Source organism: Salvelinus sp. IW2-2015, linkage group LG3, assembly GCF_002910315.2.
Source record: "Salvelinus sp. IW2-2015 linkage group LG3, ASM291031v2, whole genome shotgun sequence".
In the NCBI taxonomy this organism is placed as follows: Eukaryota; Metazoa; Chordata; class Actinopteri; order Salmoniformes; family Salmonidae; genus Salvelinus; species Salvelinus sp. IW2-2015.
The window spans coordinates 21,518,000-21,589,248 of record NC_036840.1 but is presented as its reverse complement, the minus strand read 5'-3'; the positions used below and the strand labels follow the sequence as shown (position 1 = coordinate 21,589,248).

Here is a 71,249-nt window from a genome sequence, read left to right as displayed (position 1 = left end):
ATACAGGTCGCAGTGGTGGGTTGTATATGGGGCTTTGGTGACAAAACGGATGGCACTGTGAATGACTGCATCCAATTTGCTGAGTAGAGTGTTGGAGGCTATTTTGTAAATGACATCGCCGAAGTCGAGGATCGGTAGGATAGTCAGTTTTACGAGGGTATGTTTGGCAGCAGTAGTGAAGGATGCTTTGTTGCGAAATAGGAAGCCGATTCTAGATTTCATTTTGTATTGGAGATGCTTAATGTGAAGGAAGGAGAGTTTACAGTCTAACCAGACACCTAGGTATTTGTAGTTGTCCAATATTCTAAGTCAGAACCGTCCAGAGTAGTGATGCTGGACGGCGGGCAGGTGCGGGCAGCGATCGGTTGAAGAGCATGCATTTAGCATTTATTTGAAAGACAGGGATGATGTTCAATAAATAGATTGTTTCCTAGTTTAGGGATGATGTGCAATGAATAGGTTGTTTTTTAAGGTTAGGGAAAAGTGCAATGAATAGTGCCAGTTTCAAGGATTTCAATATAAATTAATGTATTTATGGCTGTTTGTAATTTCGTTTTGCCTTTTAATCATTATATGGGGTATTACTTTTGCCATCGAGGACCACTTTGGAAACAATTAATCAATACTTTGTTAATACCTTTAAGTGCTATCCTCTGGGTCCACACTGTACATTTTGTTGTTTATGTCTATTACCAAATAGATTAAATTCAATTCAACAACGTTTCCACTCCGGCTTCACAGTAAACGTCACAGTAAATTACTGTAGGCCTAATTAATCCATGTATTAACAGAAACTAATGTTACCAAATGACAGGGATTAAAGGTAAATTTACTATATACTATATACTAGATACTGGGAATTGCTAAAAAATAAACAATCAAATGGCAAACTAGCACAATAAAACAATGAATGCGCAACATTGTCGGGAGACAGCTCAGTGCATTCTGGAGAGCAGCATCTCAATCAGCTACATGCGATGCCCAAATTGCGGGCTTCCTAACAAGACATATAAGCCTACACATTTGTGATTTGAAACAATCCACAGCTTTAAAAGAAGCAAATGATTTCTGTGGCTAAGTCATGCTCTTCCCGCAGCTATGAATAAGGGGGCAGTTGAAATTGATGAGGGGGCACAGTTTTGGGGGCTCTTGCATCATATTTATATAGAATTCTGCTTACAGTGCATTCGGAAGTATTCAGAACCCTTTACTTTTTCCACATTTTGTTACGTTACAGCCAAATCAAAATCAAATCAAATGTATTTATATAGCCCTTCTTACATCAGATGATATATCAAAGTGCTGTACAGAAACCCAGCCTAAAATCCCAAACAGCAAGCATTTACGTGTAGAAGCACGGTGGCTAGGAAAAATCTCAAGAAAGGCCAAAACCTAGGAAGAAACCTAGAGAGGCACAGGCTATGAGGGGTGGCCAGTCCTCTTCTGGCTGTGCCGGGTGGAGATTAATAACAGAACATGGCAAGATGTTCAAATGTTCATAAATGACCAGCATGGTCAATAATAGTAATCACAGTGAAAGGTCAGGGTTCCATAGCCGCAGGCAGAATAGTTGAAACTGGAGCAGCAGCACGGCCAGGTGGACTGGGGACAACAAGGAGTCATCATGCCAGGTAGTCCTGAGGCATGGTCCTAGGGCTCAGGTCCTCCGAGAGAGAGAAAGAGAGAATTAGAGAGAATATACTTAATTCACACTGGACACCAGATAAGACAGGAGAAATACTCCAGATATAACAGACTGACCCTAGCCCCCCGACACATAAACTACTGCAGCATAAATACTGGAGGCTGAAGCAGGAGGGGTCAGGAGACACTGTGGCCCCATCCGATGATACCCCCGGATAGGGCAAACAGGCAGGATATAACCACCCACTTTGCCAAAGCACAGGCCCCACACCACTAGAGGGATATCTTCAACCACCAACTTACCATCCTGAGACAAGGCCGAGTATAGCCCACAAAGATCTCTGCACGGCACAACCCATGGGGGCGCCAACCCAGACAGGAAGACCACCAGTAAGCCAGTGGCTTACTGGCTTACTGGAAGACCACCAGTAAGCCAGTGACTCAGGCCCTGTAATAGGGTTAGAGCAGAGAATCCAGTGGAGAGAGGGGAACCGGCCAGGCAGAGACAGCAAGGGCGGTTCGTTGCTCCAGTGTTTTTCCATTCACCTTCACACTCCTGGGCCAGACTACACTCAATCATAGGACCTACTGAAGAGATGAGTCTTCAATAAAGACTTAAAGGTTGAGACCGAGTCTGCATCTCTCACATGGGTAGGCAGACCATTCCATAAAAATGGAGCTCTAAAGGAGAAAGCCCTGCCTCCAGCTGTTTGCTTAGAAATTCTAGGGACAATTAGGAGGCCTGCGTCTTGTGACCGTAGAGTACGTGTAGGTATGTATGGCAGGACCAAATCGGAAAGATAGGTAGGAGCAAGCCCATGTAATGCTTTGTAGGTTAGCAGTAAAACCTTGAAATCAGCCCTTGCCTTAACAGGAAGCCAGTGTAGGGAGGCTAGCACTGGAGTAATATGATCAAATTTTTGGGTTCTAGTCAGGATTCTAGCAGCCGTATTTAGCACTAACTGAAGTTTTTAAACCGGAAAGTAGAGCATTGCAGTAGTCTAACCTAGAAGTAACAAAAGCATGGATTAATTTTTCTGCATCATTTATGGACAGAAAATTTCAGATTTTTGCAATGTTACATAAATGGAAAACAGCTGTCCTTGAAACAGTCTTGATATGTTCGTCAAAAGAGAGATCAGGGTCCAGAGTAACGCCGAGGTCCTTCACAGTTTTATTTGAGACGACTTTACAACCATCAAGATTAATTGTCAGATTCAACAGAAGATCTCTTTGTTTCTTGGGACCTAGAACAAGCATCTCTGTTTTGTCCGAGTTTAAAAGTAGAACATTTGCAGCCATCCACTTCCTTATGGCTGAAACACAGGCTTCCAGCGAGGGCAATTTTGGGGCTTCACCATGTTTCATTGAAATGTACAGCTGTGTGTCATCCGCATAGCAGTGAAAGTTAACATTATGTTTTCGAATGACATCCCCAAGAGGTAAAATATATAGTGAAAACAATAGTGGTCCTAAAACGGAACCTTGAGGTACACCGAAATTTACAGTTGATTTGTGAGAGGACAAACCATTCACAGAGACAAACTGYTATCTTTCCGACAGATAAGATCTAAACCAGGCCAGAACTTGTCCGTGTAGACCAATTTGGGTTTCCAATCTCTCCAAAAGAATGTGGTGATCGATGGTATCAAAAGCAGCACTAAGGTCTAGGAGCACGAGGACAGATGCAGAGGTCTGACGCCATTAAAAGGTAATTTACCACCTTCACAAGTGCAGTCTCAGTGCTATGATGGGGTCTAAAACCAGACTGAAGCATTTCGTATACATTGTTAATCTTCAGGAAGGCAGTGAGTTGCTACGCAACAGCTTTTTCTAAAATTTTTGAGAGGAATGGGAGATTTGATATAGGCCGATAGTTTTTTATATTTTCTGGGTCAAGGTTTGGCTTTTTCAAGAGAGGCTTTATTACTGCCACTTTAATGAGTTTGGTACACATCCGGTGGATAGAGAGCCYTTTATTATGTTCAACATAGGAGGGCCAAGCACAGGAAGCAGCTCTTTCAGTAGTTAAGTTGGAATAGGGTCCAGTATGCGGCTTGAAGGTTTAGAGGCCATGATTATTTTCATCATTGTGTCAAGAGAAATAGTACTAAAACACTTGAATGTCTCCCTTGATCCTAGGTCCTGGCAGAGTTGTGCAGACTCAGGACAACTGAGCTTTGGAGTTTCGCACAACTGAGCTTCGCAGATTTAAAGAGGAGTCCGTAATTTGCTTTCTTTTTTTCTTTTCTTTTTTTTTTCTAAATTTTATCCCCTTTTCTCCCCAATTTTCGTGGTATCCAATCGCTAGTAATTACTATCTTGTCTCATCGCTACAACTCCCGTACGGGCTCGGGAGAGACGAAGGTCGAAAGCCATGCGTCCTCTGAAGCACAACCCAACCAAGCCGCACTGCTTCTTAACACAGCGCGCCTCCAACCCGGAAGCCAGCCGCACCAATGTGTCGGAGGAAACACCGTGCAACCTGGCCCCCCGGTTAGCGCGCACTGCGCCGGCCCGCCACAGGAGTCGCTGGAGCGCGATGAGACAAGGATATCCCTACGGGCCAAACCCTCCCTAACCCGGACGACGCTATGCCAATTGTGCGTCGCCCCACGGACCTCCCGGTCGCGGCCGGCTGCGACAGAGCCTGGGCGCGAACCCAGAGACTCTGGTGGCGCAGCTAGCACTGCGATGCAGTGCCCTAGACCACTGCGCCACCCGGGAGGCCCCGTAATTTGCTCTCTAATGATCATGATCTTTTCCTCAAGAAAGTTCATGAATTTATTCTGCTGAAGTGAAAGCCATCCTCTCTTCGGGAATACTGCTTTTTTGTTAGCTTTGCGACAGTATCAAAAAAAAATTCGGATGTTCTTATTTTCCTCAATTAAGTTGGAAAAATAGGATGATCGAGCAGCAGGGAGGGCTCTTTGATACTGCACGGTACTGTCTTTCCAAGCTAGTCGGAAGACTTCCAGTGTGGTATGGCGCCATTTCCGTTCCAATTTTCTGGAAGCCTGCTTAGGAGCTTGGGTATTTTCTGTATACCAGGGAGCTAGTTTCTTATGACAAATGTTTTTAGTTTTTAGGGGTGCAACTGCATCTATGGTATTGCGCAAGGTTAAATTGAGTTCCTCAGTTAGGTGGTTACCTGATTTTTGTCCTCTGACGTTCCTTTGGTAGGCAGAGGGAGTCTGGAAGGGGATCAAGGAATCTTTGGGTTGTCTTAGAATTTATAGCACGACTTTTGATGCTCCTTGGTTGGGGTCTGAGCAGATTATTTGTTGCGATTGCAAACGTAATAAAATGGTGGTCCGATAGTCCAGGATTATGAAAAAAAACATTAAGATCGACAACATTTATTCCATGGGACAAAACTAGGTCCAGAGTATGACTGTGGCAGTGAGTAGGTCGAGAGACATGTTGGACAAAACTGTGGACTTTTCCATGTGAATATTAAAATCACCAAAGATTAGAATATTATCTGCTATGACTACAAGGTCTGATAGGAATTCAGGGAACTCAGTGAGGAACGCTGTATATGGCCCAGGAGGCCTGTAAACAGTAGCTATAAAACGTGATTGAGTAGGCTGCATAGATTTCATGACTAGAAGCTCAAAAGAAGAAAACGTCGTTGTTTTTTTTGTAAATTGAAATTTGCTATCGTAAATGTTAGTAACACCTTCGCCTTTGCGGGATGCGGGGGGGATATGGTCACTAGTGTAACCAGGAGGTGAGGCCTCATTTAACACAGTAAATTCATCAGGCTTAAGCCATGTTTCAGTCAGGCCAAWCACATCAAGATTATGATCAGTGATTAGTTCATTGACTATAACTGCCTTGGAAGTGAGGGATCTAACATTAAGTAGCCCTATTTTGAGATGTGAGGTATCACGATCTCTTTCAATAATGGCAGGAATAGAGGAGGTCTTTATTCTAGTGAGATTGCTAAAGCGAACACCGCCATGTTTAGTTTTGCCAAACCTAGGTCGAGGCACAGACACGGTCTCAATGGGGATAGCTGAGCTGACTACACTGACTGAGCTAGTGGCAGACTCCACTAAGCTGGCAGGCTGCTAACAGCCTGCTGCCTGGCCTGCACCCTATTTCATTGTGGAGCTAGGGGAGTTAGAGCTCTGTCTATGTTCATAGATAAGATGAGAGCACCCCTCCAGCTAGGATGGAGTCTGTCACTCCTCAACAGGCCAATTATCTACAAATTCTATCTTTTGGGAGAGGCAGAAAACTGTTTTCAACCAGCGATTGAGTTGTGAGACTCTGCTGTAGAGCTCATTACTCCCCCTAACTGGGAGGGTGCCAGAGACAATTACTCGATGCCGACACATCTTTCTAGCTGATTTACTAGAAAGATTTTGATTTTGAAGCTATGTTGCGCTTGGTGACCTCTGACTGTTTCATCCTAACATCGTTGGTGCCGACGTGGATAGCAATATCCCTATACTCTCTACACTTGCCAGTTTTAGCTTTAGCCAGCACCATCTTCAGATTAGCCTTAACGTCGGTAGCCCTGCCCCCCAGGAAACAGTGTATGATCGCTGGATGATTTGTTTTAAGTCTAATACTGCGGGTAATGGAGTCGCCAATGACTAGGGTTTTCAATTTGTCAGAGATAATGGTGGGAGGKTTCGGCGTCTCAGACCCCGTAACGGGAGGAGTAGAGACCAGAGAAGGCTCGGCCTCTGACTCCGACMCGCTGCTTAATGGGGAGAAACGGTTGAGAGTTTCTGTCGGCTGAATGAGCGACACCGGTTGAGCATTCCTACAGCATTTCCCTCCAGAAGCCATGAGAAAGTTGTCCGGCTGCGGGGACCATGCGAGGGGATTTATACTACTATCTGTACTTACTGGTGGAACAGACGCTGTTTCATCCTATCCTACACTGAAATTACACTTGCCTAACGATTGCGTCTGAAGCTGGGCTTTTGCAGCACAGCTATCCTCGCCGTAAGGCGAGCGTTCTCGCATCATGTTAATGTTACCACTTAGCTTCGGCTGTTGGAGGTCCTGACGAACCATGTCTAGACAAAACATCCGGAGTGAAAAAGTTGAATGAAAAAAAAGTTGAGTGAGGGAAAAACTAAAAATATAAACAGTAATTAAAAGGTAAAAACCGTAAAGTTGTCAGGTAGCAAAGTAAGGTTAGCAACAAAACGCACAGCAGCACGTAAACAAGTCTGCAAGTTGTGACCGGAAAGCCTTATTCTAAATTGGATTTTTTTTWAAATATGTACTCATCAATCTACACACAATACCCCATAATGACAAAGCAAAAGCAGGTTTTTAGATATTTTTGCAAATGTATAAAATAAAATAAAAACTGAAATACCTTATTTACATAAGTATTCAGACCCTTTACTATGAGACTCGAAATTAAGCTCAGGGGCATCCTGTTTTAAATCAAATCAAATTGTATTAGTCACATGCGCCGAATACAACCGGTGTAGACATTACAGTGAAATGCTTACTTATGAGCCCCTAACTAACAATGCAGTTTTAAAAAATACGGATAAGAATAAGAAATAAAAGTAACAAGTAATTTAAGAGCAGCAGTAAAATAACAATAGCGAGACTATATACAGGGGGGTGCTGGTACAGAGTCAATGTGCGGTGGCATTGGTTAGTTGAGGTAATATATACATGTAGGTAGAGTTAATAAAGTGACTATGCATGATGATAACATGATAACAACAGAGAGTAGCAGCGGTGTAAAAGAGGGGGGGGGGGTACAAATAGTCTGGGTAGCCATTTGATTAGGCGTTCAGGAGTCTTATGGCTTGGGGGTAGAAGCTGTTTAGAAGCCTCTTGGACCTAGACTTGGCGCTCCGGTACCGCTCGCCGTGCGGTAGCAGAGAGAACAGTCTATGACTAGGGTGGCTGGAGTCTTTGACAATTTTTAGGGCCTTCCTCTGACACCGCCTGGTATAGAGGTCCTGGATGGCAGGAAGCTTGGCCCTAGTGATGTACTGGGCCGTTCGCACTACACCCTGTAGTGCCTTGCGGTCGGAGGCCGAGCAGTTGCCATACCAGGCAGTGTTGAAACCAGTCAGGATTCTCTCGATGGTGCAGCTGTAGAATCTTTTGATGATCTGAGGACCCATGCCAATTCTCTTCAGTCTCCTGAGGGAGAATAGGTTTTGTCGTGCCCTCTTCACGACTGTCTTGGTGTGCTTGGACCATGTTAGTTTGTTGGTGATGTGGACACCAAGGAACTTGAAGCTTTCAACCTACTCCATTGCAGCCCTGTTGATGAGAATGGGGGCGTGCTCTGTCCTCTTTTTCCTGTAGTCCACAATCATCTATTTTGTCTTGATCACGTTGAGGGAGAGGTTGTTGTCCTGGCACCACACAGCCAGGTCTCTGACCTCCTCCCTGTAGGCTGTCTCGTCGTTGTCGGTGATCAGGCCTACCACTGTTGTGTCATCGGCAAACTTAATGATGGTGTTGGAGTCATGCCTGGCCGTGCAGTCATGAGTGAACAGGGAGTACAGGAGGGGACTGAGCATGCACCCCTGAGGGGCCCCTGTGTTGAGGATCAGCGTGGTGGATGTGTTGTTACCTACCCTTACCACCTGGGGGCAGCCCGTCAGGAAGTCCAGGATCCAGTTGCAGAGGGAGGTGTTTAGTCCCAGGGTCCATAGCTTAGTGATGAGCTTTGAGGGCACTATGGTGTTGAACGCTGAGCTGTAGTCAATGAATAGCATTCTCACATAGTTGCTCCTTTTCTCCAGGTGGGAAAGGGCAGTGTGGAGTGCAATAGAGATTGCATCATCTGTGGATCTGTTGGGGCGGTATGCAAATTGGAGTGGGTCTTGGGCTTCTGAGATAATGGTGTTGATGTGAGCCATGACCAGCCTTTCGAAGCACTTCATTGCTACAGACTTGAGTGCTACAGGTCGGTAGTCATTTAGGTAYGTTACCTTAGTGTTCTTGGGCACAGGTACTATGGTGTTCTGCTTAAAACATGTTGGTATTACAGACTCGGACAGGGAAAGGTTGAAAATGTCAGTGAAGACACTTGCCAATTGGTTAGCGCATGCTCGCAGTACTCGTCCTGGCAATCCATCTGGCCCTGAAACCTTGTGAATGTTGACCTGTTTAAAGGTCTTACTCACATTGGCTGCAGAGAGCGTGATCACACAGTCTTCCAGAACAGCTGGTGCTCTCATTTATGTTCAGTGTTATTTGCCCCGAAGCGAGCATAGAAGTAGTTTAGCTCGTCTGGTAGGCTCGTGTCACTGGGCAGCTCACCTGTCTATGTTTCCATTGATCATCCTTGAAATGTTTCTACAACTTGATTGGAATACACCTGTGGTAAATTCAATTGATTGGACATGATTTGGAAAAGCACACACCTGTCTATATAAGTTCCCACAGTTGACAGAAACCTCACCAATGCAACTCACCAATGCAACCTCACCATGTGCGACTGAGGCTTCATGAGTCTTGCGGAATTAAACGTTCACCAGCTCCTTCATTTCGGACTGAAACAGCACTGCTGCTCCCGAGTGTGGGAAAAGCTTCCGACTTCGACAGCATCTGAAAGTTCACCGATGGTTTCACACGGGTGCCAAACCCTTCTGCTGCGATGTATGCAGGTTAACATTTGTCATAATGAATCTTGTTCTGGAGACAGCTCTGCAGAGTGGTCACTAGCTGGCACAGACACAACGCCATAAAATCGGATTTTAAACCTTTAAACCTTATCCGTACAGCTAACCCTAATGCCTAACACTAACCTTAAATTAAGAACAAAAAGAAAATGTCTGTTTTCATACATTTTTACAATATAGCCAATTTGTACATTCCAGCTGGGGAAATCGCTCAGTTCTGCCTCTAGGATGAATTAAACGTCAACAATAAACGTAAACCTGCTCAAAGTATGTGGCAGCAAATTCTCTGACCATACCAACTGGAACAGAAACAAAGATCCACATGGGCAACAAGCCGGAGGAGTGCTCAGACTGCGGGCTGAGGTTCAACTGTCTTTTCACCCTGAAGTTGCACCAGTTAACTCACACCAAGGAGAAACCGTACGCTTGCAGTGTCCCCAACTGTGGTAAACGGTTCAGTCAACCGTTGAGTTTGTGAAGACATGTTCGGACACATACGGGAGAGAAACCATTTGCGTGTTCCAAGTGATTACAGATCCACAGACAAATCGACACTATGAACCCATGAGAAAAGACACACTGGTGTGAAGCTGTACTGCTGTGATGAATGTGGCAAGGCTTTTTTTATCAGGCAAAAAGCTGGAAATCCATCAGAGAATATACACAGGGGAGAAGCCATACCACTGTGACATATGTGGGAGAAATTTCTCCCAGCTAAGTAACATGAAAGCGCATAAAACAAATCTACAAAATACGTTTGTATGCAACAGGTGTGGCAAGGGGTTTGCCTTAACCGGGCCTTGACATATACAAATAGCCACCAATGCTGAGCTCTTGGGGCATCCACATTTAACAGTCTAAATCCATTTCATAATTAATAAATCCATTTAATATACACCATCACAAATAAATCCATTATTTTGTTTAGGTAGATCATAAGACACATTATACTAAGAAAATCTATTTCAAAAGAACAGAATAGCTGAGTGTCGCAAGAGCTCACATGTGGAACCGCGGTTATTCTGCAAAAAAGTTATATTTTGTAAAATGAATGAAAAAATGAATGAAATGAAAAGCACGTGCTCTTCTCTCTGGGTCAATTATACACTGCACTGTTCATCAGTCTCTTCATACACTGTTTGACAATTTATCATATTGTCACCCATCAGACTATTGTGAATTTAATCTTAACTTTAGGCTACATCTATTAGTATATGCGTGAAATTAGTCTCGATGTAGTTTCATTGGGCCATTATCAGCTGGGAAGGCAACTGTCGGTGAATAACAATTTAAAACTACATCAACATTTTGCAATGACCACAAAATCAACATTTTACAATAGCCAGATCAGCCTTTGGACTTGAACCCCATTGAAGACCTGTGGTTTGAACTGAAGAGGGCAGTCGATAAGCGCAGACGAAGTATATAATTATTATTCTTTTTAAATTCCATATGGAGAAATGGTCTAAGATCCCTCCCAACGTGTTCTCCAATCTCATAAAACATTTTAGAAAACAGCTCAGTGTCGATATCCTTGCAAGGGTAGGGTGCTGGAGTACTGAAAACAGGGGTGCCAATAATTTTGACACATCTTTTTTTAGATTTTTTAAAATTACTTGTTAAACCCCCCCCCCAAAAATCTGCGCAATTGTATTACTATAAAATATTATAATTAAAAAAGAATTGAGCATGCGATATAAGTTAATATTTATTTTAGACAGTATTTTTTCTCATTTTTATCAAGAGTGTCAATAATTATGGACCTGACTGTATGGCATCTTCAGATGGGGAGACTAGATATATAAATTGCTTTATAAATTGTTTTCATTTAATTTTCGACCAGTGCCTCCACACATTTTGCACTCTACAATCTACAATCCTTAATGAACAAGTCTCTTCTTCTGTATGAGTTTATCTCTGACAGTGACTTTGACATGATATGCCTCACTGAAACATGGCACAGAGAGGYTAACTTTTACCATCTTCAAGAAGCAGCTCCGCCTGGATACAAATACATTGAAAAGGCGTGCAGCTTGACCACAAGACTGTGACACTGTCTTGGCACTGCTCCAACTCCCCTCTACTGCCCAAAGAAGACCATTAAATTCCGCAACCTGAGTAAACTTAACCCATCCTTCTTTCAAGAACACATCAAGCCCAACTTTGCGTCTGACTGCAGTAAGCTGGCCTTCGATGACATGGTCAATCTGTATAACAGCACTCGGAGTAATACCCTGAACATCATTGCCCCTGAAAAAACATGTGAAGTAACATTCCAACGCTCGTCTCCTTGGTTCACTGATGAACTGCGCAGAAGGACGACTCATGGCTGTAAGCTTGAGAGACATTGGAGGAAGGATGGCCTCGTACTGGCCTATAAAACCACCAGCACATGCCTTAAAAGCAGCACGATCAGCCTTCTACTCTGCCACGATTGACAATAACAACGTTAACCCCCCCTGTTCTCTACCATCGACCACCTTTTCAACCCTGCAAACTCATGCTCMCCTGCAGCCTTATCTGAGCAGTGCAATAGCGTCTCAGATTTCTTCACGACATAAATTGACACTATCAGGACAAACATCATCCTCTAAGACGGCCTGCACCCCACCTCCTGAGCCTCAAACCTAGACTGCGCCTCCCTTCAGCAGCTTTACAGAAGTACCATCCGCCGCTGAGCAGTCAATAATCTCTCAAATGAAGGCCACCACTTACCACATCCCTACTCAAAACCTGCTCATCTAGCATGCTTATGTTTGTCACCACCCTGATCAACAAGTCCCTGCTGCCAAGAGAGGTACCATTGATCTTCAAAACAGCTGCAATCACCCCCTTACTGAAGAAACCCAACCTTGACCAGGACATCCTATCCAACTACAGGCCCATATCCATCCTCCCCTTCCTATCAAATGTACTGGAGAAAGTGGTCGCGAATCAACTTCAAATGCATCTGGCATTTAATCAGTTGTACCAGGTTTTCCAGTCTGGCTGCTGATTCTGGATCTCCCAACATCCACCTCCTCTTAGATCTTAGTTCTGCTTTTGACACCGTAGACCACATCATCCTCCTGTGGTCGTCTCAGAGCATATCCTGTTTTTTATTTACATGCTCCCCCTCGGCCAAATCCTCAGAGATTATAACATCAATTTCCACTACTATGCTGATGATACCCAGGTCTACATTAACACCAAACCGGACAACATCTCTGCCCTAGAAAAACTCAGCGGCTGCCCAGAGGACATCAGAGCATGAATGAAAGAGAACTTCCTCCAGTTGAACAGTAGCAAGACTGAGGCTATGCTTATTGGGACATCTAAGCAGGTCACCAGTGGTGGAGACATCTGCCCTACAATCAACGGCCAGGCCAGCTACCTGTCCTCTGTCATCTCCAACCTAGGAGTCAAGTTTGACCCTTCTCTGTCATTCGATACCCACATAAAACAAATATGTAAAACATAATTTTCCATCTTAAAAACAAAACTCATCCCCCGCCTTCATCTTCTCTCGGATTGACTATGGTAATGCGCTAGAAGTCCTGAAGACACGTCTCTGAACTATGGGGGACAGAGCCTTCTGCTCCCTTGTCCCTCGCCTATGGATTGCTCTCGGGAACTTTTGAAACGGGCCTTAAAACCTACTTATACAGACTACCTTTTTTATAGTCTTATTCCCTATCTAAAATGTATTTAGCACCTAGCACACTATTGCTATTTTACCTGCCTTGATTCTAAATTAATGTTGTTTTTATTGTACTGTATATAAAGAAAAAATCCTCAGTAGAGCTTTAACATCACTCTGTAATGAAATGTGCAATACAAATAAAATGTATTATTATTTAAAAACAATTGAACAGTAAATCAGATATGTATGAAAATACCCCCAAATAAAAGGTGACATTTGTACATTTTGTCACCTCATATGAAACATTTGATATCAAGTCCAAAATGCTGGAGTATAGAGACAAATTTAACATTTTAGCATCACTGTCCAAATACATACATATAGTACCAACAGTAACATAGGGAAGTGTATCTGTATATATTAAGCTTTATAGTAACACAATTCCATAATTACTCACTCCTATATATGCTAACACATGCCTCTGCTACACCCTCCTATGTGGTAACACACACACACACACACACACACACACATCTATGAAGAATGAACAAAGCACTCCTATGTGCTTATAACATACCTCCGATGTGTATTCGAGCAGCGAAACAAATTGGTTGTGACAGTGTACGGTGTGAACCCCACAGGTTCCTGGCAACACACACACATACATACACACGGCCCTCGCCAAAACTCCCATCTGTCACCGGATCCGCCAGGACGAGCCGCATGAGCCCTTACCCAGAATCCTCCTCTCGGGGCGTTGAAGGTGGCTGCGCTATTTACAGAACTAACAGATGCACCGCTTGGAGAAAATGAAAGTTTCCCCTAATCACTGATTCAGGGTCAGCATTTCTTCCTAATGGAGAAAAGAAGGAGCAATTGTTTCAGCTAGTGACAGTCACTTTGAAGAAAATCCCGTATTTACTGTACGACCAACCCTTTTTATTAGCACGTACAATTATTTGCATGCAGACAACAAAAGCCAACACATATTACATGAATACTCAAGCATAAACTGTACACACTACAGTATCATTTCAATAATGGAGCAGTGTATTTAAAAGTGCATTCAAAAATCGTAACATTCAGGATTTTCAGATACAAGGCGAGCTGTAAACTCATTGTAACTCTCATACATACACACTCGTCCTCCTAACCCAAGCTGTGTCCTCACTTGATGTCTACCCTGTGTCACCTTGCTTGCCTTTCCCCTGTCCCTCTCTCTTTTTCTCTTTTACTCTCCCTCCCTCTTTTCCTCTCTACAAAGGAAACACCAGAAACCCAGAGAAGGTGGAGTATTTCCATCCCCCCATCAGGTTCCCTCTCTCCAGTTTGAGATAAGCCTTGTCTCCTCTCTCCATTGTAACCAACCCAGCGTTGGTGGCTGCTTCCCTGGTCACGTCCTGGTCCCCGGCGAATGCTGAAATCACCGGGTGTCCGTTCAATACCAGACTCACCTGAGAGAGAGGGATAGAGGGTGGGAGGGAGGGGTAGAGAGAGAGTAAAGCGTTGTTCACATTGTGCTTCTACACCTGCATTGCTTGCTGTTTGGGGTTTTAGGCTGGGTTTCTGTACAGCACTTCGAGATATTAGCTGATGTACGAAGGGCTATATAAAATAAACTTGATTTGATTAGCAGTTTGAAGTGGCTCATATCCTATTATTTTACATTTGAATCTTTTTCCTGCAGTCTGAAGAGCCAAAACGCACATGGAATCAGATATTTAAAGCCACATTTCAAGCCACCTTCGTAGGTGCTTTGATGTCCGATACAAATCTGATTCCTGGCCATGCGACAAATCTGATATATTTGCCCTCAAGTGTTTTTTTTACTCTTATTTAGCATATCTTCTTGCTTGCTAGCTACTCTGTTGACAGTTTGACAAGAACATGTGGTAGCTAACTAGCTTGTTAATTATTTACAAACAAATGAGTGAATGTGCTAGAAAGCTAAACAGCTACCTAGCTAGCTAGTTGACTGCTGTGGCTTGCCAAAAAGTACTTGTTTTGAAAGTTGAATCATCTTATCCAGTGAGGCTTTAAAAGTGCTCTTACACTATGATTTTGAACATTCAAAGCAACTGGGAAACTTCAATGGCAGGCATTGTTGTCACCTTAGCTTGCTACATTGGCCTCCCGAGTGGCACAGAGGTCTAAAGGCACAGTCCCATAGGGCGGCGCACAATTGGCCCAGCATCGTCCGGGTTCGGGGAGGGTTTGTCTGATGGGGCTTTACAAGTAGGCCGTCATTGTAAATAAGAATTTGTTCTTAACTAACTTGCCTAGTTAAATAAAGGTTAAATTAAAAATAATACAATAAAAATAACTTCTGAGTTATAGGAAGCACGAGCACCATCAGCAATCAGCCTCAAACACTGCACACACACTCCTTGTTACTAGCATAGCCATGTCAGCAAATTACTGCTGTCTGGTCACTTGTAACTTGCTGTTTGGACAGTCAGTATTTCAAACAGATTTGAAAAACATAACTGATTTGAGCATTAAGGCCTGCAGTGTGAACAAGGCTTTATGTCCTGGTCACTGGTGAAAGCAGTGATCCCAAATCGCTTTGTCCGTAAGGGAGGGAGAGAAAGAGAGAGATAGGAAGGAAGAAGTGTCGTTTAAGATTAGGGATGATGATTTTTTTTTTTATGAGCATGGCCTTATTTGTATTACAGCATATTGGATGACCGTCATTCATATTCCATTCACCCAGTTCAATGTAACATTGATAGGTTTAGGCTACTACATGATACTCACATTTTTCCTATAGCCATCATGAGGTTGCTACAACGTAGCCTACGAATGAAAGTTTACAACGCACAGTGCTTTCAGAAAGTATTCATACCCCTGGACTTATTCCACATTTTGTTGTGTTACAGCCTAAATATAAAATGGATTCAATTGATTTTATTTCTCACCCATCTATCCATAATGAAAATGAAAACTTGTTTTTAGAAGTGTTTGCAAATTTATAGAAAATTTAATTCATAAATATTCGCACCCCTGAGTCAATACTCTCTAGAATCACCTTTGGCAGCAATTACAGCTGTGAGTCTCTCTGGGTAAGTCTCTAAGAGCTTTACACACCAGGATTGTGCAACGTTTGGATGTTGATCAATGAGGTACAACCTTTTTCAGGTCTTTTCATAGTTTTTCAAATAGATTTCAGTCAAAACTGTAACTCGGCCACTAAGGAACATTTACTCTCATCTTGGATTATTGCACCACTGAAAGGTGAATTCATCTCCCAGTGTCTGGTGAAAAGCAGACTGAACCAGGTTTTCATCTAGGATTTTGCTAGCTGTATTAGCTAGCTAAGTAAGTGAAAGTGCTGCTTCTCCTTCATTTTTAATGAATTTGTTCAAAACTGTTCAACTATTGTCTTTCTCTCTCTTTGAGTCAACTACTTACCACATTTTATGCACTGCATCACTAGCTAGCTGTAGCTTATGCTTTCAGTACTAGATTCATTCTCTGACCCTTTGATTGAGTGGACAACATGTCAGTTTATGCTACAAGAGCTCTGATAGGTTGGAGGACGTCCTCCGGAAGTCATCATAATTACTGTGCATGTCTAAGAAAGGGGATAAAAACTGAAAACCATGAGCCTCCTAGGTTTTGTATTGAAGTTAATGTACCCAGAGGAGGACGGAAAATAGCTGTCCTCTGGCTACACCATGGTGCTTCCCCAGAGAGTGCTGTTGAGGCTACAGTAGACCTTCATTATAAAACAGTGTGTTTTAATCAATAATTTGGTGACGTGAATATATTTAGTATAGTATATTTTTATGAAATACACTAAGTAGGATGGTACTCCCCTTCCTCCTCTGATGAGCCTCCACTGGAAGGGAGACAAAGATAATATACATCAATTTGCTGTAATATTATTTGTGTTTTCATGTCTAACCCATACCTGTATTGTCTGTCGGTTGTATACTTTGACCACATGGAAGCAGAAACTGAAGACTCCTTTTCTGGGAGCCACAAAGATGCTGCGTGCTGGGTCAAAATGGCTGCCCACATTCACCAGGATCTGAGAAAGAGATGGAGAGAGAGAGGTGGGGGGAGAGAGAGAGGGATAGAGGTGGAGGACAGAGAGATGGAGAGGGAGAGAAACAAGTTGATAAAAGTTGACAAAAGTTGACTTTTTTATCATGTAAAAGTTGACTACAGTTATTCAGTCTATTGGATGGTCATGGTATGGTCTCACTAACCTGGTCAAAGTAGATGGTCATGGTACGGTTGCTCATCTCAGAGGGTTCGTGGTTAGTGTTCCTGACAGCGGAGAACGCCACTCGACCGGCCCCCGACCGCACCGACATCCCCAACGCGTTACCCGACGGTTCCGACGAGGGGGTGGAGTCACAAACCACAAGACACTTCCCCTCCAACACGATTGGCTCAGTGTCATTCTGAGCTCTGGCCCCCAGGGGACCCCATTGGAGGATTAAAATTAGCCCAAGGAAAAAGGTGTGGTTAAGTGTTATTATGGGGCGGGGCAAAGATGAACAAGGAAGAGGAAGGCGGTGCATATTGTCTCAAATGGTTGTAAGGTCTTGGGTGTTTTTTGGATGTTGGTTTTTCAATTTGGACACTGTTGGAAATGTCAGTTTCCCACACAGTTTCAGTAGAAAGCAACAATCCTTTGTGAATACTAGACAAATTTCAGTAAACCAATGTCTGCCTTTTCAGTCTTGTCTAAACCACACGGTAATCAGCTAGATCACAGTTTAAATCCTTCCGGGATCTTTAGTTGGCTCTGAAAGGTTGAATCCCAGATGGTCAATTGATCCAAACCCACTGAACCTGAATGGTGGATGGTGTATGCCCGATCACTTGAAACCCACCTTTGGGCCACGACCCAAACCTCCTGCAGGTACGGCCAAGTTTGTCCAGAATTCCGACCTGTTTTAGCAGATTTGTAATACAAGTCTCAGTGGAGTTGGTCAGGTGGTTTTTCACAGGCCAACCTTGACCCTGCCAAAGATAAAGATTCAGAACAGAAATTGATTCACTGAGGAAGACAGTCTAAAGTCTTAGAATCATAGTATACAGCATTAAAATATCATAGTATCCTAGACAAACTCTTGAAGCAGGCCTAAAGTGAATGTAGTGCTCAAATGTAAACAATAGTTCCATTTTTGGGTGGTGTAGATGGAGAAAGAATTTGAGGGATGAGAAGGAAAGGAGGAGGTAGAATAAGGGATAATTTAATGGATTGGCTTAAAGAGGGAGGGGGAGGGAGGGGGCTGAGGCTATTGAAGCCAGCTGGACACAGGAGGAGGGCAGGAGAGGGGGAGGAGAGGGAGGAGGAGAGGCCTGCATCATCACTTCTGAGCTACCATCTGTAGGACACACTCTCCTCACATTCCTTTACACACACACATGCACACACATACACATAGACGCACACATGCGTAATCGCCCATGTATTTGCAATTCCATATATTTATCCATGTACAAAAATGCACATAGAAACTGTAAATTTCCCCATTGTTCCCCATAGTATGCATAGTATGCATAAAGACATGGCTAAAGGTCAATCAGATTTGTGAAAAGAATCCCTAGCTGTGTATTGCCGCTTTCCATGTTGTCTGTTGTCTGTAGCTTGTGAGGTGTGGAAACACTTTGTTGCTTTTATGAATTTTGTCTTGCTGCTTTTTGTTCTATGTTGCTCTGTCTGTATGCTACGTCTTGCTTGTCCTATGTTGCTCTGTCTGTATGCTATGTCTTGCTTGTCCTATGTTGCTCTGCGTGTGCTCACTGCTCAATGATTGTCTATATTGTAATTTTTTTTATAACCTGCCCAGGGACTGCGGTTGAAAATTAGCCGGCTGGCTAAAACCGGGACTTTTACTGAAACGTTGATTAATGTGCACTGTCCCTGTAAAAATACAATTAATAAACTAAAAACTAGTCTAAATTCCTTTAAGCTCATTGGATGGTGAAGGACACACAGTTCAAAATCTGCAGTTTTACATAAGACGTCTGTCTATATTTGCCCCTTGTGGAAAATGTTCTCTTTATTGACACAGATCATTACAGAAAACATAAATGAAAGAGTAGTAAAGTGACAGAAATATGACATGACAACAATATTGAACCATTTTCAAAAAACCATCTCACATTACCATGGAAAATTGTTTTTTTTGTGTATAGCAGGAAAAATAATAATAAATAATTACAACAGTGAAAAAAACAAAATATTAAATCTTACCTTTTACGATGAGTATATTTCCTGTATCGACGTGGAAGTTACTCTGTCCCAAGAGGCAGATTCCCCTTTCTCTGTCTCTTTTCTCTCTCTTTTCACTGACTCCCTCTCCCTTTCTTTTTCTCGCACTCACACTTTTTCTCCCACTCCCCGCCTCTCTCTCACCCACTCTCACACCTCTCCCCCCCTCTCTTCCCTTTTTCTCCTTCCTCGCTCTCATCCCACCCTCTCTCCTTCTCACTCTCTCTCTTTTTCTCTCTCCCCATCTCCTCCCCTCTCTCTCTTTGTCAGGGAACCCCTGTGTTCAAACAGACGTTTTATCATATCACAACCATCATAAATCGTCTGTTTTCTCTCGCCCACAACCGCCTACCTGTTCCACACTCCTCCCTCTTCTCTCCATCATCTCAGATCCTCTTTCCATTCTCTATCCTTTCCCATTCGCTTAAATGCCATTGAGCTACTGATAAAAGGGGATTTTTGCTTACACTTGTTGCGCATTTAGACACTTGGATTTAGAAAAATGTAAGAATTGAATATAGACTTCTCACAGTAGAATAAGAATATCTATATCAGTAATTTGACCTTACGTGGTTACAAAATGTTGATTAAATTTTTTTAATCAGTACAGTTAGTTATTTCTATTTCTGGCCAGAATTGAGGGAAGATCTCCAGTCAGACAACAGTCTCAGAACAACATGATGTGATCGAACGGATGATTGACAGCTCCTCACAGCTATAGATAGGGCCACCGGTGGGACTTTAGACCTCACAACTGTATAAGCCCTTTCCACCAAACAGATAACCAACGGGGCTGTGTTCTTTCCGCCGCCATGGAGACGGGCTAAAGTACGGATACAGGGTCTCGGTGAAGACACACCAACTATAACTATAAATATGAGCCTTATCGTCCACATTATAAAAGGAGACCAATCCCTCCTCATAATCCACAAACACCCCCACCTTCTTGGGTTTGTCTCTCAGGTGATGGGGGATGGATGGCCCGGCACAGGCGTTGAGGTTTCCCCCTTTCCCACGACACACGGCCCAGTAGCCTTGGTCTGGCCTCACCGTGACACTCTGCTTCCTGTTGACGGACTCTCTGGCCACATACACATCCCGGTCGGTCTTGTCACCCACCTGGAGGGAAGCGGGAGTAGACAGACAGTGCTTGAATGTACATTTTTTCCCTTTCCTTTCACTGCAGTGTAATGTTTTTTTTAAGGCCCAGGGTCACGTTGGTCTTGTTAAGTAATCTTTTTTCGTGTGTTGTTTTCCATTTTCAAAGAAAAGTGCAAATAGATAAACTAAACAAATAAATAAAATAAAATAAACTAGACTAACCAAAACTGTGAGCTGAGGTACAACAACATAAATCATAAGAACATCATCAGAGAATAGGTGCAACTCTCACTCAAGATTAATTCACAATTCAATTGTTTTTAGTTTTTCGTTGTGAGCGAGAGTCATTCCTAGCTACAGTATAATCTCTTCATATTTTCCCTCACCTGGACTACCCAGTAGCACCTCTCGGTGGCGAAGCCTTGTTTTCCCAGCACACATACGCAGTAGTCAAACCTTTTCGGATCATCAACCAGGGAGCAGAACTGCTGGTATCCCAGACTCACCTGCTTCCCATCAGAGGACAGGTTGACCAACGAGGAGACTGTGACCAGGTCCAGTGTCATGTCCGCTGTAGAGAGATGTTCTTTAATATTTTTTATTTATTTCACCTTTATTTAACCGGGTAGGCCAGTTGAGAATAAGTTCTCATTTACAACTGCGACCTGGCCAAGATAAAGCAAAGCAGTTCGACAAAAACAACAACACACAGTTACACATGGAATAAACAAACGTACAGTCAATAACACAATAGAAAAATCTATATGCAGTGTGTGCAAATGTAGTAAGATTAGGGAGGTAAGGCAATAAATAGGCCATAGTGGCGAAGTAATTACAATTTAGCATTAACACTGGAGTGATAGATGGCAGATGATGATGTGCAAGTAGGGATATTGGGGTGCAAAAGAGCAAAAATAAATAACAATATGGGGATGAGGTAGTTGGGTGGGCTATTTACAGGTGGACTGTGTACAGGTGCAGTGATCGGTAAGCTGCTCTGACAGCTGATGCTTAAAGTTAGTGAGGGAGATATAAGTCTCCAGCTTCAGTGATTTTTGCAATTTGTTCCAGTCATTGGCAGCAGAGAACTGGAAGGAAAGGCAGCCAAAGTAGGTGTTGGCTTTGGGGATGACCAGTGAAATATACCTGCTGGAGCGCATGCTACGGGTGGGTGTTGCTATGGTGACCAGCGAGCTGAGATAAGGTGGGGCTTTACCTAGCAAAGACTTATAGATGACCTGGAGCCAGTGGGTTTGGCAACGAATATGAAGCGAGGGCCAGCCAACGAGAGCATACAGGTTGCAGATGTAAGCACTGATAAGTTATATGTATGATATATAAGTTATGAAATATGATCATTTTGGGGAACGATCCATTTAAGTTCATTTCATTTCAATTCTATTCAATTTATTAACATAACTTTATTTATCCCATCTAGGGAAATTTAGAAAGGCAAAGTCAGTTTACAAAATAACATGTTATATCAATGTATCAGTATTGAGATAAAAGAGACACTGACCTGTATGAAGTGGAGTTGTTCCTCAGTGTGAGAGCTGCTCTAGCTCAGTGCTTCTCCTTTTTACCTCAGTGATTTCCTGATACAGCTCTTTGATGAGCCCCTCAGCCCGCCTCTCTGCTGCTTTCTGCTTCTCCTCAATCACCTTGATGAGCTCAGCCTGGCTTCTCTCAAGCCTGGCTTATCTCTTTTTCAGCACAAGACCAAAGAAAATAATGCAATATTAAAGACAATGGTTTTGAACAAATGTTCTTGCTGAAGTCCTGCATATTCATCAAACCACGTTAAATTTATACAACTACAGAGGACTCAGAGTTGAGCCTTGGGGTACCCCACATAGATGAAAACAATAACAGTCCGGATGCTTATCATAAGAACTCACTCTACTGAGCTTACGGTACTGTATATTTAATAAATATTATTTATCAAACCAGATTGAATTAATACAACTTTAATGGACCCAGAGTTGAGCCCTTGGGTACCCCACAACATTCAGGATGCTTATCATGAGAACTCACTCTGCTGAGCTCCACTGAGTGTTTGATCTCATCCATCTTACTCAGTCTGTCCTAAACCATCCTCAGCAAATCTCCTTCAGTCTTTTTCATAAGTCTGTGAAGACAACCCGGAAACTGTAGGATTACTAGCCTGTAAAACTGGAAATGTCTTTGGATAATACTGAAAATCGCATTTGTTGGAGAGTATGTGCCTGAATTGGCAAGATACAATTTAGTAACACTTTATTTAAAGCTTGCAGGTATAATGTTTTATTATGAAGTTAATTATACGGCTTTTAATATTTAGAGCTACGTTCAACTTGCTCCCATCTTTTTGCTCTCTCTTTCTCCATAGAAATAGTGTTGTGGCCCTTGTCTCGGTGCATCTCGCACACACTGGTTGTTCCTGTTGTTCCTGCAGAAGAGGCCCAGGGGCCGCTCGTGCTTCCTGCACACGGCGGGCGTGGTGAAGGTTGCTGTGTTTGTCAGCCTGTGCCTCTGGAGGGCCGGCTCTCTCTGTTGAGGTCCCAGGTGTGTCTTGCAGTATGACCCCTTGCACACAAGACAGGACTTAACAGCCTTCTGCTTCGTCCCAGTGCAGAAATTGCAGGAAACTGCATCGGGCTCAGGACTGAGCCCTGGGGAACACTGTGCCACTGATACTCCTATATCTTGATAATCGTCTTCCTCCGCCTGCCGGGCTTTGACCTTTATAAGATAATATAAATATTAATAATTATATTAATAATTATATAAATATAATATAAATACAGTTGAAGTCAGAAGTTTACATACACTAAGTTGACMGTGCCTTTAAACAGCTTGGAATTTTCCAGAAAATTATGTCATGGCTTTAGAAGCTTCTGATAGGCTAATTGACATCATTTGAGTCAATTGGAGGTGTACCTGTGGATGWATTTCAAGGCCTACCTTCAAACTCACTGCCTCTTTGCTTGACATAATGGGAAAATCAAAAGAAATCAGCCAAGACCTCAGAAAAAAAATTGTAGGCCTCCACAAGTCTGGTACATACTTGGGAGCAATTTCCAAACGCCTGAAGGTACCATGTTCATCTGTACAAACAATAGTATGCAAGTATAAACACCATGGGACCAAGCAGCCGTCATACTGCTCAGGAAGGAGACGCATTGCATTCTGTCACCTAGAGATGAACGTACGTTGGTGCGAAAAGTGCAAATCAATCCCAGAACAACAGCAAAGGACCTTGTGAAGATGCTGGAGGAAACAGGTACAAAAGTATCTATATTCACAGTAAAACGAGTCCGATGTTGACATAACCTGAAAGGCCACTCAGCAAGGAAGAAGCCACTGCTCCAAAACCGCCATAAAAAAGCCAGGCAACGGTTTGCAACTGCACATGGGGACAAAGACTTTTTGGAGAAATGTCCTCTGTTCTGATAAAACAAAAATAGAACTGTTTGGCCATAATGACCATCGTTATGTTTGGAGGAAAAAGGGTGAGGCTTGCAAGCCGAAGAACACCATCCCAACCGTGAAGCATGGGGGTGGCAGCATCATGTTGTGGGGGTGCTTTGCTGCAGGAGGGACTGGTGCACTTCACAAAATAGATGGCATCATGAGGTAGGAAAATTATGTGGATATATTGAAGATACATCTCAAGTCATCAGTCAGGAAGTTAAAGCTTGGTTGCAAATGGGTCTTCCAAATGAACAATGACCCTAAGCATACTTCCAAAGTTGTGGCAAAATGACTTAAGGACAACAAAGTCAAGGTATTGGAGTGGCCATCACAAAGCCCTGACCTCAATCCTATAGACCATTAGTGGGCAGAACTGAAAATGTGTGTGCGAGCAAGGAGGCCTACAAACCTGGCTCAGTTACACCAGCTCTGTCAGGAGGAATGGGCCAAAATTCACCCAACTTATTGTGGGAAGCTAGTGGAAGGCTATCCGAAACGTGTGATCCAAGTTGGTGAAGATGTCTAGGCAAATACAGCACTGGAACTTGTTACAGGAATCAGGAATCGAAAGAAGAACCTTCCCTCTGTTACATCACCTTTTATGTGTGTTTTGCACATGTGCAATTATGTTAAATAAACCTGAACCTGTTTCTTTGTTTAAATGAGATTTACAACTAGACTACTTTACAACTAGCTGAAGCATTAAAGGGTAGGTAGCATAAACGTAACCACATGAAACATATGCATTTGCATTAGCATACACATCAAAGTCCCTATGCAAAGTTCTACCTTATTTTTTTATTTTTTTAGTTATTACATAAAACCGATCAGAATTCCGAAGAATACCAAAGCCATGTCGGAAAATATTTTTCTGGGGTGTGATGTCATATGGAGTACCAGGCAAGAGCCTATTCCCTATCATGTGAACTCCAACAGAAATAACTTTAAATGTACAACTTTAAATTAAACCAAATTGTTTGCACTCATCACTACTGGTTTTAATGATATTTTCTGCCAATTTACAAGCAAACACTTTATGAATGTATTGTTACAAATCAACTTGCAGGGTTGCTAGCCAACTAGCCTGCTAACAGTAGCCCTATTATTCTGCTAACGTTAGCCTTACCAGCCTGCTAACGTTACGTTAGCACTGAATGAGTCAGCCAGTTGCTATAAACACCTAGCTTACAGCTACATTAAAGTGTTAGCCAGCTAACATTAGCTATTTAGCCAACTAGCTATTAGCCTAGCCAGCCTAGCCAACCACCACGGTTATGCTTGGCAAGCTGGAGCCCAACTACTGGAGAACAGCTAGAACACAACTAACACAACACAACTAAAATAGAAATAGAGGAGAGACTTACAGACTGATGCCTGGGGCCCATCTGATGGTAAAACTTTTAAAAGAGTGCAGACTGAGTTAGCTACCAAAGTGAGGGGGAGGTGGGTGCTTCACCGGGCCGAAATCCCCAAAAATAGATTCAAGATATCCGTCAGCTAGCATGCTAGCACTAAGCCAAGGTGGTAAAAGTTACAAAACCCATAACCTACTATACAGAGAACCTGTCGAAAAGTTTGAAAAAAAGAAGCAGAACAGACAAGGTACTACACAATTAGAGCAAGCAGATATGATTTTCTCTTTAGTTTTGAGCCCACGGCAAGAAAGCACCAGAGCCTGCCAAGCTAATGGTTTCCCATTAGATAACCCAGCCACAAAGTCTGTGAATAGTTTGAGGTGTGGCAAATGTTAGCCAGCTTGAGCTAGCTACCGAGCTAGCATTTTGAACTCGGTATCACAGAGTAGATCCTCCAAATTACGTTGAGAAATAGTGCATTGTGGGAAGTTTAGAAGTTATCCGGAAATAAATAAATATGTATTAATCCCAAAACATAACTATGTTTGTACTTACAGGTAACTAGATCGTGACTACAGCTAAGTTACTGAGTAAAAACTCATGCTTCCTACCCTTTAAATAACAACCAAATTGACCTCAGACAAGAGGCCTTAAGTTAGACAGAATGGACCTAAAGTTAAGTACAGGAATCCTAAGGCCTTGGAGTTCCATTTCGTGTGTTTTGTCATCCAAAAGACAGGGAGGAGGAAGTTGCATTACATGAATCAGGATTCAGTACTATAAAATAGCCTATTGATGCTTAACTGTGTTTGTTTTGTTTATTTAAATACATGTTGTTACCCTGGATCTACTACAACACCCCTAGCAAGGGCAACACTATCAAGGAACAGCCAAATTAACCTGAGGAGAACATTTACTGAAAAGCTGCAGCTGATGATTTCAGTCATTACCAGAATGTCAAACCATTAACTGGTTAGGTAGCATACAAACTCAAACCTTAGGAAAACAAAACAGTTTTTCATTGTCACATGACTGGAAATTCCTCGTCCCTAGCTTTCTCTTACAGTGACTCATGAAATTGCACAACAATTCTTCTATTCTTGTTCTTCTTTTTTTACGCTACCAACAATGGAATGCTGCTGAGCTTGTGCAGGAATGATGGTGTGAGAGAGATGGTGCAACAGTGGTGTAGTGTTGCCTGGAGAAGTGGGTATACTCTAATTTTGTCAGTTTGTTCAGGTTTTCTTTTTCAAAGTCACACTTTTGAGGCCTCTAAAACATTTAGATTTTTGAGAGTAGTTACCCTTTAATTGAAGTGTGCAAGCACCTAGCACTATTGTTTGATCAGCAGTGTTTTTGTAGAACATGAGATGTTAAGGGTGTTGAGCCAGTAACCAAAAGGTTGCTGGTTTGATTCCCCGAGCTGACTAGGTACAAAAGCTGTCAATGTGCCCTTGAGCAAGGCACTTAACCCTAATTGCTCCTGTAAGTCGCTTTTGATGAGAGTGTCTGCTAAATGACTAAAATGTCAACTGCATCATAACAAGCCAATATCTATGAAGAATATGTGTATATGTTTCTATATGAGATGTGTTTTTCATAGATATTGGATTACACAAACAATGTAAGATTTACTGTATCACGTTCAAGGGGCTGATACAATTGTGCAATGGATATAATTACGTAAAAGTTGTTTTAAAGTGTTCGTCCCATGTTTCATGAGCTGAAATATAAGATCCCAGAAATGTTCCATATGCACAAAAGCTTATTTCTCTCCAATTTTGTGCACAATTTTGTTAACATACCTGTTAGTGATAATTGTATCCTTTGGCAAGACAATCCATCCCCCTGACAGGTGTGGCATATCAAGAAGCTGATTAAACAGCATGATCATTACACAAATGCTCCTTGTGCAGGGGATAATAAAAGGCCACTCTAAAATGTGCAGTTTTGTCACACAACACAAAGCCACAAATGTCCCAAGTTTTGAGGGAGCATGCAATTGGCATGCTGACTGTAGGAATGTCCACCAGGGCTATTGCCAGTGTCACGAATCCCGCTTCCTGAGTCTGTTTTTGCCTGTGTTCTGTCCTGGAGTGTTTTTTCCGGTGTCCTGGAACGCACCCTGTCTGGTTGCCGGGCGACGTAGCTAGTTGGAGGATCTCTGAGTACCCGCACCTGTATCCCATCAYCTATCTGCACACCTGGTCCTGATRATCACCCCTCCACTTCATAAGCGCTGACCTGACATCCATTCCCTGCCGGATCGTTAGCCATGAACAGTATGTTGTGCCAGCGTATCAGCCTCCAGTTTGATAGAGTTTGTTTTGTTGTTTTGTACATCTTGCTTGCCTTGAACTTACCTCCGTTTTTTCTGTCTACAGTCATTCACCCGGAACACTCATCCCATCCCTACCTGGTCGTCGGTGACTTCAGTTACTTCCTTGGATCTGCTTACTCAATTCCATCAACTCACCTCCGCTGCCCGCTCCGCTACTTGGATTTTTCTATCACTACATTTAAACTTGTAAATAAATACTCACCTTCGTCTTACTCTCCTTGTCCTGGTCTGCTTCTGGGTTCTACTTTAGAGAACCGTGACAGCCAGAGATTTAATGTTATTTTCTCTACCATAAGCCACCTCCAACGTTGTTGGCTGGGCCTATGCCCTCCCAGGCCCACCCGTGGTTGCGCCCCTGCCCAGTCATGTGGAATCATAGATTAAGGCCTAATGAATTTTTTTCAATTGACTAATTTCCTCATATGAACTGTAACTGAGCAAAATATTTGAAATTGTTCCATGTTGCATTTATATTTATGTTCAGTATATACAGTACCAGTCAAAAGTTCGGATACACCTACTCATTCAAGGGTTTTTCTTTATTTTTACTGTTATATACATTGTATAATAATAGTGTAGACATCAAAACTATGAAGTAACACATATGGAATCATGCAGTAACCAAAAAAGTGTTAAACATATCCAAAGATATTTTATATTTAAGATCTTTGAAGTAGCCACCCTTTGTCTTGATGACAGCTTTGCACACTCTTGGCATTCTCTCAACCAGCTTCATGAGGTAGTCACCTGGAATGCATTTCAATTAACAGGTGTGCCTTGTTAAAAGTTCAATATTGGAATTTCTTTCCTTCATGCGTTTGAGCCAATCAGTTGTGTTGTGACAAGGTAGGGGTGGTATACAGAAGATAGCCCTATTTTGGAAAAGACCAAGCCCATATTATGGCAAGAACAGCTCAAATAAGCAAAGAGAAACAGCAATCCATCATTACTTTAAGACATGAAGGTCAGTCAATGCGTAAAATGTCAAGAACGTTTCAAGTTTCTTTAAGTGCAGTCGCAAAAATCATCAATCGCTATGATGAAACTGGCACTCATGAGGACCGCTACAGGAAAGGAAGACCCAGAGTTACCCCTGCTGCAGAGGATAACTTCATTAGTTACCATTCTCAGAAATCGTCAGTTAACTGCACCTCAGATTGCGGCCCAAAAAATACTTCACAGAGTTCAAGTAACAGACACATCTCAATCTCAACTGTTCAGAGGGGAACAGGCCTTCATGGTTGAATCGCTGTAAAGAAACCACTACTAAATTAACATGTTTGGGATAGGGGGAAATATTTTCACGTTCGGATGAAAAGTGTGCCCAGAGTAAACTGCTTGCTACTCAGGCCCTGAAACTTCTAGATTTAGATAGAAAACACTCTGAAGTTTCTAAAACTGTTTGAATGATGTCTGTGAGTAAAACAGAACACATATGGCAGGCAAAAACCTGAGAAAAATCCAACCAGGAAGTGGGAAATCTGAGGTTTGTAGTTTTTCAAGTGATTGCCTATCCAATATACAGTATAAATGGGGTCATATTGCACTTCCTACGGCGTCCACTAGATGTCAACAGTCTTTAGAACGTTGTTTCAGGCTTCTACTGTGACGGGGGAGCGAATAAGAGCTGTTTGGATCAGGGGTCTGTCAGAATGCCTTGAGCTAAGTCTCGCGCGTGGCCGTGAGCGCGAGCTCCGTTCCTTTTCATTTCTAAACACAAAGGAATTGCCCGTTTGAAACATTATTGAAGATTTATGATAAAAACATCCTAAAGATTGATTCTATACATCGTTTGACATGTTTCTGCGAACTGTAATGGAATTTTATTGACTTTTCGTCTGGATAAGTGCTCGCGCCTTGTGAATTTCGATTGGTGAACTAAATGCGCTAACAAAAAGGAGATATTTGGACATAAAGATGAACTTTATCGAACAAACAAACATTTATTGTTGGAACTGGGATTCCTGGGAGTGCATTCTGATGAAGATCATCAAAGGTAAGTAAATATTTATAATGCTATTTCTGACTTTTACTGACTCCACAACATGGCGGGTATCTGTATGGCTTGTTTTTGTGGCTGAGCGCTGTACTCAGATTATTGCATGGTGTGCTTTTGCCGTAAAGCTTTATATGAACTTTATAAAACATACATGTATTGTGTAACATGAAGTCCTATGAGTGCCATCTGATGAAGATCATCAAAGGTCAGTGATTAATTTTATCTCTTTTTCTGCTTTTTGTGTGATCCTCTCTTTGGCTGGAAAATGGCTGTATGTTTTTTGTGACTAGGCGCTGACCTAACATAATCGTATGGTGTGCTTTTGCTGTAAAGCCTTTTTTGAAATCTGACACGATGGCTTTAATTTGGTGTATTGCACTTGTGAATGTATGAAAGTAAAATATTTCAATATTTCCGCTAGCGGAACCCCTAGCCATAACAGGTTTTAAACTAATAAGAAAAAGAGACTTGCTGGGGCCAAGAAACACGAGCAATGGACATTAGACCGGTGGAAGTCTGTCCTTTGGTCTGATGAGTCCAAATTTGAGATTTTTAGTTCCAACCGCTGTGTCGTTGTGAGACACAGAGGAGGTGTATGGTGGATCTCAGCATGTGTGGTTCCCACCGTGAAACATGGAGGAGGTGGGATGGTGTTGGCGTGCTTTGCTGGTAACACTGTCTGTGATATATTTAGAATTCAAGGCACACTTAACCAGCATGGCTACCACAGCATTCTGCAGTGATACGCCATCCCATCTGGTTTGCAATTAGTGGGACTATCATTGGTTTTTCAGCAGGACAATGACCCAAAACACACCTCCAGGCTGTGTAAGGGCTATTTGACCAAGAGGGAGAGTGATGGAGTGGTGCATCAGATGATCTGACCACAATCACCCGACCTCAACCCAATTTGGTACTTTGGTATTTTATTAGGATCCCCATCCTGCAAAAGCAGCAGCTACTCTTCCTGGGGTCCAAATTGAGATGGTTTGGGATTAGTTGGACTGCAGAGTGAAGGAAAAGCAGCCAAGAAGTGCTCAGCATATGTGGGAACTCCTTCAAGACTGTTGGAAAAGTATTCCAGGTGACTACCTCATGAAGCTGGTTGAGAGAATGTCAAGAGTGTGCAAAGCTGTCATCAAGGCAAAGGGTGGCTACTTTGAATTTTGAATATAAAATATATTTTGATTTGTTAAAACTTTTTTTGTTACTTAATGATTCCATATGTGTTATTTCATAGTTTTGATGTCTTCATCATTATTCTTGGTTTTTCCGAAATAGCTACCTCATGAAGCTGGTTGAGAGAATGCCAAGAGCTGTTGAGAGAATGCCAAAGCTGTTATCGAGGCAAAGGTTGCTACTTTGAAGAATCTCAAATATAAATGTTATTTTGATTTGTTTAACGTTTTTTGGTTACTACATGTGTTATTCAATATTTGTGATGTCTTCACTGAATGAGTAGGTGTGTCCACACTTTTGACTGGTACTGAATATTATACAATATTCTACATGAATGTGACTCACCTGTGTGTAATTACACCCAGGTAAGCAGAAAAAAAACGTGTTCAGTCGATTCCAATACAGGTGTTCCTGATAGGAGGCGGGGAAATGGTCATATTTAACCACACCTATCCAATCAGGGAACATACTGTCCCCTTAAACCCACCCACCTCTGCCCTCACTGCTCTGGGTAAGAGTTGCCCTTTAAAGTTTGTGTTGACATAGAAACAAAAACAGTCACAAGTGAAGTAGTCATCCTTTATTATAATTTGCTTCCAAATTACAAAGATCAACACTAATTCCAGAAAATGTGTACCTTATTTAATGACGTTTTTTTTTTTAAATTAATGTAATTTCATGATTATAATTAAATAAAACAAGAGGACCAAAATGGAAATAGGTTTTTACACTATGTACATTTTTATCCTCAATGATTTTAAATGAATTCTATTCGTGTTTTTAAATTGTCAATCAAATCAAATGAATAACCACCCCCCCCACAAAAAAAGTTGAGATATCTTAACACATTTATAATACACACTCAAATGATATTTCATACAAAATGTCAGATTATATCTAAAGCCAGAAGGTCATAAGTAACTTATTTGATCCGACACCATTTAGAGTTAGATCTCTGTCTTTCTCTTCATTCTCTTCTTCCCCCTTTTCTCTACCTCCTTTTTTTCTATCTGCCTGTTAATTGTTAATGAGTTAGTAATTGTTAATGATATACAGTAATATAATATATGTAATGTAATACATACTCTAGGACAGGGTTCCCCAACTGGCGGCCCAAAGAACAAATTTGTTGTTGTTGTTAAACATAAAAGACTGTAAAAACACAAGCAAAACAGCTCCAAGTGATTTTAATTTGGGGAATCTGTTCTAAAGTATTCTATCGCAAATAGAATGATATACATTTAGTGCACAAAACATTAAGAACACCTTCCTAATATTGAGATGCATTTCAAAGCAAGGTTTGAAATGATTCTGTTTTAGTCAAATATTACGTCTGTTTGGACTTAATGGTCAATTTGCTGCCTACAAATTATTTGAAATTATGTTCCGGCCCCCTGACCATCCGCTCAAGAACAAAATCGGTCCGCGGCTGAATTTAGTGGATGATCCCTGCTCTAGGAATACATAGATGTTCACAAAATAATGAATAGTTTTAAGTCATTGAATTAATTCAGGATAGTAACAATCTTATTGTGTGAATGTAAAATATTATCATTCCATATAGTTGGACACATACAAAACTCAAAATCAGCTAAAATAATATATAGGAGGAGTGTTTTCCTACGAATCAAGAAATATAATAAAATGTACAATCCTCTTTTTGTCATAACTGGTCCTCTCTCCATCTTTTGGGAACCCCCCTTTTCTTATTTGTGGAAGATCTTCCCATCGGGCTGCTCCTTCCATCTCAGTTTGTCGTCATCAGACATCCCCTTCTCCCTCAGCTCCTTCTTTATCTGAGGAACAAAAATACACGGAACACAGTATAATGTGCTATGATATAATATAATAATGGATTATAATACAGTATAATGCATCGTGTTATCTTTTTTATACTTTAAATGTGTCAATAATAGACCCCAAAAAGATACCATGAGACTCACTTGCTGTAAGATGGACTCCTGTACGACAGGATCATTCATGTCCATGTTTTGGTCATTCGGGGTCAGTCTCACTCGCACCACCTTCTGAGTCGTCTTCACCTTAGGAGCTTAGAAATAAACAGACACGACAATTAAACTTTTGTCATGTTGATCGCAGTGCATGTTATATAGGAAAGCGAAGGGAGAGTTATATTGACATTTTGTGTAGACCCTAATGCTCAAGACTACAATTAGAAATACATCATGTATTTGTCTTTTTACAAGCAATCCAGTTGTTCATCACTCTGTCAGAATAGTTTATACATTAACTCACTGCTGTAGCAAACAAAGGGTTGCCAAGTATTATCACAGGGCCAATCTGTCCATTCGTCTGTCACCGTCTTTCCTTCCTTGAACACTGCTGCACCACATCGAGGTTTACTGTCATTGTTATTGGGTTCTCCCAACTTCCAGTGCCTAAATGAGGCACCACTGCCATCTGACCACTTCCAGGAGTCGCTATACAGGCCAATCCACACGTCACTATCACCAACCAAGGTCTCCATTTCCTGGTTCTCAGCCTGGTTCCTCACACTGGCCAGGTCTCGGTAGCGTGTTCTGCAGTAGTTCTGAGCTTCACCCCAGCTTTTTTTTGTTTCATTTACTAAGATAAATCTCGGACTGTTATTATTGTCACCTGCAAATAATGGATGGATTTAGAAATAAGGTTGAGTGGGTATTTTCTTACAAATCTACATTTTGCACTTCAAGTAAGGTGGTCATGTGTGACTCAGTTGGTCGAGCATGGTGCTTGCCAGGCCAGGGTTGTGAGTTCAATTCCCATGGGGGAGCAGTGTGAAATAGTATGAACATTCATGCATTTTGGATAAGAGTGTCTGCTAAAATGTTTTTAAAAAATGTACTTGACTTAATTACACTGAGGCTGCTCATCAGTGTTTACAGTATGCATGTTTGAGTGTGTATTTGTAAACATGAAAATGACAAGAAAAGTGATTAGCATAGTAATAGTCTACTTAAAACTCTAGACGGAGGAACACAGCAAAGAAAAAACACATTTCTCACCGGTGCAGCAGATGAAGGAATGTTCCAGCTTGCAATCCTGATTTTTCCACATCCCATTTTTAATGACCACACAGTGTTGTTCCGGAATGTTATTAGGTTCACCGCTCTGCCAGTGTCTAAACTCAGCCTCTCCCTTACTGTAGTAGCCACTGTCTTCAAGAGACCACCTCCAGCTGTTAATAACATCATCATACAGCCCTATCCAGACAGTGCCTATCCAATAATTAACACTAAACCTGTCCATTTTCATCAATCTGTTCATATCCTCAATATTGCCTATGGTGACCAGGTCAGTGTACGTATCTCTGCAGTAGGTCTGTGCTTCCTTCCAGGTTGTCCATCTTTCCACAAAGTGGTACTGATAAGGAAGGCATGGAGAAGGCAAATACAACCCTGGGAATAAAACGATTTTAGTGCAAACACATCTAGCCCTTACATGGTCACATACCTTCATCCAACAACACAGAAATATAACATACTGTACAGACACACATTTACTGTACTTACCTGTAAGAAACAGTAAGAGATGGGTTCTCCACCCCATCGTTTGGCTGACTAATGGAATATAAAAAGGATTAATCAATTAAATATAATATTAATAATAATGATATAGTACATATTTATTATATATTTTGCATCGACTTCTTACATCATCAGTGATTGCTAACAAGGGCTAACATCTACAGTTTTTCTTTCATCTCTTTGGTGAAATTTTCTCACGTAGGAATTCAATTTTCACAACTCTGAAAACCAATCATCAAAGTGGTTCATGTTTTAAAACTCTAAAGACAATTTCCATTGAGTACAACAAATTCACATTCCTTTGTTAACTGAACCAAATCGCTCTTTCACTGGTTTCACAATGCAATTCTCACATTACATTATAGCCATTGTTGTCACTTCTTAATCCAACTGCTCAAAACGGATAACTACTACAACTAGTTTGAGAATAGCTGAATTCAGTAAAATATATACGGTATTTTAGATAATAAATATATCAATTAAAATCAATTTACTTTGGAAGGTAAAACGTCTTTACCAAAAGATGTGAGGAATGAGTACCTTCGTCAGCCACTGTGCATCAATACATAGGACAAGGTGGAAAGAGTCACTATATGGTACCATTTTATACAGAGAATCCAATTATGAAAACCTAGCTCTCACACTTCCATTCAACGTATATTGCGACAATATCACTTAAGAAGATCTGTGTTTGACTTACAATTAAAGATTTTGGATCAGAAATATATATTTTTTTATGTCAACTGTTTGTACTCAAATTGGGTGCATTGTTTACTTCACAGGGCTTAAAATAAGACTCATAAGTAAGACTCATAACGCATCCAGAGATAACAAAACAATTAAGATCGGGTTAAAATTTCAGAGAACTATGCCTTGTAACCCCCTAGAGTCGATTGACCAACCTGTGCATCAATCTAAGTTACACAAATCCGTCAGTTTCAGCTAGAGAACATTTTTTTGTATTGGATGCATCTCAATCCACCGCATGCGCCAGTGTCACACTTCCACATCTGCAGTGAAAGGTGGCAGTGCAAGAGCGGGGTTTGTCAGACCATGAGATATCCTGACAAATCGGTCTTCTCACGAAAACGTCTGTAGCATCCGAATAGTTTGACCTACAAACTAAATGGAAAGTGGAGCTTCTCGTGAACATTATGGTGTTCTATTTTTACGCTAGGGTCCCCACAAGTGTCACGGGACTGTCTGAATGTAACTGGTACAGGTTTTAAAAAATCTAATGGAAGTATGAAGGTAGTTGTGCCTACCCAAAAAGGGGGTTAAATGTATATGTAAAAAATACCATTAAAAGAAATATATAAAAATGGAAAGTATTCAGACCCCTTGACTTTTTCAAAAAAAAATTACTTGACAACTTTATTCTAAAATGTATTAAATTGTTTTTTTCCCGTCATCAATCTACAAACTATACCCCATAATGACAAAGCAAAAACAGTTTTTAGATTTTTTTTCAGATGTATAAAAAAACAGAAATATTACATTTACATAAGTATTCAGACCCTTTAATCAGTACTTTGTTGAAGCACCTTTGGCAGCGATTACAGCATTGATTCTTCTTGGGTATGACGCTACAAGCTTGGTACACCTGTATTTGGGGAGTTTCTCCCATTTTTCTCTGCAGATCCTCTCAAGCTCTGTCAGGTTGGATGGGGAGTGTTGCTGCACAGCTAGTTTCAGGTCTCTCCAGAGATGTTCGATCAGGTTCAAGTCTGCCACTCCTGCGATGTCTTGGCTATGTGTTTCGGATCAGGTTTTCATCAAGGATCTCTCTGTGCTTTGCTCCATTAATCTTTTCCTCGATCCTGACTAGTTTCCCAGTCCCTGCCGCTGAAAAATATCCCCACAGCATGATGCTGCAACCACCATGCTTCACCGTAGGGATGGTGCCAGGTTTCTTCCAGACGTGACGCTTCGCATTCAGGCTAAAGAGTTCAATCTTGGTTTCATCAGACCAGAGAATCTTGTTCCCCTCCCCCCTCCTCCAAAACGTTAGACTCTAAGGAATTAAATACTGGCACCTATTTTAGTCCAATTCAAACACTGAGTAAGACTCATAAAAATGAATGACATTGTGGTAAAATTTCAGAAAACTATCTCTTCAATACATTCACTGCAAATAAAAGTCAAATCTACTATGAATCTATAAAAACATGTAAAAAAAAATTATTGGTCCATATTTACAAAAAACATAAACTGATTAATTACTCAGTTTGGATAATTCAGTTTACATTCAGAAATTTGAATTAAAAGATATTAACCTGTTGAGTGGGTCTGGCCTGGTCTCTCTGGTCTGTGGACTGAGGTCTCCCTGTTGTTGTGTGTCTGGTGCTGTCTCTGTCTGTGGTTGTCTCTGCTCTATGCAGAGGTCCTTTAGAGGGCTGAGATGCAAAGTAACCCCCCAAACAACGCGTTACAGTGTCTATCCACTTCGACAGGTGAAACAAAATGGCCGCCGCTGCCGTGACTCTAAGTCATCCATTAGAGACTCCTAATGACTGGTCATTTCCCTAGCCTCGCTCACCATGTTAATCGAATTGCATTGCTTACCATGGTAATAGACACTCCCCATATTAGCCTGTCAAATACCAGTTGTCAATGATGAATATGGCTACAAAGGTGACCACTTGGGTTGGTACCTGTGTGACCTGTGTTCACCAGATGACTGTGTTAGCCCTCTGAGCTAAAGCCTATAGCATAGGCATTAGGCTGCCAACATGGGGTGTTGAGTGTAATGTTTAGCACTTTGTGACAACTGATATAAAAAGAGCTTTGTATAATACATTTGATTGAAAAACATGTGTTTCCACTGTGCTCCAGGATGATGTTACACCTAGGTACAGATCTATGATTAGCTCCACCTCCACCAATCCTTACCTTTAACATTAGTGGGGGAAATGCAGAACTGTCCCTGCTTCAGCATCTATGGGCAACTTCACCCTACACCTTCCACTGTCCCTCCCAGCTGAGACTGAGGATGGAGCACGTTAGAGGTCCAAGTGCACCAGGTCCAAACATTCATGACATTGTCACACAGACGCAGAACCATTATGGGCCTGAGGGGCTGCGAAGAAAGGGGGATGAACGAGAGAGACTGGTGTAGGATGAAGTATCCCCTAGACACTGATCTTGGGTCAGTTTCTCATTTTCCCTACTAATGGTTAAGGTTGGGATGGGGGAGGGGAAGCTGATCCTAGTCTTGCAACTTGCAGAAACTTCACCCCAGAGCGAAAGAGACTGAAGAGAAAGAGGAGAAGTGAGGGGGGAAGAGGAAGATGAGTAAAGGCAGAGATCTGGGCCTTTTCTCGTTTGGGCAAAAGTCCATCCTCTGTCCTCTCTCCTCCGTCCTTTCTCCTCCAAGAACCGGAAACCGATAAGTGGTCAAGTGGTCCAGAAGTGTGTCAATTCATTAGTAGGCAAACGGAAGAAGGTCCTCCCCTCCTCGATAGCCTCCTTTTAGTGAGGAAGCACAAGTGTATCCTACCACGGAAAAGTTTTGACATCTGCCACACCCCCTTTGAATCAGATGTTGTATTGTTGGAGGAGAAAAAGCATGCACACAATTTTTTTCAATATGCTACTTACAGTGCCTTCAGAAAGTATTCATACCCCTTGTCTTATTCCACATTTGGTAAGCAACTACAGTGTATATTTGGCCTTGTGTTTTAGGTTATTGGCATTGTGTTTTAGGTTATTGGCCTTGTGTTTTAGGTTATTGCCCTTCTGAAAGGTGAATTTGTCTCCCAGTTTCTGTTGGAAAGCAGACTGAACCAGGTTTTCCTCTAGGATTTTGCCTGTGCTTAGCTCTGTTCCGTTTCTTTTTATCATACCTATAACATGATGCAGCCACCACCATGCTTGAAAATATGAAGAGTGGTACTCAGTAATGTGTTGTGTTGGATTTGCCCCAAACATAACGCTTTGTATTCAGGAAATTAAGTTAATTTCTTTGTCACATTATTTGCAATTTTACTTTAGTGCCTTATTACAAACAGGATGCATGTTTTTGAAAAATTGAATTCTGTACAAGCTTCCATCTTTTCATTCTGTAATTTAGGTTAGTATTGTGGAGTAACTAAAATGTTGTTAATCCATCCTTAGTTTTCTCCTATCACAGCCATCACTCTGTAACTGTTTTAAAGTCACCATTGGCCTCATGGTGAAATCCCTGAGCGGTTTCCTTTCTCTCCGCCAACTGAGTTAGAAAGGACTTCTGTATCTTTGTAGTGACTGGGTGTATTGATACACCATCCAAAGTGTAATTAATAACTTCACCATGCTCAAAGGGATATTCAATGTCTGCTTTTACATGTTCTACCTGTCTACCAATAGGTGCCTTTCTTTGAGAGCAATGAAAATCCTCCCTGGTCTTTGTGGTTGAATCTCTGTTTGAAATTCATTGCTCGACTGAGGGACCTTACAGATAATTGTATGTGTGGGGTACAGAGATGAGGTAGTCATTCAAAAATCATTTTAAACACTATTATTTCACACGGAGTGATTCCATGCAACTTCTTATGTGACTTGTTAAGCAAAATGTTACTCCTGAACATATTTAGGCTTGCCATAACAAAGGGGTTGAATACTTACTGACTCAAGACATTTCAGCTTTTCATTTTAAATGAATTTGTAAAGATTTATAAAAACATAATTCCACTTTGACATTATGGGTTATTGTTTGTAGGCCAGTGACACAACACCTCAATTTAATCCATTTTAAATACAGGCTGTTACACAACAAAATGTGGAAAAAGTCAGGAGGTGTGAATACTTTCTGAAGGCACTGTATCCTTTTATTCATAAAATGTCTTGCACAACTAACTTAATTTGTTTTTTATCACTTTACACATTTATTTTGGGATCCACCCCTGTAAACACAATTTGCTTCATGATGCACGAATGGAGAAGGAGCTTCTTGTTTCACACAAGCGCATTTTCGTCCACGTTCGCTCTCCTCGCCGCCTCTCCTCGATTACCTTTGACCTTTTTTAATGAAAGAAGGCGAGGGAGGACACAATAGGGAGGACGCAGGAGTTGATCAAATCTAATTGAGAAAAGGCCCTGGTTGGATTGAGGATGGGATACTCATATCAGGAAATGAACAAGAAGGTATGGAGGAACCAGCACTGACAAACACAGATATATTGATGCTACCCCCTCGAGGTTGCTTTTGAGATGAGCAGCTCTCTTCAGTCATTCTAAATAATATGCTAGTGTTGATATTGGAACAGATCCAATTGCCTGGGTTGTCTTGAGTTCCCATTTGTCAGTAAGAGCTGGAGTGGGAGGGACTTAATAGATGCAGGCAGCTCAGGTGCTGCTGTCGAGTCATGACAGTCACACTGATTCCACATGACCTCATAGTCACACCCATAGCCTAGTTAGTGAACACACCTTGGACTATTGTACTTATACTGGATGCATCATTTGATTTATGATGCATTAGTGCCTAGAGTTTTGCAATTGTGTTACTGTAATGAACTTCAGTTTGTCAGTGTTATCTTACTCTGACCTCCCAGCTTGGTGGTTTGTGTGTGTGCATGTGCGTGCCTATGTTTGTTCAGCTTTAATTTGGTAATGCATCATTCCACATGTCAGGTGGTCAGCTGTCCATTTAGGTGAGTCATCATGGCTAGAAAACGTTGCCACTTGGACTGAATAGGCACGCCCCTAACACACACACACACACACACACAAATAAGTCATTGCATTGTAAAGTGAATGCATGTCTACGCAAAACAAATAACCACGATTGTGTTTTGTGGTGAATGCTATCGCATTAAGGCAGGTTTTAAACAGAGAGACAGACAGAGAGACAGACAGGCAGGCAGGCAGACAGACATGCAGCACTGAGGCACATGAGCGGGAGGGGTTAACTGACCTGTGAATAACTGCATTGATACCTTATGACATTTACCTGTTTTACAGCTAGCCTTACAAAGTCTACCTGCCACACTCACAAGTGACCTGTCCCGGTGTGCGTTAGAAGAGATCTTCAGGGCTGGCTGCTGCTAACTGCAGAGAGCTGAAGTAGGTACCCAACACAATGAAGAGTAAGTATCGATATTAAACATTCCAGAATAATTGACAGTGTAACAGATACTGTTATGTTGACAGCTACAGTGCAAGGGACTGTATGATCGAATAGGAGGGACAGTAGTTATATGCTTGAACTGTCATTATGTGTCGGTGAAGACATACAGAACCAGTCAAAAGTTTGGACACACCTACTCATTCAAGGGTTTTTCTTTATTTTTACTATTTTCTACATTGTAGAATAATAGTGAAGACATCAAAACTATGAAATAACACAAATGGAATTTGTAGTAACCAAAAATGTGTTAAGAAAATCGCCCCCAAAATTATATTTTAGATTCTTCAAAGTAGTCACCCTTTGCCTTGAGGACAGCTTTGCTCACTCTTGGCATTCTCTCAACCAGATTCATGAGGAATGCTATCCCAACAGTCTTGAAGGAGTTCCCACATATGCTGAGCACTTGTTGGCTGCTTTTCCTTCACTCTGCGGTCCAACTCATCCCAAACAATCTCAATTGGGTTGAGGTCGGGTGATTGTGGTAGCCAGGTCATCTGATGCACCACTCCATCACTCTCCTTCTTGGTCAAATAGCCCTTACACATCCTGGAGGTGTGTTGGGTCATTGTCCTGTTGAAAAACAAATGATAGTCCCACTAAGCGCAAACCAGATGTGATGGCGTGTTGATGCAGAATGCTGTGGTAGCCATTCTGGTTAAATGTGCCTTGAATTCTAAATAAATCCCTGACAGTGTCACCAGCAAAGCACCCCCACACCATCACACCTCCTCCTCCATGCTTCACAGTGGGAACCATACATGCAAAGATCATCCATTCACTTACTCTGCATCTCATGAAGACACGGCGGTTGGAACCAAAAATCTCAAATTTGGACTAATCAGACCAAAGGACAGATTTCCACCGGTCTAATGTTCAATGCTCATGTTTCTTGGCCCAAGCAAGTCTCTTCTTATTGGTGTCCCTTAGTTTCTTTGTAGAAATTCGACCATGAAGGCCTGATTCACGCAGTCTCCTCTGAACAGTTGATGTTGAGATGTGTCTGTTACTTGAACTCTGTGATGCATTTATTTGGGATGCAATTTCTGAGGCTGGTAACTCTAATGAACTTACCCTCTGCAGCAGAGGTAACTGTGGGTCTTCCTTTCCTGTGGTGGTCCTCATGAGAGCCAGTTTCATCATAGCGCTTGATGGTTTTTGCGACTGCACTTGAAGAAACTTTCAAAGTTCTTGAAATGTTCCAGATTGACTGACCTTCATGTCTTAAAGTAATGATGAACTCTCATTTCTCTTTGCTTATTTGAGCTGTTCTTGCCATAATATGGTCTTGGTCTTTTCCGAAATAGGGCTATCTTCTGTATACCACCCCTACCTTGTCACAACACAACTGATTGGCTCAAACGCATTAAGAAGGAAAGAAATTCCAATATTGAACTTTTAACAAGGCACACCTGTTAATTGAAATGCATTCCAGGTGACTACCTCATGAAGCTGGTTGAGAGAATGCCAAGAGTGTGCAAAGCTGTTATCGAGACAAAGGGTGGTTACTTTGAAGAATCTCAAATATAAATTATATTTTGATTTGTTTAACACTTTTTTGATTACTACATGATTCCATATGTGTTATTTAATAGTTGTGATTCACTGTTATTTTACAATGTAGAAAATAGTAAAAATAAAGAAATACCCTTGAATGAGTAGGTTTTACTATTTCAATGGTGAGAAATATACTACAAAAATCTAAATGCAACATGCAACAATTTCAATGATTTTACTGACTTACAGTTCATATAACGAAATCAATAGAAATAAATGAATTAAGCCCTAGTCTATGGATTTCACAAGGCTGGGCAGGGGCACAGCCATGGGTGGGCCTGGTTCCCAAGTGGGTGGGCCTATTGTGTTGTGTCACAAAACTGCACATTATAGAGTGGTCTTTTATTGGCCCACAGCACAAGGTGCATCTGTGTAATGATCATGCTGTTGAATCAGCTTCTTGATATGCCACACCTGTCACCACACCTGTCAGGTGGATGGATTATCTTGGCAATGGATAAATGCTCACTAACAGGGATATAAACAAATTTGTGCATACAATGGAGAGAATTAAGCTTTTTGTGCGTATGGAACATTTCTGGTATCTTTTATTTCAGCTCATGAAACATGGAACAAACACTTCACATGTTGCGTTTATATTTTTGTTCAGTATAGTTATTTAGAGAATTATAATCCGTAAATTGCATCGCAATGCCAAGGGTGTTGTGCTAATAATGTTTATGTTCAAGTAGTGTTACAAGGGTAGCAGAGTAGAACACTATCAAAAATAAAGGAGAGCCGTACCCTGTAGGAGCTCAGATAAGATATTTTAATACCAACGTTTCAGAAATGAGAAATAAGACTTTTTTGAATTGTTATCATAGCACAACTGTTATCATACCGATCTTGTATTGCTTGTCATTGGCGTCCACTCAACACTTACTTCTTCTCTCAGTGATCATTATGGACTGTATAATGTCAAACTGACTGTGTCCTAAATGGCTCCCTATTTTCTAGGGCTCTGGTCAACAGTAGTGCACTACATAGGAAGTAGTTTGGGACGTATACTATATGTTCCTCTTTTCTCCCCAGAGATGGCTTCCCCTACTAGTCTGCTATCAGAGAATCAGTTCCAGTGTTCTGTCTGTCTGGATGTGTTCACTGACCCAGTCACGACCCCATGTGGCCACACCTTCTGCATGGCCTGTATCAGAGGGCTCTGGAAGATCAGTTATGGCTGTAAGTGCCCAACCTGTGAGATAACCTTCACAGTTAGGCCCCAAATTAGCATCAACGTTGCATTCAAAGAAATCACCGATCAATTCAAGAGGATTCAAGTTGGCATCTCAAACCTAACTGTCGCTAAGCCTGGTGAGGTGGCCTGCGATGTCTGTACCGGAGGGACGATCAAGGCCCTCAAGTCCTGCATGGTGTGTCTGACCTCTTACTGCGAGCCTCACCTGGAGCCTCACAAGAGAGTTGCTACGCTGAAGGTCCACAAACTGATTGACCCTATGGAGAACTTGGAAGAGAGGATGTGTAAGAAGCACGAGAAGCTCCTGGAGTCGTTCTGTAAGACCGACCAGATGTGTGTCTGTCAGTTCTGCACCGAGACGTGCCACAAGACTCACCACACCGTTGCTATAGAGGAGGAGTGTGGGGAAAAGAAGGTACTGTAGGCATAGGAGGATGAATGTTGATACACAATAGTGATTCACTTTTTTGTGATCAATTGCTTTTTATTGACTTTTTTTTGTTTAAAGGACAAGAATCAATAGGGCCCAAACTCTGATCTTGGGTTTAACCCCAGTGTGGAAAACTCTACTCCTTCCAGCACATCTTGACCCAGATCTTCACCCAGAATTGCAACTATTACTTCTAGCCCAGTACTACTACACCTACTTCTTAGATGGTTTGCATGTCCTTCTTTCTGTAGGCTCAGATAAAGAAGATGGAGACAGGAGTTCAGCAGATGATCCAGTTCAGACAGAAGAAGGTGGAGGAGATCAAACATTCAATGGAACTCAGTAGGGTAAGTTCTGCAAACAATCACAGATGTATGTGAAATCAATACGGCAGGGTTTAATTATTGTCCAAATGTATTTAAACAAAAAGGTGCAACCCTATATACTGTATGTATCTGTAAGCTGTCTCCAAATGCAATATTTTGTAGAGCATTTCTGTCTTTGTGGGGTAACATAGGGTCAGTGGTATAAATTACTTAAGTAAAAATACATTACTATTTTTTAAATATTTTTTTACAACTTTTACATTCCCAAAGGAAAGATTGTACTTTTTACTCTATACATTTTTCCTCGCACCCAAAAGCACTCTTAACATTTTGAATGCTTAGCAGGACAGGAAAATGGTCAAATTCACATACTTATCAAGAGAACAACCCTGGTCATCCCTACTGCCTGATCTGGCGGACTCACTAAACACCAACGCTTCATTTGTAAATGATGTCTGAGTGTTGGAGATAGCCCCTGGCTATCCATTAAAAAAAAAAATATTTTTAAATAGTGCTGTCTGGTTTGCTACATATAAGGAATTTGAAATGATGTATAAATTTACTTTTGATACATAGCGTTTCCTGCAGTCAGAATACCTAGTTGCCTCATGGGTGGAATGTTACTAATAGTTTTCATAATTTCATAATAAATAAAAAATATTTTAAAGAACCTGCCGAAAATACGATGTTTCTATTTCACACAGTTTTGCTATATTTCCGTGTTGGGATACAAACTCAAAATGTAATACATTTCAACTCTATATCTGACATGGTACAGGTGTCTTCTTTTTTGAGGTGTATACTTTTGTTTCTAAATTGATTTGTTTAAAACTACTAAGAAACACTCTGTGTAACCCTGATTTAGCCCACTTCAGTAAATGAAGTATATTTTAGCAATTACATTTACTTTTGATACTTTGATACTTAAGTATATTTCAAACCAAATACTTGTAGAATTTTACTGGGTGTCTTTCCATTTTACTTGAGTCATTTTCTATTAAGGTATCTTTACTTTTACTCAAGTATGACAATTGGGTACTTTTTCCACCACTGCACAGGGTTCAAGTCTCAGTCCAACTTTTTTCTAAATGTATTTAATTTCATCAGATAACTTCTAAGAAAGAGATGGAAGATGGTGCACAGATCTTCACTGCTCTGGTGAAATCCATCAAGAGAAGCCAGGCTGAGCTCAATGAGGGGATCGAGGAGAAGCAGAAAGCAGCAGAGAGGCGAGCTGAAGGGCTCGTCAAAGAGCTGGAGCAGGAAATCACTGCGCTAAAGAAGAGAGGCACTGATTTGGAGCAGCTCTCACACACCGAGGACCACCTCCACCTCCTACAGGTTAGTGTCCCTCTATCTGGTCAATATGGACAATTGAACTTATACATTGATTTTAAGACTTGAAAAAACCAATAGACCAGGGATCCCCAACTACATTCAGTCATGGGCTGATTTGTTCTTGAGCGGTTGGTCGGGGGACCGGAACATAATTATAAATCATTTGTATATTGTAAATTGACTGCAAGAATCCCAAACAGATATAGTATTTGACAAAAACATAATAATTTCAAACCTTGATGACATTGATTACATTGGTATACGATCATATGTCTCTCTATTTATGTGTGGGAATATTTGGGGAGAGATTTACTTCATTGCAATCACTTGGAGCTGATTTCCTGGAGATGTACAGTATTTTAGGTTCAACAATGAACATTTTTATAAAATAAAGTCCTCCGAAAACTTGGGTGACCAAATAAAATCATACACGGGCTGAATTTGGCCCCCGGGATGCAAGATTGGGAACCTTGCAATGGGCCAACTAAACAATCACAAGACAAGACATCATTCTCCAGAAAGATGGATGTGTTTTTTTCTCTTCCTGTTTTAGATTTTACCATCGCTGTGCACCACTCCACCCACCAAGGACTGGTCTGAGATCAGTGTTGACTCTGACATTTGTGTGGGGAATGTGAGGAGAGCTCTATCTCAACTAGAGGACACACTTAAGAATGAGTTAGAGAKCCTGAAAGAGAAAGGTCAATTAAACACATTATACTTTTTTATGACTTGCGGAAAACCTATGCATATGCACAGATTCAGTATCAATGAAGTGGGAAATTATACTAATCAAGCACATGGCTATGATATTATACTGAATGTTACGTTCATGATGAGAATAATATGTAGTTCTGGTAATGTATTCCTGTAACAACTGAGAATATTTTATTTTCTATTGTGCCCCAGAGTTTAAGAGGATCCAGAAGTATGCAGGTATAATACTATTTTCATAATGACTCTCACTATCTTCATCATTCTCACTGTCTTCATCATGCTCCATGCCTGCAACTCTGAGGTGCTATGACTGTTTCTAAAAGGCCATATAACACTTCATAAAGCATTTACGAGAATTTCCATGCTCTCTGTATCTCAACAGTGGACGTGACTTTGGACCCGGACACCGCACACCCCAACATCGTCCTGTCCTCTGACTACAAGCAGGCACGGCGCGGTGACATGTTGCAGATTCTCCCTGACAACCCCCAGCGCTTCGACCCGGTGCTTTGTATCTTGGGGAAGAGAGGTTTCTCCATTGGGAGGTTCTACTTTGAGGTTCAGGTAGACAAACATTGGGCGAATCCTAACTTCCACTGACATTAGATCAGTTTCTGCAGTTGTTCTTTTTTTTATACCAGCTTCTGTGCCAAGTCGGATGTGTATGATGTAGTTTACCAAGCTACCAATTACTTCACAATAAAAGAAGTTAAGCTACCATTAAGAAAAATGTAGTTTAGTTAAATAAAGTTACTTTGAATAAGTAGTTCACTACATCTAAACTATCATATCTAAATCATATCTACAAATTGCAAGAACAGATCACACTGGAGTCAGCCTACTAAACAAAAAAACTGTTTGAAGTGATAATTTGGCATGTCTGACATTCTTGCCTACTTCACCCAAATGTAAATTTAATGTAAAAAAAAGTAGGGTGTAGTTCGGTGGAGGCTCCTCAGAGGAGGAAGGGGAGGACCATCCTCCTCAGTGAATTTCATACAAATAAAAATAGTGAAAAATAAAAGTAAAACTTTTACTAAATATTTTCACTAAATTTTTTCACATGCCAACAAATAATTGATAAAAATACACTGTTTAGCAATGATGGTCTACAGTAGCCTCAACAGCACTCTGTAGGGTAGCACAATGGTGTAGTCGGAGGACAGCTAGTTTCCGTCCTCTTCTAGATACATTGACTTCAATACAAAACCTAGGAGGCTCGTGGAACTCTTCCAAGTCAAGGTAAACTTTTGTTTTTATTAATTTATTGCCAGTGGGGCTCACCGGTATGAAAGTTTGCCTTGGAAGTTTTTTTTGCCTGGTCAGAGACAGCTGATGTATTGAACACTGAAGTACATAGGCGAGGGGAAAAGGTGAGAGGAGGAAAGCGCATAGATGCGAAAAGGAATTATACAACGATCAAAGGGATCATGCTGTCTGTATGTGGCTGCCATGAAAGTGAACTGTTTGCGTGTGATCAGGGGGGTATTTATTCCACCGATTCTGTTGAAAAACGTTTCTTAAACGGAAGCAAACAGAACGAAACAGGGATAAACATACCTGAATTTGTCCAATAGAAACTCTCATTTGCAACTGTTGGACTAATGATAATGATTACACCCTAGATCAGATAGATGAAGGCAAGAGTGTGCAAGGCGGTATTGAATGTGTCAGTCTGTCCCCTTGGTAAAGTTTCATTCATAGGCTAGGTTGTAGCAACTTCATGATGGGTATAGGGACAATTCGATTACCATGTAGTAGCCTAAACTAGTAGTAGCCTAAGATGTTACAATGAGCTGGGTAAGTGGAATATGAATGACAGTCATCCAATATGCTGTAATAGAAATAAGACCACGCTCATAACTAAAATTAATTATCTTAAATGGCACCAACTGCCACTGGTGTAGTTCCAGTAGTTAGTTGGCAAAAAGTTATTAATTACTGAAAACACTACCTAGATTCAACTACCACCAAGCTACTGCAAATTTGGTTTGATTACTAGTTGAACTACATGTAGTTCACAACCCAACACTAAACCTAAGGCTAAACTTAACCCTAACTCTAGCACTAATCCTCTTTTTGATTTTCACAGGTGGGGGACAAGACCTACTGGGATCTGGGCGTGGTCAGAGAGTCCGTCAACAGGAAGGGGATGATCACTTCGACCCCAGAGAATGGCTACTGGACCATTAGGCTCAGAGGAGGGGAAGAGTACCGGGCCCTTGCATCCCCCTCCATTCTCCTCTCCCTGGGGGAGAAACCCCAGAAGGTTGGGGTGTTTGTGGATTATGAGGAAGGGTTAGTGTCCTTTTACGATGTGGAGGCCAAGGCTCATATCTATTCTTTCACTGGATACTCCTTCACTGAAAGGCTCTATCCATTCCTCAGCCCCAGTGTTAGTGATGATGGTAAAAACTCAGCCCCATTGGTCATCTCCCCTGTCAATCATGAAGGTTAGGTTTCTGATTTGCCTCTAACCATTCCTCAGTTCCAGTGGGTGCGTTCAGCAGGACACAACGTTTTGGAACTTTCAGATAGAAATATGCAATGTAGAACACACGTGCCTCTCTGACACGTAGAATAATGTTTCACGTCAGCTCTATTTATGGCATTTCGATCTGCAACATTCAACAATGTCTGGCTATTTAATGTGGCACACGTGACACAATACGAATGCAACCATAGTAAAAACATATTTTATTTGTATTTTACCTGGTTGACTGAAAACACATTCTCATTTACAACAGTGAGCTGGGGAATAGTTACAGGGGAGAGAAGGGGGGATGAAATGAYACAATTGGAAGCTGGGGATAATTAGGTGGCCATGATAGTACGAGGGCCAGATTGGACATCGGGGTTAACACCCCTACTCTTACAAGTGCCATGGGATCTTTAGTGACCACAGAGAGTCAGGACACACATTTAACGTCCCATCCAAAAGACAGCACCCTACACATGGCAATGTCCCCAATCACTGCCCTGGGGAATTGGGATAATTTTTGGGACCAGAGGAAAGAGTGCCTCCTACTGGACCTCTACCACCACTTCCAGCAGCATCTGCTCTCCCATTCAGGGATTGACCAGGACCAACCCTGCTWAGCTTCAGCCAGCAGTGGGATGCAGAGTGGTATGCTGCTAGCCCGATTGGTCATCTCCCTTGTCAATCATGGTGTGCGACCATGTAAAATAACCTTGTGATTCAAGACTAACAAGTCGCTTAAATGCTTTGGTTGACATTGCACTTAATCTTGACCAGTTGTCTACAAATTCTAATAAATGTATTGTTTTAGATTTTTCAATTAAACTGTCTCTGATAAAAGTTTGCATCAATACTTGTCATATTACTTAGGTCCTATGTATTATAATACTCAATGGGAATAAACATTTTGAATGTGCGCATTTACTGTAATGTCATGCTTTTCCTTCCATCTGCGTGTAACATACTAGTTTGCATCCACCCAGAACCAGAGTTTCCATGAGTTTTGCATAGGCCTACTGGTGCTGAGAGCTCAGCTGCATGCAGAGACCTCAGAGGACATTGGTCTGCATCCCAAATTACACCATATTCCCTTTATGGTGCACCACTTTTCACTGGGTCTCTGGTCAAAAGTAGTGCACTATTTACTGTGGGAAAGAGGGTGCTATTTGGGACTTTTTCTAAATTAACCATGGATATAACCACATACTTTTTTAAAGGGGCAATCTTGGAGTCAAACAACAACGAACACTTGTTTATTGTAAACGCCTCAAATGACAGATGATAGTGTTCTTCCATGTCTTATCAGTCAGTGAACCATACCAGGAATGCTKAAAAAAAAATTACATTCTCAGGTTCCAATTACAATATTTATATATGCTTCTATTCTAATAGTTTACTATAGGGTTCTCAAAGTTTTTGCGTCCGGGGACACCTTTCCTGTTGGCAAATTCATCAGGGACGCCTTCATAATCAGAACACCACTCGAGTGCGATAAAAACAGCCTACAAGGAGTTTTACTATGACGTCTTCAGTACATGTCTGTACGAACCAAGTCTTTGGCCCGGAGAAAGAACATTTATAAGGCCCGCCTCTTGGCATCGGAGAGAACATTTAGCAGTTGTCAAGCTAATTTCCTGCAATTCAAGGGGAAGACATTTTTTGTTACTGCAGCTTATTACATTATATTGTATTGTATTKCACACTTTACACTTATTTAATGGACCCCTTGGCTTAAAGTCATTTAATCTGTTGTTAGTAATATTGATTAATACGTTCTTTGTTATATATTTTTTGATCTAGCTGCGGACCCCCAGCAATAACTCAGCGGACCCCACTTTGAGCACCCCTGGGCTAGTAGACCATTCAACTCTAACGGCCCACAGAAAAAGAGATACCTATTTTATTTTGAAGGTCAGGTTCAACTTGTGGACTGGAGAATATGTCTTAGAAACAGCATGTTTACTCAATAAAGGAAAACGTGATTTGCTTGACATAGTGATAGTGATTTAGCCCTAACAGTAACCCTTATTCTAAACCTTACCCTAACGTAACCTTGTCAAGCAGTTACTTATCAACATATAGTTTGTTGATAGTATGACCTTCTGTAGAGCATCTACAGATGAAAAATCAGGACTATCCAAATAAAGTGTGACCTGCATTTCCCCCACTAATGGTTAGGATTGAGGAAAGGGAAGCTGATCCTAGATCTGTGTCTAGGGGTAACTTCAAGGAGCCTAACACACATGCTCACATACAGGTGAGTGAGTAAAGGGGAAGGTCATGTCACCTATATGTCTAATGTTTGCATTTTTCCATTTCATCCCAAATGGCACCCTATTCCATAAGTAGCGCATTACTTATGACTAGGGCTCTGGTCAAAGGAAGTGCACCATGTAGGGAGCTAGGGTGCCATTTGGGACACAGTCTCCAAGTCAGAGAGAGAAAAGACCCAACTGGAAAGGAGGGACAGGTAAAGAAAGAGTGAGAGAGAGAGTGCGGCAGTGTATCTCTGGGGTTGTCTTTGCATCATACACAGAATTGCATTTCTCCACAGGGCTGTGTACCCTCTCCTCCTGCCTCAACTCATGAGTACAACTATGTTAACGACCCTAAGAACTGGACTGAGGCACAGAGCTACTGCAAAGAGAAGTACACTGACCCGGTCACCACAGAAAACATTGAAGACATGAACCGGCTGATCAACACTGATAATGGATCCGTCTAGATACGCAGAAGGGAGACACCACGGTGTGGCAGTGGTCTCTGGCAGACGAACATTACTATGGGGATGGATTAACCATTTTTTTCCATTAGCGCCGGTTGTAGGCCATGTAATTTAATTATAATTAGCGCCATGTAATTTAATTCTGCATTTAGACGAGGTACTCAAAAACGGTCATACCAGTCGTTATAGAGGGCCAAGACAGCAAGAAAGATGGTGGCGGCACAAGCAAGCTAGCGCGACGGTATACGTTGCTATGGTAATTTCAGTAAACAAACAGTGCAAATCAACATCCGGTATATAACAACGCTACAGCAGACGGCAAAAGTTTAAATATTTGAACTCAACAGCATTTATGGTCGTTCTCTCATTGAAAACAATGACATCCGGTTTGCTGTCTACCGTCTACCTGGTTCCATCGAAACACAGCATTAGTGGTAAAGAGTCGAAAATCACTTGTTTTCTGGCACATTCATTTATTTTCTTTTACGTGTATCACATAGCCAGCCAAGTGGAGTGTAGACGTATATAAGCTATTGACTGTGCTTTGATTGACAGCTGAACAGCAAGTGTTTACTAATCGATAAAAGATGTCGAACTGACTGAATAAAGTCGATCTCCTATATCTCTTTGCCATTCATAAATCATGCAACGTGGTTATATGTCCAAGGTATCACATCCCAAAAAGTAAACCAAATGATTTCCTAGGTTTCCTTTCTTAGGATGTCGGGGCTTGCTAGGCAGTGTCGCTAAAGTGAGTGACTCTTCTCTTGTCAGTCAGTGTAGCCTACCACATGAGAGCCGATCATTTAGCTGCCTAATTTTTATAGGCCACTAGTAGTAGGCCTAGGCATTTTGGAGATTATCTGCAGATAAATTATGAAAAAATTTGATGAAGATGGTGAATCATCACTGCAGGAACAATAGAGAGAGAGCCTCATTCAGGTCCAAATGATGTACATCAGGGCCGTCACGAAATACAGGCTTTGAAACAGACTTCAACAATGTTCAAAAATGTATTGACCTTAGTAGAGAATTAACTAAATGTAACTATACCCAAAAATCTACATTCCTCAGATTTTTCCCAGACTGCAAAAGTGGTCTCCTGGTGTGATTTAAGAACTGTTGTGGACTTAGAACATCCAGTTTGGTTGTGTTTCTATTATAAAGTGTGATTTTGAGAGGGAAACCAGAATTAAAAATAAAAAAAAAATTGAGAAAACAAAATATAGAAGAAAGGAAAATGGAATCAGGCAATGTGCTTTTTTTACCATCTACCAATCAGTGCCCTTCTTTGCGAGGCATTTAAAAATCGCCATGGTCTTTGTGGTTAAATCTCTGTTTGAAATTCACTGCTTGACTGAGGGACCTTACAGATAATTGTATGTGTGGGGTTCAGAGGTGAGGTAGTTATTCAAAAATCATGTTAATATTGCACATGCAAGTCCATGCAACTTATTATGACTTGCTAAGAACATTTTTACTCCTGAACTTATTTATTTAGGCTTGCCATAACAAACGGGTTGAATACTTATTGAATCAAGACATTTCAGCTTTTCATTTTTTGATATCTTTAAAATTTTCTAAAAACAGAATTCCACTTTGGCATTATGGTGTATTGTGTTCAGGCCAGATACAAAATATCTGAATTTGTCACGCCCTGGCCTTAGTTATCTTTATTATTTTAGGTCAGGGTGTGACATGGGGGATGTTTGTGTGTTTTTGTCTCGTATAGGGGGTTTGTATTGTATAGTTTTTTTTTGTAGATTTCATGGGGTTGTGTTCAGTGTAGGTGTTTATGTATGTCTATGGTTGCCTGGATTGGTTCTCAATTAMAGACAGCTGTCATTAGTTGTCTCTGATTGAGAGTCATATTTAGGCAGCCATAGGCATTAGGTAGGTTGTGGGTAATTGTCTATGTTTGACGTTAGTAGCTTGTGTCTGCACTTTCGTTTGTAGCGTCACTGTTGTTTTTGTTTAGTGTGTATTAGTGTTCGTTTTCATTTTCTCAAATAAAAGAAGATGTATCTATATCACGCTGCGCCTTGGTCCTCTCTTTCACCCGAAGACGATCGTGACAGAATTGAATCCATTTTAAATTCAGGCTGTAACACAACAAAATGTGGAAAAAGTCCAAGGAGTATGAATACTTTCTGAAGGCACTATATTTCTCTGAGCGTGAGGTGGATATATAGCATTTAGCAAAAAATATTATTATTTGTCTGTAATAGATTTTCACCAAATACATGTCTGACATGATGGTAAAAAAAACTCCAATCTCTTCTATAATTTCTTTAAACAATAAAAGCTAATTTACCAACATTTCTGAAAATGGACATATAGCGTTTTGGAATTAAACTCTTCATATGTATGATCCATATAAATCATGTTTGAAAATAATTATAAACGTGTTTGTAAAGTAGTAATTCAATACATTTGAGTTAAACCTTGTAACTCTGGGCAGTGAAATAATTTCCACTTCTTCTGTGTGATGATGTCATGGCCCGTGGCGGTGTGACTGTGAAGGTTTGGGCCTGATGCACCTTGACCTCTCACCTGCTGCATCCTCAGTCTCAGCTGGGAGGGACAGTGGAAACACTGAGCTTTTCCGGTCTGTCATTCAAAACCACATGTTGGCAGCCTAATGCCTAGGCGTTTAGCTCAGTGGTTCTCAATCCTCTCCTTGGGGACCCTCAAGCATTTAAACATTTCTGAACTACCTTATAAAGGGCTTGATGATTAGTTGAAAAGTTGATTCAGGTGTGCTAGCTCTGGAAAATATAAAAATCATGGAATGGCTGGGGGTCCCCGAGGAGAGGTTTGAGAATCATAGATTTAGCTCATAGGGCAAACAGTCGTCTGGCAAACAGAAGGGACCCAGGTTCAATCCCAGTTGGTCACCTTGGTCACATTTATCGCTGGCCATTGGTATTTGCTAGGCTAATGAAGGGAGTGCATATTACCATGGTGAGCGAGGCTAGGGAAATGACTGGTCATTAGGAGTCGCTAATGGATGACTTGGAGTTTCACCTGTAGAAGTGGAAAGATACTGCAAGGTTCCACCACCATATTTTACAATAAGTATGTGGTTCTTTTCTGCTTATGGGCATTTTCACGGTAATGGAATTATGCTTTGAATCTGATTTTTCACATTAAAATGTATGCCAAACAAAAACCATTGATTTCTAACTGCTTTGAACAATTTACACATTTATTGGAAGAACTGTGCAGATGCAAAGTTTGTTATGAGAATTAGGGTAAAATCTCCCTCCTTTTCTTTATTCGACCACGTTTTCCAAAAACTCCAACTTGAGATTCAAAGATGTCTGAAGAAAGAATGGGGTGTCAGTTATGACATCTTGAGTTTGAAAATATTTGTTTTGGTTATTGAACAACAGTAGGTGAAGTGGATTTACATCCGGTAACCAAATTACATCATTGGTCCCTGATCTGTACTAAACAGAAATGCATAATTATGTTAATGAATATCATTCTCTTCATGGTGATGTACATTTACATTTGAGTCATTAGCAGAGGGCCGAGAGTCCAGAGATGGCAGAGTGGAGTGGTTGGGTTGTAGGGTTTGAGCATAGTCTGAAGGAACAGAGGGGCAGTTCCTCTTGCTGCTCCATAGGCAAGCACCATGGTCTTGTAGTGGATGCGAGCTTTGACTGGAAGCCAGTGGAGTGTGCAGAGGAGTAGGGTGACACGGGAGAACATGGGAAGGTTGAAAACCAGGTAGGCTGCTGCGTTTTAGATAAATTGTAGGGGTTTGATGGCGCAAGCGGGGAGACCAGCCAACAGCGAGTTGCAGTAGTCCAGACGGGACTACTCCTCGATTAGGACATGCACCACTTCCTGTGTGAGGTAGGGTTGTACTCTACAGACGTTGTAGAGCATGAGCCTGCAGGAGCGAGTCACTGCTTTGATGTTTGCAGAGAACAGGGTGTTGTCCAGGGTCACACCAAGGATCTTTGCACTCTGGGAGGGTGACACTGGAGTTGTCAACCGTGATGGAGAGGTCTTTGAGCGTACAGGCCTTCCTCGGGAGGAAGAGCTGCGCCGTCTTGTCGAGGTTGAGCTTGAGGTGGTGGGCCGACAACCAAGCTGAGATATCTGCCATGCACGCAGAGATGCGTGTTGCCACCTGTGTGTCAGAAGGGGGGAAGGAGAAAAGTAGTTGAGTGTTATCCACATAGCAATGACAGGAGAGACCATATGAGGATATGACGGAGCTGAGTGACTTGGTGTATAGAGATAAGCGATCCTAGAACCAAGCCTTGAGGACACCAGCGAGTACATGGTGCAGACAGATCCTCTCCACGTCACCTGGTAGGAGCGGTCTGCCAGGTAGGATGCAATTCAAGAGTGTGAGACGCCCAGCCCTGAGAGGGTGAAGCGGAGGATCTGATGGTTCACGGTGTCAAAGATAGATCTAGGAGGATGAGAACAGAGGGGAGACGAGTCAGATTTGGCAGTGAGGAGAGCCTATGTGACACAGAAAAGAGCAGTCTCTGTTGAGTGACCCATCTTGAAGCCTGACTGGTTCGGGTCAAGAAGATCGTTCTGAGAGAGATAATGAGAGAGTTGATCAGAGACAGCACGCACAAGTGTTTTGGAAAGAAAAGAAAGGGATACAGTTCTATAGTTTGACGTCAGATGAGTCAAGTGTTGGTTTCTTGAAGAGGGGAGCAACTCTGGCCATTTTGAAGTCAGYGGGGATGCAGCCAGTGGTCAGGAATGAGTTGATGAGGAAATTGAGGAATGGGAAAAGGTCTCCAAAGATGGTCTGGACAAGGGAGGAGGGGATGGGGTCAAGCGGGTAGGTTGTCGGGCGGCCTGACCTCACTAGTCACAGGATTTCATCTGGCGAGAGAGGAGAGAAAGAGGTCAAAGCGTAGTGTAGTTCTGTGTGAGTGGAACCAGTGGACTCAATCGGCTGAGTGAATGAGGAGTGGATGTCGTCAACATTCTTTTCAAAGTGGTTGACAAAGTCGTCTGCAGAGAGGGAGGGTGTGGAGGATTAAGGAGGGAGGAGAAGGTGGAAAAGAGTTTCCTAGGGTTAGAGGCAGAAGCTTGACATTTAGAAAGTGGCTTTAGCAGTGGATACAGAGGAAGAGAAGGTAGAAAGGGGGCCGTGAAAGGACAATAGGTCTTCCGGAAGTTTAGTTTTCCTCCATTTTCGCTCAGCTGCCCGCAGCCCTGTTTTGTCAACTCGCAATGAGTCACTCAGCCACGGAGCAGGAGCGGAAGGCCAAGCCGGTCGGGAGGAAAGGGGACAGTACGAGTCATAGGATGTGGAAAGGGAGGAGAGTAGGGTCGAAGAGGCAGAATCAGGACACAGGAGGGAGAAGGATTTAGCAGAAGTGAGAAATTATAGAAGAGGAGAGAGTAGTGGGAGAGAGAGAGCGAAGATTGTGACACCGCATGACCATCTTGGTAGGGGCTGAGTGGCTAGGGTTGGAGGAAAGGGAGACAGAAAAGGAAACAAAGTAGTGATCAGAGACCTGGAGGGGAGTTGCAGTGAGATTAGTAGGCGAACAGCCTCTAGTAAATATGAGTTCAAGTGTATTGCCCGCCTTGTGAGTTGGAGGGGATTGGGAAAGAGTGAGGTCAAAAGAGGCAAGGAGGGGAAAGAGAGATTTGGAAAGAAATTAATCAAAGTCTGACGTCGGGAGGTTGAAGTCGCCAAGTACGAAGAGTGGTGAGACATCGTCAGAAAATGAGCTTATCAGGGTGTCAAATTCTCCAAGGGCACCTGGTGGGCAATAGATGACAAGAATGTTAAGCTTGAGAGAACAAGTGACAGTGACAACATGAAATTCTAATTAGCAGATGGACAGGTGAGAGAGGGACAAAAGAGAAAATCTCCAGTTAGGAGAAATTAGTAGCCCTGTGGCACCACCACAATGACAAGATGCTCTTGGACTATGTGAGAAAACGTAGCTAGATGGAGAGAGCAGCTGGAGTAGCAGTGTTCTCTGGGGTGATCCAAGTCTCCGTCAGGGCCAAAAAGTCAAGGGACTGAAGGGCAGCACAGGCTGAGATGAACTCTGCATTCTTGACTGCAGATCGGCAGTTCCGAACGCTGCCAAAGACATGGAATTCCACATGGGTTGTGGGCTCAGGGTACACCAAATTAGGAGGGTTGCAGCCAAGGGGTGGGGAGCGTCTGTAAAGCCTACAGGGAGAGGAGCGAAAAGGTATAGAAAAGACACATAGTTGTCAAAGCTACAAAAGCGCAAAATGAGATCATCAGAAAATTACTAGGTAAAATACTCAAGTGAGAGTGTGGTGTGGAGACTTCCTCTCTTTTCTTCCTCAAAGAACTCGGCAGAACAACTCGCCAGAACCATCTTTGTTTCTCGGCGACGAGACCACCACTGACATGACCACTACTTACAGCTGCCGCTGAGAGGCCAGGGGAGACTGAAGTACTAACACTAATTGCTAATTGCCTAGCAGAGGTGAAGAGAACACCTCCCTGTACTAATTTCCAAAACAAGTTACAAATTGCCCTGTCCCTTGATTCTGGTTGATGTGTCAACAATCATCTGCAAGTTATGAGCAGTCAGCAGTTCACACACCAAGTAGGCTACTGGGAAGACAGGCATAATTTAAAGTAGATGGCCCTAGCTAGAAAAAATACAGTACTAGACAACAGATAAAGACATGGAGATATCAGGAGTCCTCAAGCAAAATATGAGTTTTTATTTAACAAGTCAGTTAAGAACAAATTATTATTACAGCCTAGGAACAGTGGGTTAACTGCCTTGTTCAAGGGAGGAATGACAGATTTTTACCTTGGGGATTTGGTCTAGCAACCTTTTGGTTACCGACCCAACACTCTAACCACTAGGCTACCTGCCGCCCCGGCAGATATATCCTGATGTATCCTGAATAGGTAAACAAGGTAAAAATATGCACTATCCTGCTTTTGCATATTTGGGTATTATTCTACACAATGGCTATTATCATAAGGAGCTCTGCCTAGGGCTGTTACCATGACCGTATTACTGCCACACTGGCGGTCACGAGTCATGACGGCAGTCAAATTAGGCTTCTCCAAGCTCTGATGCTGCCGATGGTCATTAGTAGCCTACCAAATTTGCTAACAGCCTGGTACTCAACACTCTATTGTCCCTCTAATCACTCTGACATCAATGAAAATGTAATTGAAAATCTAATCAAACACTTGTTGCCCAACATTTTTATAGGCTATGCAATTACATGAGAAAACAGTGATGGCCTCTATTAAAAAGAGGAGGATTCCACCAGCTTTCTATAGGCTAGGCCTACTATATTTATTTCTCAACTTTCCTATTATGTGAACGACTGGCTCGATTCGGTCTCATGTAGCAACATTTTTATTTGTGTTTTTTGGATACATTYGATAAAAGTAGAGACTCAGAGCTAGAAAATGGTATATCATACTCTATACTTGAGGAACAATGGGAAAGTAATTATGTTTCGAAAGTTGATTCACTTGTAACCTCACTTTTGAGAAAATGGCCCTTGAATGTTTTGATACCTATTGGAGAGCTGTTCTTTGTCTACACCCATTCAGCATAGTTAACACCCTCTTAAGCTTTAGCCCCACCTGGGCTTCCATCTCTTTAAGGATTCACATGTGAAGCTATGTACTAAACAACCAAAGATTTCAAGACTAAAGGCTGGTTTATACTACGGGTGTGTTCGTAAATGTAATCTGGAGTGCCAGAGTGGGCTCTGGGTGTTAGAGTGTTGTCAGATTGTCCATTTGTAAATTGAGAGAGTTTCGCTCTCGGAGCGTTCAGAGCGCACACTGGATGCTCTGGACGAGGAGTAGTGGTTGATCTGAGCGTTCTGACCTAAAAACAACAGTTAAGCACCCAAGCTATCTGGCTAACGTTGGCTAGCTTGCTAGCTACTTCCAGACACAAATGAGAGAACAGCTCACTGACCATTGAATTCGCCCTTGCAGAGCTGGTTAGGCTGTTTTTATGTTATCCAGAGCGTTGGTGACTGCAACTGTGCTGCTGGCAACAATTTCATTGCACTTTTTTGCCAACGTTTACTGACACCGGCCATATTCAACTGGTGTTGAGTGTTCATAAATTAATCAGTTATTCTGCGCTCTGGCACACTCAGACGAGAGTGCTCTGAAATCGGAGTAGATAGCCAGACCGAACATTCTATTGAAATAGGTACTTGCATAGTGGAGTCTTTTGTTTAGARGTGTAGCTAGCCAGCTAGCTAAACAATTAACCATAATCCCAGCTCATAATGTTACTACCCTGCATGAATCTGCAGGTAGCTAACCAACCAGGTTCAATGTTAGCTAGCTACCTGGGCTCCCGAGTGGCGCAGCGGTCTTAGGCACTCCATCTCAGTGCTAGAGGCGTCACAGACCCTGGTTTGATTCCAGGCTGTATCACAACCGGCCGTGATTGGGAGTKCKATAGGCCGGTGCTCAATTGGCCCAGCGTAGTCCGGGTTAGGGTTTGGCTGGGGTTCTTAAATGACTTGCCTAGTTAAATAAAAAAWAATAATACCTGGCTGGCATGAAAATGATCCACGGGAAAAGCATCCTCCATTTGCTATACATTTTTTTCTGCTGCCCCTGTTTCGAGACAGGTGCATGATAATGGTCCATTCTAAATCAAATTTCAAACATATATTATTTTGTATATGTAAAGACAAGATTAAATCAAGAATAGTGTGATGGGTGACAATACTAGCCTATCACTCGTGAATTATATATTATCACTTGTGGATGATGCCCAGTTTAAGGCAAGAAACAGTGCATGCTTGTTTTTATGMCTTTTTCAAATCCTAGTCCCTGTTGATAAATTATTGAGCTATTATAAGCGGAGCTATGCACACATCGCAGTAGGCTATAAGCGCAAAACTTCCGTTAGCAGGAAAACAACATTCTCAAAAGTGACCACAAATGTGATTATGCATGGATGCGATACCATTTTAAAAAGTGACTGCAAATGCGATTATGCATGTAATGCTTTTATTATGAAGGTGCATTTTTATGGTGAAAATGATCTTCCCCAAACTTGAAACTCACACATATAGCCCAAAGGTGTATATGTTTTGATAAGGTTTGTATCACAACTAAAGTGGCTAAATAACTTCTTAAAATGAAGCACATTAACCCACTTTACAACTGGTGTAGAGCCTAACTGGCATACATACGCAGCCTGTGAGTTTCAAGTTTGGGGAAGATCATTTTCACCCTAAAAATGAACCTTTATAATAAAAGCATTACATGCATAATCTCATTTGCAGTCACTTTTAAAAATGGTGTTTTCCGCTAATGGAACATTTGCGCTTATAGTCTACTGCCGTGTGCGCATTTCTGCGCTTATAATGTGAGGAAATAGCCTAATAGTTTATCAACATGTTAAGCTAAATGTTCTCATCTGTTGCGTCAGGCTCATTGCTTAAAACAGTTTTTTTTATGCTAGTGGTTGTATTCATTTGGGATCTATRGCATCCCACAACTGTCCTAGACTGTTTGGAATATTTATTTTTGGCACAGAATAGAATAGGTCAACCTTTGTACTGTGGGGGATAGAAGATTGTCATAGGCTAGAGCTTTTGCTGTTTGTTAGGCCTACTAATTTTGTTGACTGACGAAAAGTAATTGGGTACAGTTCTTCCAATATCTTCAATATACCAGTTGCGTCCCCGATGTGTCCCGATGCGTCCCCAGAGAGCCATGTGAGTGAGAGGTGCTTCGGCATCCAGCTGGGAGAAGTGAATTATAATTACTATATTCAGCCCGAGGGCACAATGGCCAGTGGCTGCAAAAGGCCTGGATTTTTGGGGGGGCATTACAGCACACAAAGAGGATGCAGCTGGGAAATTCGAGGCATTATCAAGTGCTCGTCAAATTGGCAATGAGAGACTGATGAAGTATGTGCAGCCTGCGCAAAAAAAACAAAGCAGAGCTGATGCCTTTCATGCAACGTTTTTCAAATCATAATTGGAGTCGCATCATGCAGCCTTAGAATGTATAAAAAAATATAAACATATAGCCCAACATTTGTATCACAACTAAAGTTACATAAATAACTCTAAATTAAGCATATAGTAATACCTGTCTTTGTTAACTGCTCAACACAGAATAGCCACATGTGCTCACTCCCTCAAATCATTTGGAGAAAATATCCTTTCTATTTTATTCAGCTATGTTAAATTGTATTCTTAATACTATAAAATAATATAAAATAATGCCACGGAATTCTAAGCAAATCTTGTCTGCTAAATGAACAAGTGTAGCCCACAGCCATATGGCATAGCCAGATCAGGCCCTAACATAAGGACAACTCAGAGTATGCTATTCATTCTGTTRTTCTGAAATAGACTACATTTTCTTCATATCATGTTTCTTTAGACCTGTCTAAAATAAATCATGGATTTATTGTGATGGTGTGGGCTATATTAGATGGATTTATTATACTTTATAAAGTGTAAATGTTCCAAAGGTCTGCATCAGCTGCTTGTAGGCTATGCGTGGAAGCCAGGAGATGCTAAATGTGTTTATATTAATTAACGGTCAATTACCATGATTTGCTTGACAATCACCAGCTGACAAAATTTCACGACCGACACAGCCTTAGCTTCACCCCCAAACAAGACCACATTATGTTGGTCCGACCAGACCAAATCTGAAAAAATTATAGATGTCGGTGTTTCACAAGTTTGGACATCACAGTACAGCACAGTAGAGTACAGTAGAGCACAGTAGAGTTCAGTACAGCACAGCACAGTAGAGTAAAGTACAGCACAGTAGAGTACAGTACAATACAGTAGAGTTCAGTACAGTACAGTAGCGTACAGTACAGTACATTATACTGTACTCTACTCTAGTGTGCTCTACTGCATGTACTGATCTCTACTGTACAGCAATCTACTGTACAATACTGTACTCTATTTGTCTCTACCGTACTCTATTGTGCTGTCCAAACTTGTAAAACATAGACGTCTATGATTGGTTCAGATTTGGTCCGGACTGACCAAATTTCAACTACTTTTCAACGTCCATAGACGTCCGGTGTCGGTCTGTGCTCAGGCGTGAGGATGCTTGTTACAGTAAATGGAACAGTGGTAGGTGGTAGGTGTCATGGTACAGTAGGTGTCAGTTAGAGCCGGGAGAGAATACATGAACCGGAGAGAGAAGATAGAGCAGCAGAGAGAGAGGGAGGTTGAAAGTGAGGGGTTGTCCAGACTGTTTTCAAAGTCTTGCTTTGACCACCAGACAACAGAAACATTTTTGTTTTTTAACTGTTATGAACTGAACGTAACACGATGGCAGTGGAAGGGAGGACAGTAGCAGGTGACTGTGGTTTGTCACTACTATGATTTCCCATTGTAGCCATTTCAATTGCCTTAATTCCGTTATACTGTACATGGTAACAAAATTACAAGTTTTAATCACTCAATAATTCATAATGTAAGGTTCTGAACAAATAGAGTAAAACTCAAACGAACGAGTAGGAAAAAGATCAAACCAAGTTTATTCACCCCACTGGGTTATACAGCTGCAAAGACGACATACAAGTCACACAAGCACTTATTTATACCTTCCAACTAGGTGGAGTCATCTCCTTGCATGTCTTAGATAGACACTCCTTCTCTGTTGTTAGGCAGGAACACAATAGGTTCCTCTTACTGGTATTTTCATTGCCCTTCCTAAGTCTAGGACCCTCATGGGCGTGGAAATGTGTGTGTTAGATAGGACTGTAATCAGATGGTCTTTGAGGTGGGCCCCTGTGGCCCCCCTCCCAGCAGTCTTCTCTCTTCAACTGTTGACCTTGTCTGGAGTTGAGTTCCACATCCCTCGTGGTCCTGGTTCCGCACAAACTGGCCTGACTTATCAGGAACTGAAACGAGACTGTTGCCCTTTGCTTCCCACCTTAGGAACATTCATATTCAACAACAACATATTTGAACAGAATATGAACTTTCTGCACTTCCCCTTTTCTCACTCAGTAACTTTCCATATCACTCAGTAACTTTCCACACACAAAGTTCCTTGATACCTAACCCCTAGTTCCGGTATGGTAACATGAATAAGTATATTTCAAGCTAGAATCCAACAATAAACAAATTGATATCATTAAAAACACTATAACTAATTGGTAGGTCTACTTTTACTCATTACTTCTGTGAACTTTCATTATCCTCTCGTCCCATGAGGGCCGTGCATTATCATGCTAAAACATGAGATGATGGCAGGGAATGAATGTCACAACAATGGGCCTCAGGATCTCGTCACGCTATCTCTGTGCATTCAAATTGCCATCGACAAAATGCATTGTATTTGTTGTTTATAGCTAATGCCTGCCTATACCATAACCCCACCTCCATCATGGGGCACTGTGTTCACAATGTAGACATCAGAAAACAGGCTCGCCCACACGACGCCATTCACGTGGTTGACGGTTGTGAGGCCAGTTGGACATACTGCCAAATTTTCTAAAACAACGTTGGAGGCAGCTTATGATAGAGAAATGAACAGTAAATTATATGGCAACAGCTCTGGTGGACATTCCTGGAGTAAGCATGCCAATTACACACTCCCTCAAAACTGGAGACATCTGTGGCATTGTGTTGTGCGACAAAACTGTAAATTTTAGAGTGGCCTTTTATTGTTCCCAGCACAAGGTGCACCTGTGTATGATCATGCTGTTTAATCAGCTTCTCGATATGTCATAATTGTTAGGTGGATGGATTATCTTGGCAAAGGAGAAATGCTCACTAACATGGATGTAAATACAAACACAAAAGTTGAGAAAATTATGCTTTTTGTGCATATGGAACATTTCTGGGATCTTTTATTTCAGCTCATGAAACATGGAACCAACACTTACATGTTGAGTTTATATATTTTTGTTCCGTGTATATTACGCTCCTGTCTATGATGTGGACAGTATGTCTTAGTACATTACACAAGCTGAAGTTTTGACCACATCGAATTGGGGGGAATTACACATTATTTTTTACCTCAGATTGGTGATGTTAGTATAAAAGTTTATAGTCAACACAATAACACAAGATCAATTGCTTAAAACAGATCAATATCTTTGGTTTGTATTGTTGATTTTGTCATATACGCTGGGGGTGTAGGACTATCATTTTCTTTCTCAAAATAGAACGGATAATTCGGGGCGGTCTCTCTATCAAAGTCGCTAGCCCCACACCAATAAACTGATTTGAAAGTCAAACTATTACTTAAATACAGCCAACCGTTGTCACTTTTGATATCCTATGGCGGGTCGTGATTCCTTGAAGTTAACTAACAAAAAAAAGTTGTTTTCAAAAATAAAGGAGGACCAAGGCACTCTTCATCTTCATATAATTAATTCAAATGCCTTTATTTGTATGGCATGTTCATTGGACACGCCATAGAAATAAAGGCATTTTAATTAATTATATGAAGAGTGCCTTGGTCCTCCTTTCTTTTTGATGACCAATTTCACCCTTTTACTAAAGAGCACATTCTGTCTACCAAAATCTACTATTGTGTACCTTAGCAGCGCTTCCCTTCCTCATCTTTTTTTTTCTACAAGAAAAAGTAATTTGTTCCCTTTTACGTGATGGCAGCCTCCTTAAATCAACATGCACTATTCCAAAATATAGATAGAAGCTTTCTACCAATTCTCATCTAACCAACCATGTATAGGCTATTCCAGGTTTCCGTGTGTCCTTTGAATAGCGTTAGTGTCACGATCGTGTGGAAGAGATTCGGACCAAAACGCAGCCTGAGGAAAATAAGCCATCTTCTTTTAATTAAATGAACGAAGATGAACATGAAACGAAAACACTATACAAACAAACAAAACAACAAATGATCGTGAAGCTAAATAACGCAAGTGCACAGACAAGCAACAGACGTTTAACAAGACAACTACCCACAAAAGCCTACTGCCTATGGCTACCTTAAATATGGCTCCCAATCAGAGACAAATGAATGACAGCTGTCTCTGATTGAGACCCAATCTAGGCAGCCATAGACATGACTAGACAACCTAACAATACTCTATCCCATACACATACAACACCCATAGACTAACCAAAACACACACAACATACAATGCCCACCCCAACTCACGCCCTGACCAACTAAACATAATCAAAATAACATAAAAATAGGTCAGGAACGTGACAGTTAGTTTAAACAGCTCTACGTTTGTCCCCTGTTCCATTGATTTCAGCGTGATATCTACGCAAGTAATTAACCCAAAAAAGTGCTGCGTTTACACTAACCGCACTGGTGACATACTTGAATCAAAATGCAACACTTCAAAATGTAGCTCGCTGTCTTCTACAAATTGTCCTCTAAACAGTGATGTACACACTATTCCTAGATTGTGTGCTTTTTGAGCTGCGTTAGTTTTAACAGGACGTGCAACCTCATCTACACCCTCTCTCAATTCATTTCAATGTGATAATCGATAGGAGTTATTTGACAAAACAGTGTGTTTCGCTTTCCGTTTCCAAAATGTAGCTGACTGTGTTATGCAGGTTGTCCCCTAACCAGTGATGTAAAAGTATGTCCAACAGCACATATCCCCCCTAATCGATGAGGGATTTATTGCCACTTGACAAAACAGGGGTTTTGGTTCGTGTGTAGTTTATAAGGTGGTCGTTTAAAAAAAATACAAGTAATGTGATTACTAGTGTCGTTTTAAGGAAACCAATGATAATACACTGCACTGTGCAAAGTCCAGCATGTTCGTTGCACTTGGCCAGTCAAGTTTATTTGAGGTGCAAACATTTTTTTTTTTAAATACCCACCCAGCCTGATTTTAAAACCCATCCACAACAAAGTCCGAGATTTATCCTAGTAAATGAACCCCAAAAAAGCTGGTGTGATGCTCAGAGCTACTGCAGAGATCGCTCCACAGACCTGGCCAGTGTGAGGAACCAGGATTAGATACAGACACTAGTAGACAATGAGGCTGTGTGGCTCGGCCTGTTCAGAGACTCCTGGAAGTGGTCAAAGAGAAGTGACTCCTCCTTCAGATACTGGTGGCCTTGACAACCCAATAATGACAGAGGGATTCAGTCCTGCGATGCTGCAGTGCACAAGGCACGAGACACGTGGATGGACAGATGGTTCGATTGGAACTGGAATGACAGCTATCCTTTCGTTTGCTACAGTTGCGAGTTACTGTATAGACTCTTCTACTAAAGTGACAAACAACTGTATTTCTTGTGAAAGAAATACAGTATTCTGTATTCTTCCATTTGTGGTCTTTGAGTGTTATACAAAATTATAGTGTTCCAACAGTGAAATATAGTTATAAACAGTTTTCCATAAACAAGGTCTAAAACATGTTTGATGCAATTTGTATGTAAAAATTTGTGCAGTACAAAATGACTGTATAACTTTTCTTTTACTTTGTAACATTCACTGCGATCAACATGGCGTTTTATCCACATCTCTGTGTTTCTAAGCTCCTCCAGTAAAGAAGACAAAGTAGGTGGTGAGAGTGAGGCTAACCCCAAATGACCAGAACATGGACCGGAATGATCCTTGACTTATTCCACATTTTGTGGTGTTACAGCCTGAATTCAAAATGGATTCAATATTTTTTCTCTCTCACCCATCTACACACAATACACCATAACGACAAAGTGAAAACCTGTTTTGAGACATTTTTGCAAATCTATTGAAAATAAAATACAGAAATATCTCATTTACATAAGTATTCACACCCCTTTGCTATGGCACTCCAATTTGGGCTAAAGTGCATCCAATTTCCTTTGATCATCCTTGAGATGTTGCTACAACTCGACTGGAGTTCACCTGTGGCCAATTCAATTGTTTGGACATGATTTAGAAAAAAACACATGTCTATATAAAAGGTCCCAAAGTTGACATTACATGTCAGAGCAGAAACTATACCATGAAGTTCAAGGAACTGTCCGTAGATCTCTGAGATATAATTGTGATGAGGCAAATGTCTGGGGAAGGGTATACAACTATTTCTAGAGTGTTGAAAGTTTCCAAGAGCACAGTGGTCTCCATCATTGGCAAATTCAAAAATCTGGAACTACCCAGAGGCACGTGAAAGACTCTGAGATTATAAGGCAAACTGTTATGTGGTCTGCTGAGAGAAAACTGTAACTCTTTGGCCTGAATGCAAAGCGCTATGTCTGGAGAAATACAGGGACAGCTCATCACCCGTCTAACACCAGCTCTACCGTGAAGCATGGTGGTGGCAGCATCATGCTATGGGGATGCTTTTCAGCGGCAGGAACTGGAAGACTGGTAATGATAGAGGGAACAATGAATGGAGCCAAATACAGGCAAATTCTTAATGAGAACCTGCTTCAGAGTGCAAACGACCTTAGACGGGGGGCGAAAATTTACATTCCAACAGGACAATGACCCCATGCATACATCCAAAGCAATGCTGGAATGACTTCAGAACAAGAATGCAAAAGTCCTTGAGTGGCCCAGCCAAAGCCCAGACATGAGTCCCATTTAAAAATATGTGGAAAGACTTGAAGTTTGCTGTTCACCACATACCGTTTCTAGCTACAACAGTCATTTACAACATTAACAATGTCTACACTGCATTTCTGATAAATGTTATGTTATTTTAATGGACAAAAAATGTGCTTTTCTTTCAATAACAAGGACGTTTCTAAGTGAACCCAAACTTTTGAATGGTAGTGTAGGTCCTGGATGGCAGGAAGCTTGGCCCCAGTGATGTACTGGGCCGTAGCGCCTTACGTTCAGATGCCGAGCAGTTACTATACCAGGCGGTGATGCAACCGGTCAGGATGCTCTCGATGGTGCAGCTGTAGAACTTTTTGAGGATCTGGGGATCCATGCCAAATCTTTTCAATCTCCTGAGGGGGAAAAGGTGTTGTTGTGCCCTCTTCACAACTGTCTTGGTGTGTTTAGACCATGATAGTTCATTGGTGATGTGGACACTAAGAAACTTGAAACTCTCGACTTGCTCCACTACAGCGAGCCTGTTCGGCCCGCCTTTTCCTGTAGTCCACGATCAGCTCCTTTGTCTTACTCACACTGAGGAAGAGGTTGTTGCCCTTAGTTTGAAGATGTAATCCGTAGCCTTTTGTGTTCTCTTTTCGACCACGTCTGCATATTTCCAAACGTCAGAATTTTCGCTATCTCCTTAGCTATCATACTCTAATTCCACTGATGTAAACACTCGGTCCTCCAGAAAGTGGAGAGCATCACTTACGCAGTTCTACTACGTGACATCTTTCAAAAAAGCTGTGTCAGAAAGGATTACTTACACATACTGACCAGTTCATATTATAGACAGAAGCTCGCTACATGGCAGACCAATCCGAACTCATCTCTCGGCGTGTACAGACCACTCATTATCTCAGCCAATCATGGCTAGCGGGAAGGTTTGCTGTATTTTTCCATGGCTAAACAAACTAGGCTCGTAATTTAACAATTGAATTCATATTTACAGATGGCATACAAGTTTGCTATTAAGGCACATGAAAGTTCACATGTTCCAGAAGGCATTTCTGCCAAAAAACGTGTTTGGATAAAAAATATGTTTTTAAAGTTTACATTCAAATGGCGCTCCTATGAGGTAGTGACACATGACATATGCTTAGTTTTCTGAAACGAGTCACATTTGGATAATAATGCATTTAAAGACTGACAATTAATTGATTTCCAGATTTTAAATATATATATTTTTTTTTAACGATGATTGACGGGAAAAGTATCGTCATACCCATCGGGTATCTCACTGGACCCTCATTTACCATGTCTTGAAATATGAAGACAGACGAATTAAAGTACATTTACATTGTAATACTTCTGACAGCCAACGCTCTAACTCCACTGATAACCTTTGTAGTTTATAACATTCCCAGAAGGCATGAATTATTCTAATGTAATGAAAAATGAGCCTGGTAATCTAATTTAATTTACTGCAGGCCTAAGACCTATGGGTTTAACCTTATGAATTAATTATTATATGAGTCCCGAGAGCCCATCCATTACACAAGAAAAATAACAGGAATGTATTTAGCCTAATTGTTTTTAGGACTACAGACAGTAGGCATATTAATCCTATTTTCCTGCATTAATTAATTTGTCTGCATGTCTATTCAACATTTGGGTCAGGTAGCCTAGTGGTTAGAGCATTGGGCCAGTAATTAAAAGGTTGCTAGATCAAATCCCTGAGCTGACAAGGTACAAAATCTGTTGTTCTGCCCCTGAACAACCCACTGTTCCTAGGCCGTCATTGTAAATAAGAATTTGTTCTTAACCGACTTGCCTAGTTAAATAAAGAAAACATTTGGCTAAAAAGAAACCATGCCATGAATTAAGAACAATATCATTTTTTTCACAATGCAATGCGGTACATTGACAACTCAAATCGCTATAAAGAGTCTTCTAATATAAGCCAACACATAAATATATAAATACTAAAACAATAACTTCAAAAAAAAGTCCATTCATCACTCGGATTTCTTCCTGGTCACAGGCTCGCAGCTGGCTTCTCTCTGAAACCACAAATCCATCTGTAGGTGACGCTTTATCCTTCGGAACCATACAATTACAATGCGAACAGTAGGCTGTTTGCTTGGCTCCAACGTCAGTGTGGCCCGTTGAAGCGAAAGAGGAAATCAACAAGATCTACAAGTATTCTTTCTCAATAGCTGGCCTTATGTTATCTGCATTTTTAAACTGGGAACTGTGCCACTCTGTGGTGAATAGCACCCTCTCCACGAGCACACCCTCTATTTTATGTAATAGACTGTATGGCATAATTATCCTGTTAGCTCACCACATGCACTGTTTTCTTACCACATCTGGATGGATAACGAATTACTATGGGAATAAATATCACTGAATGACGGAAATATTGGAATAAAGTAGGCTAATGCAATTGAAGGCAATAGTTCCTTACTAAAACTCCCAAAGTCATCCAATTTTTAAAATTGGATTTGAAGCAAAAGCCTACCCGCGTGTGGTCAACGATAGCAGCACCGTTTTGCTCTGCTTTAAGACAAGCATGGGGATTGGTCTCGATAAATCCGACTTTTATTTTCACTGAATCTTCGTTTGGATATTGGTTAGGCTACAATTAGGCTGTGGAAATGCAGTGGTGGAAAAAGTACCCAACTGTCATACTTGAGTAAAAGTACCTTAAGATACCTTAATAGAAAATGACTCATATGAAAGTGAAAGTCACCCAGTAAAATAATACTTCAGTAAAAGTCTAAAAGTATTTGGTTTTAAATATACTTAAGTATCAAAAGGTAAATGTAAAAGTATAAATCATTTCAAATTCCTTATATTAGGCAAACCAGAAGGCACGTTTTATTTATTTTTACAGATAGCCAGGGGTACACTCAAACACTCAGTCAATTTACAAACAAAGCATTTGTGTTTAGTGAGTCCGTCAGATCAGAGGCAGTAGACCAGGAATGTATCCTTGATAAGTGTGTGATTTGGACCATTTTCCAGTCCTGCTAAGCATTCAAAATGTAACGAGTACTTTTGGGTGTCATGGAAAGTATATGGAGTAAAAAGAAAATTATTTTCTTTAGGAATGTAGTAGAGTAAAAGTCAAAGTTCTAAAAAATATTAATAGTAAAGTACATATACCCCCAAAAACGACTTAAGTAGTACTTGACACCACTGTGGAAGTGTTAGGATTATTTAGGCATACTAAAAAAACGGTCAAGTTGTACAGCGCCACATTTTCCTAATGGAAACCCTGAGGCCTACATATGCTACTGTAAAATGCATTTTTTGTTTTTTTTGGAATAGAAACACCATAACATTGATCAAAGATGCCCTCTGCTGGTTGAACTAGCATTAATGGCAACAATGGCTGACAGTAAAATACTATGACGTCATGCACTCAAACATGCCATGCCATACCATACTGCAAGCTGTGCTATGAAGCAACTTTTAAATGAGGACCCAAGGTAGTATTTGAAATAAAGGTTTTAGTATATCTACCATACTGTAATGTGTGTTTATTCTTAGATATGTTTTACTATAGGAACACTTTTTCTACTGTATGGGGGAGGGGGATAAAATAGAACACTGTTGTCATAGCATATTCTACCCCCATTGGACACTTGAAAACCATTTACTGTGTTATGCTTGGTATGCATACGTCCCAAATGGCACCCTAGTCCCGGCCTATATAGTGCATTACTTATACAAAAGTAGTGAACTATATAGGGAATAGGGTGACATTTGGGATGCATTTGTAGAAGTCTTTATATGTACGATAGAAGAACCAAGAAATGAAAAGCGACACCACG

General features: G+C 41.4%; 3 protein-coding genes across 4 annotated transcripts; 1 reads left to right on the top strand and 2 right to left on the bottom strand.

Moving 5' to 3' along the window:
- Nucleotides 1–13,814: 13,814 nt before the first annotated feature.
- On the bottom strand, nt 13,815–19,704 carry LOC111952449 (cerebellin-1). Its single transcript, XM_023971127.2, has 4 exons — nt 19,115–19,704; nt 17,112–17,874; nt 16,811–16,930; nt 13,815–14,351 (listed from the first exon to the last, which is right to left on the bottom strand). The coding sequence occupies exons 2-4, from the start codon at nt 17,427–17,429 to the stop codon at nt 14,154–14,156; spliced, it is 636 nt and encodes a 211-aa protein (XP_023826895.1). The 5' UTR covers nt 17,430–17,874; nt 19,115–19,704; the 3' UTR covers nt 13,815–14,153.
- A 156-nt stretch (nt 19,705–19,860) lies between these two features.
- Nucleotides 19,861–27,637, bottom strand: LOC111981274 (E3 ubiquitin-protein ligase TRIM39-like). 2 transcript variants are annotated; one of them, XM_024012486.2, is made up of 5 exons: nt 26,847–27,637; nt 22,268–22,361; nt 21,753–21,936; nt 20,620–20,804; nt 19,861–20,251 (listed from the first exon to the last, which is right to left on the bottom strand). In XM_024012486.2, the coding sequence occupies exons 4-5, from the start codon at nt 20,797–20,799 to the stop codon at nt 19,874–19,876; spliced, it is 558 nt and encodes a 185-aa protein (XP_023868254.1). In that variant the 5' UTR covers nt 20,800–20,804; nt 21,753–21,936; nt 22,268–22,361; nt 26,847–27,637; the 3' UTR covers nt 19,861–19,873. The 2 variants fall into 2 exon arrangements, with proteins under 2 accessions (XP_023868254.1, XP_023868269.1); XM_024012501.2 differs by having other exon boundaries at nt 20,740–20,804.
- A 12,402-nt stretch (nt 27,638–40,039) lies between these two features.
- On the top strand, nt 40,040–49,127 carry LOC111952444 (E3 ubiquitin-protein ligase TRIM39). The gene is made up of 8 exons (XM_023971113.2): nt 40,040–40,155; nt 42,783–43,360; nt 43,627–43,722; nt 44,809–45,042; nt 45,593–45,740; nt 45,949–45,975; nt 46,139–46,320; nt 47,849–49,127. Exons 1-8 carry the CDS (start codon nt 40,149–40,151, stop codon nt 48,212–48,214), a joined length of 1,638 nt encoding a protein of 545 aa, XP_023826881.1. The 5' UTR covers nt 40,040–40,148; the 3' UTR covers nt 48,215–49,127.
- The last annotated feature ends 22,122 nt before the right edge of the window (nt 49,128–71,249 follow it).

What these genes read in the sequence shown, in the direction of transcription:
- LOC111952449 (XM_023971127.2), bottom strand. Translation starts at nt 17,429, where the DNA reads ATGCACCGCCTTCCTCTTCCTTGTTCATCTTTGCCCCGCCCCATAATA. An exon ending in TGACCATCTACTTTGACCAG is followed by an intron (nt 16,931 to 17,111) that starts GTTAGTGAGACC and finishes TCTCTTTCTCAG; the next exon opens with ATCCTGGTGAATGTGGGCAG. An exon ending in ACAACCGACAGACAATACAG is followed by an intron (nt 14,352 to 16,810) that starts GTATGGGTTAGA and finishes CCTCTCTCTCAG; the next exon opens with GTGAGTCTGGTATTGAACGG.
- LOC111981274 (XM_024012486.2), bottom strand. Translation starts at nt 20,799, where the DNA reads ATGACACTGGACCTGGTCACAGTCTCCTCGTTGGTCAACCTGTCCTCT. An exon ending in GGTGCTACTGGGTAGTCCAG is followed by an intron (nt 20,252 to 20,619) that starts GTGAGGGAAAAT and finishes GCTTCCCTCCAG; the next exon opens with GTGGGTGACAAGACCGACCG.